This window comes from Trichosurus vulpecula, chromosome 3, assembly GCF_011100635.1.
Source record: "Trichosurus vulpecula isolate mTriVul1 chromosome 3, mTriVul1.pri, whole genome shotgun sequence".
Lineage (NCBI taxonomy): Eukaryota > Metazoa > Chordata > Mammalia > Diprotodontia > Phalangeridae > Trichosurus > Trichosurus vulpecula.
In genome coordinates this window covers 415611907-415683995 of record NC_050575.1, presented here as the reverse complement: position 1 = coordinate 415683995, position 72089 = coordinate 415611907, and the positions used below count along the sequence as shown (strand labels likewise).

Below are 72089 nucleotides of genomic sequence, written 5' to 3'. Positions count from 1 at the left end.
AGAGACAGATTCAGAGAGAAAGTATAATCAATATCATAGAAACTCAGAGTTGGAAGAAACCTCAAAGATCATGGAACCCATCCTGTATATATGAAGAATTGTGTTTTTTTTTCTTAAACCATATCTTCACAAAAATCCCTCTATAACACAAGTGGAAAGTAATCATAGGTTATGAAAACTGCTAGTGAGGGGGAACTTGGCATCTTCAGAAGAGGCAACTGAATCCATGTATGGTAGGGGGTATTTATTGTGGGCTAGAATCACTCTCTCTGATATTTTCTCCCGTTGGTTTTGTTTTCTAATAAAATTTTATGTTGTTTTTCAGTTAGCAGGTATTCATTTTCTCTTCCTTCCATATCTCCCCAATCAAGAAAGAATAGAAATGAAAAATCCTTCTGAAAACACACACAGTCAAGGAAATTGTCCACACATTGTCCACATCCAACATATACATGTCTCAAGCCCTTCCCAAGTCTTTCCCTTCCTCTGTAATCATGATTATCATGGGGTAGATCAAATTTTTAAAATCTTTCAAATTCATTTTTCTGAACAATGCTATGCTTGTATAAATTGTTTTCCTGGTCCTGCTTATTTCCCTCTGCTTCAGTTCCTATTAAATCCAGGCTGCTCTGTAACCCTCTCCTTTATCCTTTTTCACAGCCCAATAGTATCCCATCACCTACTTACACCAGAACTTGGTCAGCCAGCCATTCAGGAGTTGATGGGTATCTCCTCAATTTCCAATTCTTTGTTACCATGAAAGAGCTGCTATAAATATTTTTGTCCCCATGGGTTCTTTCCATCTTTCTTTGATCTCTTTGGGGTAGAGACCTAGTAGCCATGTTGTTGGATCAAAGGAGATGTACAGTTTAAGAGCTTTTAGGGCATAGTTCCAAATGGCTTTCCTGACTGGCTGGACCAATTATTTTTAATTCTACTCTGGAACAAAGCAGAAAAATGCTGGGGTCAAACTGTCATATTAACTTTAACCATTTTGTATCTGTTTTCTTTCTGTTTATACTATATCTACTTACATATGCCCTTGTCATTTCCCCTTGCCCCTTACATTGTAATAGGCCTGAGAGGAAGGATTGTTTTATTCTTTGTATTTGGATCCCCAGTACAATGCCTAGCACATAGTAGGTGCTTAACAAATGCTTGTTGATTGATTGCTACTACATCCAAACCGAACCTTAAATGTTATGTCAGTGTGAAGCATGGAAGTCTTTAAGATATTTGAAGAAGTTCTCGGCATTGGACCCTCCCACCCCACCTTTCTCTTCTGAGAAGCTTGTTCAGTGCCTTCAAGCAGCACCTTCAGAACTAAGAAACTTAGTCTGCAGGTGGCTAGGAGAAGGGCTGGCTGTGGGGAGCAGGTAGAGCAGAGAGGGAGCTGTTGTCAGAGTTAAGGATCAAGGTCAGGAGGAGCTCTCTAAGGATGGTGGTCGGGGGGAATAGAGAAGAGCGGATAGAACAGTAAGTACTTCCCACTCTGTTTGCAGCCCAGGTCTGAGGAAAAGCTTCTGCAACTAAGTGGGCGCCTCTAATTACTTGTTAAATTCATCTGCATTCACACTTACTCACTTTATTACAGAAATATGTAGCTAGTGAGTGAAATTAAGCACAGATCAAGCTCTAATTAGCAAGAGCGCCTCACCTTACCTCCCACGCTCTCAACTGCCTCTGCAGGGGAAATGCAAGAAATGTTTTTAGTACTAATGGACTTCTCTGTTCTTACCAAGTGAGAATGTTTGGCAGCTTAGCTCCCCACTCACTGAACCCTGGGGGTGGGGTGGGAGATCAATCTGTTCCTCTGAGCTCAGCCTTGGGGGAGGGTAGCCAGGACTTTGCCCCAGCAGTGGTCCCCAGCCTGCTCAAGGCCAAGGGCTTGAAAGAAGCTGCGGACAAACATTGACTTACTCTTGTGAGTTAGATAGGCAGGATGCTTAAGACAATTTTCCTTCCTTCCCTGTGTCCATCTTTTCTTCCCTCCCTCTCTTCCTTCCTCCCTCCCTCCCTCCCTTCCTTCCTTCCTTCTATTCTTATTAAGCTCCTTTTCTATCCATGGTGCTGAAGATAGAAGGACCCTGCACTCATGAAGATAAAATATAATAGAAGAACTAATATCCCCAGGGAAAACATAACACAGAGGAGAAAAAGGTTCACAATCAGTGCTGTGAAAAGTCCAGGGGGTAAACAATCCCTTCCATGAGAAGGCTGTGAACTCCTTCATCTTGATTTTGTATTTGTGTCTCCAGCTCCTAGCACAGGTCAAGGTGGGCACTTATGCTTGTTGATTCATTAATCATACTTAAAGAAGTCAAAGAAGGTTCTGACACCTGTGCATATTTGGAAATAGAAAAGGATGGAAGGGGGAGGGAAAGAAGAATGAAAATAGGCATTGGAGACAAGTTCAGACAAGGCTGAAGTGGAGAATAGGAGAAAAGGAAGTTATTTAAGATTGTCCAGAATATTAAGGTTGAAGCTAGACTGTGGAGAACCTTGAAAATCTGGATGAGGAGTTTATGCTTTATTTGGTAGGCAAGGGGAAACCACCAAAGATTCATTGGTTCTCAGGAAGTAAAGCTTGAATGATCCTAAAATACCATCTAATCCAATGGCCTCGTTTTACAGATAAGAAAAGTGAGGCCTAGAGAGGTTAACTTACTTGCTCAAAATCTCACAGGTAGCATGTATGAAAGAGGCAGATTTAGGATTTGAACACAGTTCCTTGGTCTCCAATCTCATCACTCTTTTCACTGTATCAGGATATTGTCTCCCTCAGTGGAAAATCATTTCTTTGAGGGGAAGGGGTAACTTCATTTTGTCTTTGTATGCCTAGCACCTGACCTGTTACACAGCTGGCTATAGTAAGTGCCTAGGATTTCTTGAGTATCTGGCTAGTGGCAGATCCTGGGGGATCTGGAGTGCCCAGGAGGTATTCCTCTCCCTCTTTACATCTTTAGGTATCAGTACAGATCTCTGGCTGCCCATTGGCTATTCCTCTCTGCTTCCACTTCACCATTTCATTTCCTTTTCTGGTCCTGAATTTCCTGGATGATGCCCCTCCCATTCCTTCTTGGAAATAGGTCATTGTTGGGAATGCAGTGACACCAGCTTCTGGCCACCCTGTATTTTCACATCACCCTTTAAGACAACATCAGTTATGATTCTTCAGAGTTGGAGTGTTGCAGGATTCGTAACCACACGGCATCACAGGAAAGGCGATTGCGGCTAGAAAGATGGTTTGTGTAGACCTTGACCTATAATGATGACTAGCAAATGTATCCTCCAGGTTTCACACTGGCTCCCTTACCAGTGCTTACAGAGCAGCTACTGTTTGCTGAGCACTCAGGCCAGGTGAATGAAAAGGAAACAGACGGCAATGTTCCTGCCAGGGGGTGCTTCTGCAAAGCTTGGTTTGCAGGATAATTAAGGCATAATGACTCATTGTGTTTAGGAATCAATAGATTCTCTTTATTCTGAAAACACTGTGCCTGATTAAAGCCCTGAACTGCCTCTCTTGCCTTTCAATGAGAATTCAGAGGAAAGGAGAGCTACAAGCAAACTTGGTTAGAGGTCATCTAGTACAAAGCTCACATTTTTCTGGGAAGAAAACTGAGCCCTAGAGCAAGAGTCTAGACAGTGGCCTAAGTGGCAGATCTGGATCTCCATCCCTGGTCTTCTCATTGACACTTTCAGTGCTCTTCTGTCTACATTTAATCAATAAATAAACCACCAAACAATAAATGTATTAAGTGTCCAATGTTCCAGGCACTGAACTAGGTATTAGGGATACAAAGATGAAGTCAAAATGCTCCCCAAAAGCTGACAGTCAAATACCCTTCAACAAGAGCAAATGACAAGATAGGAAGGCAACCTGGCATTGTAGCTAGAACCCTGGAGTCAGAGCCCACTAGGTCAGAGGTAAGAGGGAGTGCATTGGTGACACTCTCACTATAATTCTGATAGAATTAGCAAGGGAGGTTACATTTGCATAGGGAGCAGTGTTACCAAAACTAGAGGCAGAGTGGTGGGAAAACTCAGGAAACAACTTAGAAACAAAGAATAATTCAGTTTTGGAGGATGGGAGGTAGAGTGTAATGGAAGCCCTATCCTCCAGAAGCCCCTGGACTAGCAGAAGCTGAATGGCAAGACTGCAGCCAAATTCTCTCTCAGCCATAGAAAACTATTCATTTTTTCTGCATCATTGAATTTCAGGAAAGATCCACTGATCCCAGTGCATTCTCTGACTGATCCTTATCATGGTCAGACCCAGAAAAGATGTGCACCCTAATGGGATTTTCTGGAGCCCGAATGTCCAGACTTAACCAGTGATACATGATTCCAAGTCATCTTTGCATGCTAGCTTTGGCATTTTATGTTCTATGTCCTAAAGCCTCTCCACGTTCTGACATTCGATGACCAGTACTCTAAATTCCCTCTCAGCTCTGCCATTCTAAGGTCAAAGTTCATTCCCAACTTTGGCATTCAATCCTCTGTAATGGAAGAATGTTTAGCTTCTTAATTCCCTTGTTTCTCGAATTATATAATAAAATGGGGAAGGCCAACTTGAAGAATAGATGACAACTTTGTCCTCAGATAGCCCATGGAGAGATATACAGCCATCTCATCAGCAGAGGAAGCATATAATATCCACTGCCAGACACCTGTGCTGTGTGGTTTGGTTTTGTTGTTTTGCTTCAATATTTGCTTTCTTTCAAGGAAAGATTTAGTGGGAGAAAGGAGTCAAAGGGAAATTACTATGCTAAAAGGAGGCAATAGTGAAAACATTTTAAAAGGTTATTCATGATGTTAGGGACCTCTAAGGTCAGAAGGGAAGGGAGAAGGAAGCTGGCCACCAACCCCAAGCAGCCAATGAGTTTCATTAGGGCTGCTTACTAGCCACTTTTTTCCTCTCAACACACCAAAACAAAACAAACAGCTTACCTTTCCAGAAGTGTTTCAGTGATGGATGACACACACTCCTGATGAGATGGAGGAAAAATACACATTAGCAAGTCAGCAAAACCTGCCTCCCCCACCTCCAGGTAGAACCTTCTAATTTCCAACATTGCTAAGTGTGGTCGATGAAGGCTGAAATCACAACTCCAGGAGCTCAGATAGACACCAGATTCTGTCTCTCTCTAGTAACTCTTTCCATCCAAATGGGAATGGAGGCAGTATGTGTGGAAGCAGCTGCAGCCCAGAGGAGAGAGTCCCTGCAGTCTCCTGGCCCAGCTACTGGATCTGCTTTCAGCTGGATAGCATGACCCCAAAGCAGTCTTAGAAGTAATAAACACAGGGGCACCTTGGCAGGGCCACTGGCATCTTTGTGGCATCGAAAGGATTCGGAAATACTCTCAGTCTCTATGATATTTCATCCTCTCATCAAAGCCAAGAAATTCAGTGAGCATTTCTTGAGTTCCTACTATGTGCCTGTCACTGAGCTAGACCCTGGGGATATTCTCCACTCCCATGGTCTGTAGCTCACTTCAAGCTCTTGCACTAGGCCCACCTGCCTCTGGGCATCCAGACTTTCTCTTCTCCAATCCATCTCCCCAGGGCTGCCACAGTGATTGTCCTGAAGCCCAGGCCTCACCTTGTCTCTCCCTTGTCTGAGAGGTTTCAGCACCTCCTTCTTGCCTCTAGGAAAAAATACAAAGTCCCCCCTTGGGCATATCAGGGTCTCTATGACCTGGCTCCAGCCTAGGCTCCAAGCAGATTATTTACATTTTCTTTCATTCCCTCTCCACTCCACCCCAATTTGCCTTCATGCTGTTTCTCTTCCCTAATACTCTATTTCCCATGCACCAACTGCTCCATGAGCCTAGAACTTGCTCCTTCCTCATCTCTGTCTCTTCAAAGCCCAGATTTCCTACAAAGGCCAGCTCAAGTGCTCTGTCCTACAGGAGGCCAGATGCCCTCATGCCCCATCCCCATTCTCCCCACTTATGTCGCAGTTACTATCTATCTCTTCTCAGGTGTATCTATAGTATATAGGCTCCTTCAGAGTAGGAATTGCTTTGGTTTTGTCTTTGTAGATCCAGAACAGGAAGCAAAGGCTGAGAATGGTTGACCATTTGTCCCAGGTCACATGGGAAGGAAGCATCAGTGGTAGACTCTGACCAAGGTCCTGAATCCAAAGCCAGTGTTCTGTTCCCCCATGCCATCCTGTGTCCTTATTCCTGAAGGCCCTTGTCAAAACTAGAACCTATAACTTGGTGGTTTGATGGGAGGGAAACTGACTATAGAACATACTCAGGGAACCTTTAGACTTAGTGTAGCCCCAGGAAAGGGGAGTTGCCACCCAAGAGGCAATTGATTGGGCACAGTGGGGTGGGATTCAAGTGCAGGGATAGTATGCATGTGGGGATCCCAGAAGGGCGTGGCCTTTGACATACCACCGCTCAGTGATAGCCCACAGACGGTGTTCTTAGCTACATATGTGGCAGAATGTATCAGCTCACACATGATTTTCTCTAGCACTTTTGAGGTTATGTCCAACAAAGAGTTGGAGAGAAAATGAACACAGTGTTGTTTTCATTGTGACAAACAGTATTGAAGGATGTAAGATCTCTGCTCAATGTAATGACCAAGCATAATTCCAGAGGACCTTAAGTGAAGTCCCTAATCCTAACTGAGCACCTCAGACTCTAACCCTAAAAGCCCCTGACTCTAAGCCTCTGACTCTAACCCTAAATATTACTCGTCTTTTGATGCAGGTAATGGGATTCACAGTACAAAATGAGACCTTCTCTTTGGGGCATGGTCAATGGGGAATCTGTCTGGCTTGACTATGCATATTTATTATAAGGCTTTTTTTTAAGTCTTTCATAAATAGGGGAGGTGAGAAACAAATGTTTGCTAATTGAAACATATAATAATATTTAGAAAAGAAAAGAAAAGTGAAACAACAAAGCTACCCTTTAAAGTTGAGTCCTGGCTTGCTGTTGGGCCCTTTCCTCAGAGTGAGCTGCTGACATATTCCTCTGCAGAGATGATTTACAAAGAGTGATGCTGGCCATCCTGACACTGTAAGAGAATTTGAGAACCTGCCTCCCAAACTGACAGTGCTACAACAATGTTGCTGACTCCCTCCTGGGTAAAGACAGTAGGAGATTTGGAGAATCCATCTGTTGTACACAAAATAGACCTAAAAGAGGGAACACAATGTCAGAGCCACAAGGGGTCTTAAAGCAGAGAACATAGGGATTGGGCCAATCTGTAAGTCATTGACCCAAAAAAAGGTCAGTTCTAAAATGGATCTTAGAACCCAAAATATAAACAGTCATAGCTTTGAGAAACTTTAGGTCATAGGACAGAGAATGTCAGAGCTAGCAATATGAAGGTTAGATGTGGGAAGGGGCTTAAATCATAGTCAAGAGAATGTTAACTCTGAAAATGATTTTAGAACAAAACTAAAGAATGTCAAACCTGGAAGGGACCTTAGAACACAGAAGATATGGTAAAATGTTTGCACCAGAAGAGACCTTAGAACATAGACCAGCAAAGTTGGAAAGCAGTGTGGAATAGTGAAAGGAACATGGACTTGGGACTCACAGGACCTGAGTCAAAATCCTCCATCTCATTCTCTGACCTTAGTGTAGAAAATCCCAAACCTGTCATATATCTTAGAACGGAGTATAATAGAGGTGGGCGGAATCTTCAAAACCAGAACAGAGACTGTTCTAGGACAGATGTTACTAGGTTAGTAACAATTCTTTTCTCTTTGTTAAGATATACTCAACTTCATTTTTAGTCCTGTGTTTCCACAATCCAGCTAGCAGCCTTCTGTGGGGGTGTACGATCCACCCACAGCCAGCACCCAGAAAGCTGCCAACAGCACAGGTTCTTTTGATCTGCCTTAATAAGGAAAGCAAGGTGAAGGGGTTGACAAGCTTACTTTAATTCAGCACACAAATATCATTCACTTAGTTCAGGGGAAGAGACCAGCACACTGAACTTCAGAGCAAATTACAAGCAAATTACAAACATTAACAGACAGACCAAATGCAGATTCATAGTTACCAACATCTAGGTTCAAGCCCGGGAACTCAGAACAAGGGCTGGCCCAGAGTCATCCACACCACCACAGCTGTGGGGAAGAGCTCCTAGAAGAGGAGGCCAACCCCTGGTTTTATATCTTTTTCAGCATCAGGGGTGAGTCACACACGAGACTCACCCACGTGACCTAAAATCGTCAAAAAGAGGTGACTTTAAACCCATGTGGTCTAAGGGCTTCTGCTGTCCCAGACATGTAAGCTAGGCCCTCCCTGGAGTTAGGCCCACTTTGGGCCCCACCTTAGTTGCCAGTCCACACCCACTAAGGTTTTACACCTAATAGGGGTTTGGGCCTGGGGCTTAGCACCTAGTAAGGCTCAATGAAATACACTAAATTACTCAAAGGGAACAAAAGCCAAACTATTCAAGGGCACTTGGTTGAACTAAGTGTTAAGGAGCCCATTTTGCTTACCAACCCACTCTACCCCTTGTTCCGGGATACATAATCTAATCAGCCATGTATCCTGGAACATACATTGACCCATTATACATTGTGATCCAATTACACAGGAGACTAAAACATATCATTCACAACAAAGGGAAACATATCATTCAGTGACATTCCCAAATATTTGTTTACAATACAAACATGACCCACCCCTAGGTCTCAGCAAGATAATCTCTTCAATCAGGCATTCCCAAAATACTTGTTAACAATTCAAATGTCCACCCCTAGGTCAAAGGAAGTTAATCTTTTTAGCTCATAAAGTACTTCTTGAGCATATACATTGCCATTGCAGGCTTTTTCCCAGTACCCTGAGGCACAGGCATGCTTTAGTTAGTAAAGTCTTAAAGCAAACAAACAAATAAAGTTCTCTTGGACATGTCTCCCCCCCCAAACTGCTGTTGCAGGCTTCCATGTGGCACCCAAAGTCCCAATTTCAAAGAAAGAGTCCAAACAAAGTTCTTTTAGGGTCTGTTCTCCCCATTATGTTCCAGTCCCCGGTTCCAAGTCCTGAGGGGCAACTAGATGATAAAAGCCAATGGGGTGGGGTCCCTGGGGGGTCCAAGGCACTTCCCTCACCCCAACAAAAACAAATCCATGTCTCCCTCCTGGATCCCAAGCAGCCCAAACTGAAGGGACCAAAAAGGTAGACTCAGTGCCTTGCTGCAAAGTTTCCATCTTGCCCCAGGGCTGAATTCCAAGCCCCTGGGTTCCTGGTTGTCTAGTTCTGGGTGGCCCCTCCTGCCTTCTGCCAGAATCTGGATTGCAATGTAGGTGATTCTCCACATTTTTGCTCACCTCAAAGTTCTCTGCTCTAGCTGGGGAAAGCAGGGAAAAAGCACACTCGGCATCTTGCTGCAAAGTTTCCATCTTGCCCCAGGGCTGGACTCCAAGCTCCTGGGTTTCAACTCCAGCTGGCCTCACCTGACTTCTTCTGGAATGCAAGTGATTCTCCACCACTTCGATCCTCTCACCGAAGTCAGCTCCAAGGCAGCTCAGGGCTTTCAGCTTTCCAAAGTTCCCATGCAGGCAGTCTTCTGCTCTGTCTGGATCAATACTTCGGCAGCCACTGTCTGCTTCTTCTTTCTCCTCACCAGCCCTTCCTGCAAATCTGTAGGAAGGCCATTCTCCAAGTCTCCAAGGCCATTCTCCACTCCTGTTTCAAAACTCCATATACAATATAATCTCAAGACATTCACCCTTTCAGCACAGTCCTCTGGGGTCAGGCTTATCAGCTTAAGCCCTGGGAAAAAGGGATTATCCCCTGCTCTGGGCCCCTGGGAAACCACGCCCAGAACTTCCACCAGCCTGTTTTCCTTCAGGACTTTGCTGCTCCTGAGGCTGCACAGAACCATAGCCACCCCTAGTACAAAGAGCAGTCCAAACAGAGCAGGGAAACATTCAACCAACCCAGTACCCCAAAATGCCATGCTTTCCTGTTAAAGGCAGATCCTGACCATGACTATGCCATTTATTTCCACAATCTGGCTAGCAGCTTCTATGGGGGTGTGAGATCCACTGTTAAGGAGCCTAATAGGGGTTTGGGCCTGGGGCTTAGCACCTAGTAAGGCTCAATCAAATACACTAAATTACTCAAAGGGAAGAAAAGCCAAATTATTCAAGGGCACTTGGTTGAACTAAGTGCTAAGGAGCCCATTTTGCTTACCAACACATCCTGTTTGTTAGAGCTCTCCATGGCCCAAGCCTTCCAATTCTCTTCAGGAAGCTCTTATTTATATATAAACATGAAGTTTCTACATAGTCAACAATCCTTTGTTGTTGTTCAGTTGTCATGTTTGACCCTTCATGACCCCATTTGGGGTTTTCTTGGCAAAGATACTGGAGTGGTTTGCCATTTCCTTCTTAGATGGAACCATTCTGTCAGGCAATCAGAGGTTAAATGTCTTGCCCAGGTTCACACAGCTAGGAAGTGTCTGAGGCTGGATTTGAACTCAGTCTTCTTGATTCTAGGCATAGTGCTCTATCCACTGAGCCACCAGATGATTCTGATGATCCTTTAGCCTCTTCTATTTCAAAAATATTTTTCTCAAGATAGTCTCTTTGTTAAGATATGCTCAACTTATTTTGACACCTATACAAATATACTCAATTATAACTCCTTTTCAAATGGAAAACTGAGTCTCTGAGAAAGGAAGCCATTTGCTTTTTCAAGGTCATGCAAGTTATCCATTAGTTACAAAGAGAAACAGGTTTCCAAGTGGAAGCACTGGGTTATCAGATAAGAAGCTTAATCCTGGCTTCATATGGAAAAAGAATTGGCTGTCTATTTTGTGACCCAAACTTAGAGTTCACTTGTAAAAGTTGACATTTTAGGTAGATGTGGTCTCAGGGAAGTAAGCAGGAACACTCAGGAGCTTGAATTTTGCTGATTTCAATGGGATCAAGAGAGATCCAATTGCCCCTGTACACCAATTAATCATATTCTGGTCCCACAGAGTCACTGAGCAATAGAATTTGGAGTCATAAAAGTAGCAGCTTTGGGACAATAACAATGTTCTAAATCACTCCTTGAATTATGCTTTTTCATTATTCAAAAAGGATTATTTTTGTTTTAACTCCACCCTTTAGGACAAGCACTTCATTCTAAAAAAATCTTATTAGATTTTCAAGTCCGGAAAGAGATTTGATGTGTCCTGGGGGAAAAAAAAGTGAGGTAAAGCCAAGAAAATGCTGACCAGAACTTTTCCATGAAAAATTCACTGTCAGTGATGAGATTGAAGGGAAGGCATTTTCTCTGAGAATGCCAGCTACAGGATTCATTTGCCTAAGGAATGAGATGAACTGGTATCCAAGGGATCTCTCTGTCTCTCTGTCTCTGTCTCTGTCTCTGTCTCTCTCTTTCTCCTGTTCCTCCTCCTCCTCCTCCTTCTTCTCCTCCTCTCTCTGTCTCTCTGTATCTCTCTGTCTCTCTCCATAAGCCTTTTGTGGATGGCTAGACCAAATTCTTTTTGAGTGATTACAGATCTTTTCTCTGCAATATTCTGGGGCTTGATGCAAGTAGCAAAATGTCATCCACAAAGAATACCATTTGGAGGATGCACTAACCAAAAGAATTATTCATTGACCTGGGCACTGTGATGGACCTCCTCTGTCACAGTGGTGAATTCCTGTGGCAAATATACATCTCCCTATTTTATGGTTCCCCGGATGTTTGACAGCTAGGTGGTGCGGTGGTTAGTGCCAAGCCTGGAGGCAGAAAAACCTGAGTTCAAATCCAGCCTTACACATTTACTAGCTGTGTGACACTGGGCAAATCATTTAAGCCTGTTTGACTCAGTTTCCACATCTATAAAAATGAGCGTAAGAAGGAAATGGCAAACCACTTCAGTAGCTTTGCCAAGAAAACCCCCAAAGGGATCATAGAGTGAGACATGACTGACAGTGACCAAACAACAATAAGACTGTTTATAATCAGAGGGTGAGAGAACAAGGTTATTTCTGGTTTGATGTAGGAATGGTATTCTTCTTATTGGGAAGAGACTGTAAAGTGATAGAGGATGGTGGGACAGATGGCAAAGCATCCAAGGTGAAAGAATGAATAATGGTCAAGGTGTGACAAGACACAGATCAGGGGAGTTTGCATTCCCTCATTTGCTGATTGGTCAGAAGTACTTGCACCTCAAGACAGTTTAAAGCTGAATTTATTAATTCCTCTATGGTTTTTAGGGCTTGGTAGAGTTCTTATCATCACGTGTTCTAAAGCAACTAAAAGCACTGTTTCTTGGGACATATGCTCATCTCTCCAGGCATTGCTCGTGATGAGCCAAAAATCAGACTATGCTGCAATATCCATTCTAAAAGTGAAGAAGGGATGAAATTCTGTGAAATACTTGGCAAGATCCTCCAAACTACATCAATGTGTACATTAATTTTTAATGACTCCCAATTGGAGGAAAAACATATTTGCATTAAATATCTTTGAAAAGTGTCTGATGTACAAAATTCAGTACATAAAGAATAGATGATACATTTACCTATAAATAAGTGGTCCAAAAATATGAGTGAGACATCGTTAAAAGATGAAACATTATTCATAAGAAAAATGCTCCAATCGCTGATCAAAACAACTTGGAGATTTCACTTCATGCCCAAACAAATTGGTGGAGATGACAACACATAGAGCCACTAAGTGATGGAGAGGTTGTAATATACAAATGCACTCTTGGTAGTGCTGTGAACCCATCCAATCTGGAAAAAAAATTGGAATTATGCTTATAGAGTGGTTAAAAGGCCCATAACCTTTGATCCAGAGATCCCATTCCTAAGCATATACAATGAAGGTGGGCAAAGACAGAAAGAAAGGCTCCATATGCAACAACCTATTTGTAATACAAGGTTTTGTTTCTGATAGCAAAGAACTGGTAGCAAAGTGGTTGACCAATTGAGGAATGACTAATAATAATAATAATAATGATAAGCATTTACCTGGTACTTACTGTCTGCCAAGCACTACAGTAAGAGCTTTATAACTATTAGTTCATCTGACACACAACAATCCTGGGAGGTAGAGGCTATTGTTATCTCCATGTTACAGTTGAAGAACCTGAAGCAAACAGAACTTAAGTGATTTCCCCCATGAGAGAAATGATTACTGAGAACCTCATTTCAATGTTTGGTCTTTTGAAGGGCATCACTGATAATGAGATTGAAGTGAAGGACAATGGCATTTAGAATATAAGTTCTTTAGTCTAGGTCAGACCCCACCCAACCTTACAAGCAATTTAATCCCATTTTGTTCTACTCAAGTTTGGGTGGGGGAAAAAGTCTTCAATTGGATTGCCAGGGGTGAGGGGGGAGGGAGGGGAGGTGGGGTGCAAGGGAATTTAGAAGCAAATGACATAATCAAAGTTCATTAGAATAGGTCCAGGCCCTCTAATATTCATTCTCTCTCATTATGTTTTAACCAATCAGAGTTGATTGCTACCCTCTGGAGCACCGACTTTTCCAAGGCCATATAAGCCTTGAGCCTGCTGCCATGAGGGTCTTTGGCATTCGATAGTGCCACTGATCTTTTTTATTAAAATGCTAGCATTATTAACAACATGACTAATTACCCAGAAATTATGTCTCTTTAACTTTGTAAATGCCACACCAGGGTCATTTAGCTAGTAAGTGTTTGAGACTGAATTTAAACTCAAGGTTTCCTGACTCTAGGCCCAGTGCTCTATTGGGAGCATCACCTTTCACAAATGTAACAGAATATTCCCAAACTGTAAAGAATGATGGATGTGAAGAATTCAGAGAAGGATGGAGAGACTTATAGGAACTGATGCAGATACAATGTGTAGAGCCAAATACACGTAATGACTATAATATAAGTGAAAATGAATGTTATGTAATGATGATGACCAAGCTTGTCCCTGAATAAGGAAGGAAAAGCTGTATCAATATCCCTTTATAGCTGAAAGTGGGGAACTAGAGGTGTGGAAAATTGCATATACTGTAAGATTAGCTAACATGTCTGTCAATTTTTCTTATCTATCTCCCCACCTCCTTTTAGTTAATAAGGTGTGTCTCACTGGGTGGAGCAGATAAGGAAGAATATATTCAGAAATTAAGGTAATGTGAAAATAAAATATTTATTTTTTTAAATGATTCCAATGAGATGTAGGGAGGTGAGTTGGAGAGAAAAAATGTTCCAAAATTTTGTTTGATGTTATGAAAAAGAAGAGCCTAAAGGATTGTTGACTGTAGAAGCCTCATGTTTATGTATAAAAGAGAGAATTAAAAGGCCTTGGCCATGGAGAGCTTTAACAAACAGGACAAAAATGAAGTTGAGTCTATCTTTAAAAAAAATGAAAAAAAAATTGTTTGAGAGCTTGAGCTTCCTCTTTGTAATTTTGTTGTTGACTTTTTGAAGCAAAGGTCAAAATTAAAATAAAATAAAAGTCATTATGAGTCATTGAAATAGCTTTAATATGATCTATTCAAATGAGCGGATGATTCCCACATTTCTAAGAAGAAAAAGATAAGGGAAAGAAGGTCTTTGACTTAGATTTCTCCCTTTTTTAATAGAAGTTTGACAGTTACCACATTGAGTAGATGAAAAAGAATCCCCAAAGTACCTCAGTCACCTAAACCTTTATCTCCTTTCCAAGATGGGAGATGTGGTAGTGAAGGACAATGGCATTTAGAATATAAGTTCATTTTTACAATACTATGTGAGACTATGAAATGCATCAATTAAAAAACATTCAGGAAGTGATGACCATACAGAAAACTGAGCATGAAACCTTATCAAACCAGATTATCCTAAGAACATTTAGAGATCCAACTCTAGAGTGGTTAAAACTAAATCATAGGATCATAAATTTAGAGGTGGAACAGGTATTTCATTGTGTCTACGATGATCTAATTTCACCATCAAATCAGCACAACCATTACAGTTGTATTCTCACATTTCACTTCCTGATGAATGTAATATCAAGAAATTAAGATGACATCTAGGAAGACTTGGATGAGTTTGGGGATCTGACCAAACCAACTATTCGTAAAAGACATCCTTACACACTTCTTAATAGCATTGAATCCACAAGCTTAATTGAATATTATCTCAAATATACTTTTATTTCTCTGCGAAGAAAAAAATTGGCCTTTAGATAGAAAAAGGATGAAACAAACAAAAACAGACCTAAAAGAACAGATTTCAGAATGTTATCAGTTAAAGTTGAAGCTGGCATGATGAATATCATAGTTGCCATTGAGGAGTAAATGGAGTTGAGCAAAACAGATTGTAACCAAAAATTCAGAGGAGTCACCCAGGCTATTATCTAGCAGGGATGTGCCTATTGAAGTATTAGTAAAGTACAGTATAGACGATCTCAGTTTAGCAGCAGAGTCGTCTCTGTAATACGGAATCTATGTTCATCAAGGACCTTTTTTTGTTTGCTTCCTGAGACTAGAAGAGGGATCCCAACTTTATGGTTCCAAAATGATTAGTTTCATTAAGGACATGGGCTTTCCTCACTCCTGTGCTTCCTAGGGACGTTTCTTGGTATCCCCAGGTGTCCCAGGGATGCTGAGAATTTTGGTGAAAAGTGTTGTCCTGGTTTATTTATGGATTTTAATGCATTTTTATTATTCATGCATTTGTTTTAAAATATGAATATCTGTGATATTATTATTTATTTTGTTTTATTGCTATATAAGTGGTTTTGCTTAACATCTAAAAGAATCATCATGAATGATTTCTATAAATGAGAATAGATCCCTGGGGGTATAGGAGTTAAAGTAGTGAGTAGGGGGCAGGAATTAAGGAGATCAAGAAAATTTAATGGAGATAAATACAAAGTCTTACATTTTCAAAATCAATTTGAGAAGTCCAAGTTGTGAGAGTATGACTAGGTAGGAGTTAATCTGAGAAAGAAAGTGAAAAGTCTAGGGGACTGCAAGTGTCAGATGAGTCCTCAGTTTGATCCAACAGCCAATAAATGGAATGCAATCTTATGCTGCCCTGAGGGAAACAGGGTATCCAGGGTCAGGGAAGCAGTGGTTCCTCTGTGCTCTTCTTTGTTCAGATCATGTTGGGCATATGGTAAATACTTCTACAATTCACCTTTTAGGAAGAATCCAAAGAACTTGGAAACCATCTAGAGAAGGGTAATTGCCATGGTAAAAGGCATCAAGAACAAGCCACGTGAGGATCTGTTGATGGAGCAAGGACCATCTAGCCTGTGAACTTCTCAAACAGGTGGGTCATGACATTTGCCTGCATATAGATGAAGGGCTGTTTGAGTAGAAGCTAGTCTAGTTCTATTTGGTCCCAGAAGACAGAATAAGGCACATTGGGTACAAGTGGTAAAGAGGAAACTCTAGGCTTGAGATTATGAGAAACTCCTGAATAATTAGAGATGTCCCAGAATGGGATGAGCATCCTGGAGGGATGATAGCCTCCATCTCCTTGAGGACCTTCAAGCAGAGGCTGACCAGGATGCTATCGGGAAGGTTCTCATTCAGGGAGACACGGAACTTATGACCTCTGAGCCCCCTTCAAGCCATGGCATTCTTTCATTCTGTGGTGAACAGAAAACATCACTGATGAGCTTGTTAGCCACAAAGTTGATTGAGGTCAAATGAGCACTTCCTAATCCAGGTGCCTACTTTTTGTTTCTCAAATGATCTTCTTGACAACTACCTACCCAGGACTTCCTTGATGAGCATATGAGAAAAAAGCCAGAAGGTATTCACAAAGAAGTGCTGTGAGAGGCAGCATCTACATTTTCACCCAACTCTGAAAGGTTCAGAGGACACCAGACTTTGTTGCAATGTTCCTTTGTTCATCACAAAAAGCCTCAGACTCGGTATTACAACATGCCCCCTTTAAGCTGCACAGTAAGTTGTTTCCCACACATGTGTTAAAATGCCACAGGATTCCTACATTAAGATGATGGTGATAACTTTTCCATAACCCTCTATTCATATTAAGTGTAGAACAGCAAAGGCTGAGGCAGGTCACTATTGTGGAGAATATCCTACTGAGGCCAGAGGAAGAGGGGGTCCCTAGAGATGAAGAGGTCCTCCTGCTTGCAAATGGCATCATTGACGTTGTATCATCTCCTTAAACTGTGCCTCAACCTCTCCTTCTGCCATGGCACTATGCATATCCTCTTTCCTCCCCTACCTCTGCCTGTTCTTTACCTCCTGCTCAGAAAACTGTAAGCAAACCAACATTACTAAGACTATTGGAAAGAATGTGATCATTAAATGCCCCAGGGTTCCACTCACAATCCTTGTGACAGCTCAGATCCTAGGCCACCACACCCCGTATTTATTACGTTGCTCTTATAGAAAATGTATGCTTAGATCTGCATTCAGTCTGCATCAGTTCTTTTTCTGGGGGTGGATAGCATTTTTATCATAAATCCTTTGGAATTGTCAAGGATCATTGTATTACTGAGAATAGTTATCAACTTACTTTTATAATTGTATCACTCCATGCACAGTAGCTGGTGCATAAATGTCAGTAGGTAGATAAGAACATAGATAGATAGATAGATAGATAGATAGATAGATAGATAGATAGATGGATAGATAAATAGATAGACAGACTGACAGACAGACAGACAGACAGATAGATTGTTGCATAGACAGATAGATGATAGATGATTGATAAGCAGATAAATAGAAAGACAGTTAAATAATAGATGAATAAGTAGTCAGATAAAGAAACGTGATGATAATGATGATAAATACGAACGAATAGACAGAAAGACAGATGATAGACAAGGAGATAGAAAATGATGGCAATGATGATGATGATGATGAAGATAGATGGGAGGGACGCATGGATGGATCAAGCTCTAGTATACTACAAGGCCTTCTCTAATCACAAGAAGGGATTGGCCTAACAATTGACATGTCTGGGGAGGGCAAGAAGGATATATATGAAGCTTTCCTTTTGCCTACATTATGACCTACAATTAGATGGATAGTCCTCTGTCTGTTAGCACATAGAGTTTGGTCAGACAGTGCTACTGAACAATGAATAGTCCTAGAATTAAATAAGAAGAGGAAGTAGAAAGTAGTAGAGTAGAAAGTGTGGTAGAAAGCTGGGTAATTGAGCAGCTCTTTCAACTATGTGAAGCTGTTTGCAGAACCAAGAACTCATCTCTGTCACCAATGATCTCTCTGTGACACTTCTTGTTGGTAATAGATGATATAGTTAGATAGATGGATAGATAGATAGAAGGATAAATAGAAGGATGACAGATAGGAATAGATAGATGAGAGATAGATAGATAAAAGATTATTAGCATCAATGTTGCACAGATACTCATGGAATGTTTAAGCAAACAAAACAAAAGTCATGGTAAAAGGTCTCTAGTAAAACTGGCATATTATATAGGGGGGAATATATGGACCAATATGAATAAGGATCTCACAGGAGTGGGAGGTGTGCATGGGTTGTAATCTGTATCAATGAAAGAAATGTCCCTGTTGATGAAGTCATGAATTTCAAGTCTTTAAATCTATAAATAAATCTTTGACCATCTTAGGTCACCAGGCCAAAATGAGTCTGGGGTCTGGTAAATAAGTGGTAATCAGAGAACAGAAAGCATATGAAGGCTCCTCTTCCCCACCTCTTGCCCCTCATGTCAACTAGCACAAGAGGGCATGTCTTAGGAATGGTCCTGTGAGACTTGCCTAAACAACTGTGCTGACCTAGATGCTGCTTCCAGCAAAGCCCCTGAAGATAGCTGACAGTAATGAAAATGTGAGTAGGCGTATATAGCCAGCTAGGGAACATTTCCTTTGGTATTTAATTTTATTTCTAACAACCAGGCAATAAATGTTTCAGGCAAAAAAATCTATTTCTTTTCTGGTTACACTGAAATGTGCATGGTCTCACTCTCTCTGTCTCTCTCTATGTCTGTCTTCTCTTTCTTTTTCTCTTTCTTTTTCTCTTTCTCTTCCTCTTCCTCTTCTCCTTCTCCTTCTCCTTCTCCTTCTCCTTCTCCTTCTCCTTCTCCTTCTCCTTCTCCTTCTCCTTCTCCTTCTCCTTCTCCTTCTCCTTCTCCTTCTCCTTCTCTTCTCTTCTCTTCTCTTCTCTTCTCTTCTCTTCTCTTCTCTTCTCTTCTCTTCTCTTCTCTTCTCTTCTCTTCTCTTCTCTGTCTCTCTGTCTCTGTCTCTCTGTCTCTCTCACTCTCTCTCTCACTGTCTCTTTTGAAAGTAAAAACTCAACTGGAGCTATACTGGCACATTGTTTCTCTTTCCATTTAGAAAAAATAACCTTCATGACTGTCTCATTCTAGATACAACTTGCATGCTTGACAATTTCATGTAAATTAAAATAGTTTGGATATTTTTTGCATCTTGGGCTAGTTACAACATTTTTGTGCCTCAGTTTTCTAGTCTGCAAAGCAAGGATAATAGTATCACCTCCTTTTCAGGGTTGTGGTGAAGATCAGATGATATAATATATGTAAAGTACTTTACAAACAAATCTTAAAGCTCTATAGAAATGTCAACTACCAGGGGAATTCCAGTGAAGATACTCCTTCCACTGATGGAGACTAACTGCTATTATGCAACCTGCAAGCTTTGAGATTTTTCTAGGGGCACAGAGAGGGTAAGGATCTTCCCCAGGGTCACACAGCCAGCATGTGGCAAAGGCAGGGCTTGAATCTAAGTTCATTTGGTTTTCAGGCTGACTCATTAACTTTGGCACCATGTTGTTTCTCCATGAGGATTTAGTCAATGGTTTTAATAGGCTTCAAAAAGCCATTGTGCCATCCTCCTCCTCTGGTTCCAGATGGTGAAGACATTAAGTTCCTGGTGAGTGTTTAATAGATTCTTATGGAATGGAATTGATGTGTTAGAGCTGGGATTGGAACCCCATTTTTCTGCCCTCCCCATCCTAAATCACTCCCTCCCCAAACACACACATTCTTTCTGTCTCTGTGTCTCTTCTGTCTCTGTTTCTATCTCTGTCTCTGTGTGTCTGTCTCTGTCTCTGTCTCTGTCTCTCTCTCTCTCTCTCTCTCTCTCTCTCTCTCTCTCTCTCTCTCACACACACACACACACACACACACACACAGAGTAAAATAAGTAGTCAAATTTTATGTTTCCACCCCAATTAATAGGAGCCCTACCTTCATGTGAGAGACTGGGGCCACTTTGGCTGCAGGTTTGTCAAGTTAGAGCAGAGTCTGCATTGGAGTAGAATTGTCTTTCCATACTAAATGCTTGCTCAGTCAAAAGCACTTTCCTCTCTGCTTGAAATGACTTCTTTTCTTCGTGTTGATGGAGTTTCCCCTGCCAACCTTTACTATGAGCTGCATCAGGGCTGTCCAACTTTAGGCTTTTATTGAAACAATAAACAATATATTCTGATTTGCCATTTTAGTGAGAGCTCTGTGGTAGCACAGCTTCGTTTACTAAAGCATTTATGTAAATTTCTACGCTTGTAGGTGGGCCTCATAAATCGCACTGTGGGCTGCATTCTGGACAGCCCTGAGCTACATCATGAAGCTGAGGGCATCCTGAGCCAGACAGGATCTCAGTGTGCTGAGGCATCCAACTCTCCCACCCCCATAGCCATTCAGAGCAGGTGTCTGAGCCTCTAGCCTCCTTCCCCCAAAGGCATGGAAGAGGCTCCTTCGCTCTCTACTGCAGGCCTCCCATAATGGGGAATTCCATCTCTAATGAATCAGGATAGTGCATTCCATTGCTGCCCAGCTCTGATCAATGGCAAGTCCAAGGCAAAGTCTGCAGTCTCCACCTGGGGAGTGTTTAATGGTTAAAGAAGAGCAAGCTTGTCTGTCAGTACAGAGAAGCTACCAGTCAGCGAAAGAGCTTAGCATTAATGTTCCATTAAAGAAATGTGGATTATAAATAACTTGGCCTCCAACCCCAAGATTCTATGGCTGTCATATATCGCTCCACATGACAGAAAGCAGAGAATTCTAGAGAAATGAGACCCAAATCTGACATGCATTATAAATATCTATCAGTCAATCAAATGATGAACAAGCACCCATTTAGTTCTTACTGTGTGCCAGGCACTGTGCTGGAGACATGAAGAAAAAGCAAAAATAGCTCCTGCCTTCAAGAGGCTAACATTCAATGGAAGTGGTCGGGGGGGTCAGTAACATATGTGTATATAAGTATATGTATATGTACATGTATGTGTATGTATATATGTATATATGATACATACAGAGTAGATATGTCACCTTAAAGGATAAGGCACTGGTGGTAGGGAGACAAAGAAAGGCCTACTGGGGAAGAGGGGTTTGAGCTGTCTTGAAGGAAATCGGGGAAGCTAAGAAGCAGAGATGAGAAGGGAGAAAATCCCAAGCATGGGGACAGTGAACACAAAAGCTTGGAGGTGAGAGATGGATGGTCCTATTCAAGAAAGCCCAGTGCAGGTGGATCATAGAATGGGTAGATGGAGTAAGGTATAAGAAAGCTAGGAAGGTAGCAAGGGTTCAGAGTGTAAAGTGCAGTAAAAGCCAAACAGATGAATTCTTATTTGATATTCAAGGTAAGAGGGAGCCACTAGAGTTTATTGAGGAGAGTATGTCAAGACTTGTTCTTGAGGAAACTCACTTTAGCAGTTGATTGGGGAATTGATTGGTGTGGGGAGAGATTTGAGGCACAGAGACCAATGATGAAGCCTTTACAATAGTCTGAGATAGATAATGAAAATCTGAACTAGGGAGGGACTGAGTGAGTATAGAGAAGGGGACAAATACAAAAAATGCCATTGAGGCAAGAACAACAGGATTTGACAATGGGTTGGACAGTGGATGAGTGTGAATAGGGAATTGAGGAAGATCCTGTGATTGTGAGCTTGGATGACTACAAGGATGGTGGTGCCCACCTACAGTAAGAGGGATGTTCTTAAGGGGAGAGGAATTTTTTTTTCTTTTTTTGGAAGGGGTAGAGTTAAACTATAGAACCCCAGAGGAAGAAGGAACTTTTTTTTTTTTGGGTAAAGAAGGAACTTTTGAGACTGTATTCAGAAATGCAATCTCCAGAGGTGGAACTGAGGCATCTGGCAAATAGCCCCTGGAGAATGATCATTTCTTCTCCCTGTTGCATAGCCCCCATTCATCCCACCTGCAAGATATTGGGCCCTTATGGCCCAATTCTTTTACTCTTCCCTGCCCAGTAGTGACCAGCACTTGCTTCATTGCTTATAAAGCACCATTTGTTGTTCAGTCATTTCAGTCATGTGACTCTCCCATGACTCCATTTGGGATTTTCTTTGAAAAGATACTGGAGGGGTTTGTCATTTCCTTCTCCAGATAATTTTGCAGATGAGAAACTGAGGCAAATGAGGTTATGTGACTTGTCCAGGGTCACACAGCTAATAAGTGTCTGAGGCAGAATTTGAACTCAAGAAGATGAGTCTTCCTGACTCCAGACCCTGCACTCTATCCACTGCAGCACCATTTAGTTGCACACATGCACCATAATATGTTGGAGAGAAGACTGAATTTAATTAGTTAGGGCCTAATTAGTTCCTGCTAATTATTACTTGTATGACAATGACAACATAACCCAAAGTGCTGTCTTAGCTGACTGTGTGTAATTCAGAACCTCCTGGGATTTCTTCAAGCTACTGGAAAGGTCAGTCACTCTTCTCCCACAGCCTTCTAGGATTAGGAATTGGATAAGTATTGAAGCCCAGTATCTCACAGCTGGCCATGACTGCTGAGGCTCTACAGCCCCATCCACAGCAAAATGAGAATCCTCCCTACTATATATCCCTAACAAGCAGTTATTCCGTCTCTACTCAAAGACCTCCATTGAAGGAAACCCCAAAAGACCTCTCCATTTCCTTACATGCCCCATTGTGACCCTCTATTATTCTCAGGATAATAGGATCAGAGACGTATGCCCGCAAGGGATCATGGAGATGTGTCCAGTAACATTCTGTATTACAGTTACCCTGGGTTGGGATCTTACCATCCTCCTATGCTGTGAATACCACGAGGACAAAAATGGAATTCTTCATGGTGCTAAAGAAATGTTTGCTGAATGCATGTGTGCATGTATGTATGTATGCATTTATTTATGTATATGTAAGTGTATGAATGAATGAACAATGCTTCTCTTCCCCCTCCACCGAGAGTTAACAAATGACTTCACCAAAAAGGGAATCCATTGCTTTAATTTACTTTCTCTGCTGATGCTGTAAGTTGTCCTTGCCTCAACCTTGGTCGATATGTTTCTAAGTGCCCTGGGACAGAGCTGGTTCTCACTTTCAGAAAACTCATTTTAATTCTCTGCTTCTGAAAATGGCTGTCTCTGCAGGGTTTCTCTGCAGACACTGAAGTTTCATCGAAAGGCACTTCTGGTATTCATTAAGTGTGGCCCTGGTCACACCCCAGGTAGGGTAAGAAGCATTTCCTAACAACCTGCCAAATAACCCAAGAGCCCCATAGGAATGACCCCATTCCCTTGACCTGCCATTAGAGAGGGATTATCCTTTTTCTTTTCCAAAGCTTCTGTTCTAGAAGGGAGGATGCCCTGATGGACATGGCCTCTGCTGCCTAGCCTAGTGCCCATGTGCCTTGTTCTAAATTGCTTTCCAAAATGGTTGGACCAATTCCTAGCTCCATTGACCATGTGCTAAAATGCCCATCCAACATGGGCTATTCCTGCATTTTGTCTTCCTTGCCAATTTGCTAGATGTGAGGGGGAAGCCTCATAGTTGCTTTATCTGCATTCTCTGATCATTGATGATTGGAGCATTCAATTCAAATGGTTTTAATAGCTTTTTTCTTCTGTAAACCCCTTGTTCATATCCTTTGACTCCTTATGCATTGGCACATCCCTTACATTCCATAAATCTTCTCTCTCCCTGATATCTTCCTACTTATCTGTTCCTTCTTAGTTTTCCTTCCTAGTTTCTTTTCATTCCTCTATTCCCTAAACATGAGTACCTCCCACAGGGGTGTCTCAGCCCTTTTCTTTTCTGTCTATATATTCTTTCCGTTGGTGATGCCATCATTTTTATGTTTCTATGCAAATGACTCCCAGATCTCTTATAAATACCCCTAGACTCTCCATGGGGCTCCCGCTCCATGTCTTCAATGGTTTACTATGAAGATCTACCTAGATGTCCCTCTGCCATCTCAAACCCACCATTTGCCAAACTGAATTCATCCTCACCCTCCTTAATCCCTGCCTCTCCTCCAATTTCCCTATTTCTGTTTAGTGATCTATCATCTTCTAGTGAATTGGGCCGTGCATGTCTGAGCTATCCCTGACTTTTTCTGTCCTTCTCCTCCCCTCCTCCATTGATATGCAATGACTTACCAAGCCTTTTTTAAAAAATTTCCAATTACATGTAAAAACAATTTGTAGCATCAATTTTTTTAAATTTTGAGTTCCAAATTCTCTTACTCCCTCTCTCCCCTCACTGAGAAGGCAAACAATTTGATATAGGTTATATATGTACAGTCATGCAACACACATTCCTATATTAGTTGAGTTATGAAAGAAAACACAGGTAAAAAAACATGAAAAAAAGTAAAAAGAAGATCATGCTTTGATTTGCATTCAAACTTAATCAGTTCTTTTACTTGGGGTAGACAGCATTTTTTATCATAAGTCCTTAAGAATTATCTTAGATCATTGTATTGCTAAGAATAGCTAAGTCATTCATAGTTAATCATTGTACAATATTGCTGTTAACTCTGTATAATGTTCTCCTGGTTCTGCTCAGTTCACTTTGCATTGCTTCATGTAAGTCTTTCCAATTGTCTTTTTTTTCCTGAAAGCATCCTGCTTGTAATCTCCTATGGCACAATATTATTCCATCACAATCATATAACACAACTTGTTCAGCCATTGCCCAATTGATGGGCATCCCATCAATTTCCGATTCTTTGCCACCACAAAAAGAGTTGCTATAAATATTTTTGTACTTATGGGGCCTTTTGTTTTTTTAATCTATTTTTGATTTTTGGTCTATTTTTGGTTTTGTTTTATTTGAAATTATGATTGCTACCCCTGCTTTTTTTTTTTTTTTTACTTCAGCTGAAGGATAATAGATTCTGCTCTTGACCTTTGCCTTTACTCAGCATTTGTTTCTCTTCTTCAAATGTGTTTCTTGTAAAAAAAACATATAGTAGGATTCTGGCTTTTAATCCACTGTTATCCACTTCAGTTTTATGGGTGAGTGTATCCTATTCATATTCACAGTTACGATGACTAACTATTCCCTCCATTCTACTTTTCCCCCATTTATCTTTCTCACTCTCTCCTTTCACCCTGTCCCTCCTCAACACTGCTTTTCTTCTGACCTGTTGTTCTTTGTTGTTGTTGTTTTCTTCATTTCAAAGGACCAATGACATCACATATCTTGATTCATGGGTAAATTAGATCTAAGTGAGGCAGAGTTGTACAAAACCTTCAGCTTTGCTTTTTTTCCCAAAGTCATCAAAGTCCAGTGGCGAGACAAAAGTCATGACAACTGGTGAAGGCCTACGGTGCAGTGGAAGAACTTGGTGTCTTTGATGTCTGACCAAGCTCTAAGCACTCCACCATGCCTGCTTCAGCCACTTCATGGCTGTTGGAACAGATTGTTCTCATTCACTCATTCTGCCAGAAGAAATCTTTATATGCTTGGGGTAGACACCTCTGTAACTCACTGATGGGTTTGTGGCCCATTGGCTACCTTCAACCTCATTTAACTTGTCTGCTAGGATAGTTTACTGGAGGTGTAGCCACTACACATGCTACAGTTTCCTTAAGCCAAAGGTGAGAGTTGAGAGCCAGGTGGACACTAAAGGTCCATGAGCAACCCTGAAACAGCCTTTTCTCTTATCCCACTTCTCTCCTACTTCCCTGTAGGGTAAGATGGATTTCTATACTCAACTGTGTGTGTACATTATTCCCTCTTTGAGCCAATACTGATGAGAGTAAGGTTTAAGCATTGCCTGCCACTACCACCCCCATGTTCTCCTCCAATGTAAAAACTCCTCTTTTGCACCTTTTTATGTGAGATAATTTATCCCATTGTACCTCTCTCTTCCCCTTCTCCCAGTTCATCCCTCTTTATCACCACTTAATTTCATTTTTTATATCATCTCAACATATTCAACTCACACCCATGCCCATTGTCTACATATACTATGTCTAACTGCCTTAATAATGATAAAATTCTTAGGCATCACAAGTATGATCTTCCCATGTAGGAATGCAAACACTTTAACCTTTTTGAATCCCTTATATTATTTATCTTTCATAATTATTCTTGAATCTTGTATGAAAAAGTCAAATTTTTCTATTCGGGTCTAGTCTTTTCATAAGGAATGCTTGAAAGTCCTCTACTTCATTAAATATTCATTTTTTCTCCCAGAGGAATATACTTAATTTTACTGCATAGGTAATTCTTGGTTGTTAACCAAGCCCTTTTGCCCTCTCGAATTTCGTATTCTAAGTCTTCCAATCCTTTGATGTAGAGGCTGCTAAATCTTGTGTTATACTGACTGTGGTTTTACAATATATGCGTTGTTTCTTTTTAGATGCTTGTAACATTTTCCTCTTAAGGTGGGAACTCTAGAATTTGCCTGTAATATTGCTGGAAGTTTTCATTTTAGGATCTCTTTCAGGAGATGTATTCTTTTCAAAAGAAATGCAAGATGTACAAACTTAGAGAATCTACCCCACATGTTCACATGGGCTATTTGTGGTAGAACATTCCAAGCTCATGTTAGTGTGATCAGCCTCAGTCAGAAACTTGACTTTAGCCTAGTGATGCCATTGTGGTCCTCTTTGAGAACAAAGGACAATAACCAATTTTTCAATTTCTATTTCACACTCCGGTTCTAGGATAATAGGGCAGTTTCCTTGATAATTTCTTGAAATGTGATGTCTAGGCTTTTTCTTATCATAGCTTTCAGGTAGCTCAATACTTAAATTGTCTCTCTTTGATTTTCCAAGTCAGTTGTTTTTCCAAGCAAATAGTTCACATTTTCTTCTTACTTTTTTCAATCATTTGACTTTGTTTTATTACTTCTTGATGTCTCATGAAATCATTAGTTTCCATTTGTCCAGCTATAATTTTTAAGAAATTATTTTCTTCAGTCAGCTCCAGTACTTCCTTTTCCTTTTGGCTAGTTCTGTTTTTTTTTAGTTCTTCTCTTCAATGAATTTTTGCATATCTTTTTCCATGTGGCAAATCCTGCTTTTAAAAGGAGTTTTTCTCTTCAGTGGATTTTTGTGCCTCTTATGATTTGACTGATTCTGTTTTTTAAGGTGTTATTTTCTTCAATATTTTTTGCATGTACCTCCTTTACCAAGCTATTGGCTCTTTTTTCATGATTTTCTTTCATCACTCGCATTTCTTTTCCCAGTTTTTCCTCTACCTCTATTATTTGGTTTTAAAAATCCTTTTTGACCTTTTTTGGGAATTCTTTTTGTGCCTGACACCAATTCACATTTTTTTTTTCCTTTTAAGACTTTGCATATAGCTCTTTTGACATTATGGTCTTCTTCTGAGTTTGTGCTTTGGACTTCCTTTTCACCACAGTAACTTTCTATGGTTAGGTTACTTTTTGTTGTTGTTTGCTTACATTTCCTGCCTATTTCTTGACTTTTAACATTAAGCTACAGTTGGGCTCTGATCCTGGGGTGGAGGAGATATTATTCCAAGCTTCGTGCTTTTCATGTCTCTCTTTTCAGAGCTAGCTCTGGGAGGCTGTAAGTTTTCAGTTCTTCCAGGATGGTATGATCTAAGGAAAGAGGTGGTCACAGCTCTTTTGGCCTTTGCTCTGGTCTATGAGTGATCACAAACACTTTCTATTATCCTGGAACTGTGACCAGTGTGTCCCCTCCAGCTAATGCTGCTCTTTGCCCTGGGACTTTGACCCAGAACCATTCATGTGCAATTCAACAAAGTCCTGATCCCAGTGCCAGCAAAGTGTCCCCTGTAATCTTTTGACCACTTGTCTGACCCCTTTACCATCTGTGTACTAAGAGTTCCTGAAGCTGCCAGTGATTCAGTCACCCCCAAAACCTGCTGTTGACTTGCTAAAGTATGGCTCCTGCACTCCTTCACTCCTCTATTGCTTCAGTGTGACCAACCTTTCATGACAACTTTCAAGTTGTCTTGGACTAGAAAATTGTTTCATCCCATCCTTGTGTTGGCTCTACCACTTTAGAATTCATTTGAGGTATTATTTCAATGTTGTTTAGTGAAAAATTTGGGAGAGCTCAGGCAAGCCCCTGCCTTCACTCAGCCATCTTGGCTCTGCCCCACCTCAGATATGTGTCAACAGGTCTTCTTAATCCTCCACATACCAACTCTCTCAGCCATTCCTTCCTCTCCAGTTACATGGACACCAGCCTACTTATCCCCATTTCTTAGTTTGACTATTTTAAAATCTTCCTGATTTCTCTGGCTCTATTCTTTGCTCTTAGCTATTCTCTACATACCTGATGATATAATATTCCAAATGCATTGGAAACCATCATACCATGTCACTCCCCTACTCTAAAATCTCCAGTGACTTCCTGCTGCCTCTATGATAAAATGCAAACTTCTGAAGGTGATATTGAAGAGCTATGGTAATCTGGCTTCAACTTTTCTCCCTACCTTTTTTCCACTGGGGTCTCTTTATGCTCCAATTACACTTGACTACCAATTTTTCCTTGAACTCATCCACCTTTCTCAATTCCACATGTTCACCTAATAGATGGACAATATTCTCTTCCCATTTCCTCTGTTGAGAAAAATCCTTTAAAAAGAGAAGTCTCATGGAAAAGAATGGGTTAAAATTTAATTGATCTTAGAACTTTTATGTTTCTAAGTCTGAAAGGGGGCTACCGTGTGACTTCTTTGAATGGGTAGAGTGATGAGGGTGGAAGCTAGTTTCCCTCAAAGTTTTGTTTTTTAATTCAGCTAAGTATAGAGGGAAAAATGTCATCAATAAACATACCAGAATAAAATAACTTAAAACCTAAAGTTCAGAGTTGGGAGGGGCCTTAGAAAAGACAATATCAGAGCTAGGAGGGGCTTTAGAACAAGGAATGTCAGAGCTAGAGGGGCCTTAGGAAGAGATTTCACAGTGTCGGAACTGATATAGACTTTAGGTCATGGAACATAGAATATCACAGCTACAAGCAATCTTTTGATATGGAATACAGAATGCCAAAACTAGAAATGGGCTTAGCATGTAGAAGGTCAACTACGTGAGGAGCCTTAGGACATAGAACAGAATGTCCAAGATATAAGAGCCCTTAGATCACGGAACATAGAACCTTAAAACTGAAATTAAAACAAACTCAGTACCTAAAAGCAGAGATATTGATGGGCCCTTCTGCCAGGAATGATCTGAGCTCCAAGGGGGCCTTAAGAAGGGAGATTAGTGAATACATAGAAAATGAGAGCAACAAGGAACCTTTAACTCGTCTAATCTACTCATCCTGTAGTGCAAGAAAGGAGGACGAACAAGTTTAGCAACCATATGGTGAATGAGTAACAAAACCCCCCAGTTAATGGAAGCTAATAGCCAAGCTAATAAAAGAGCCAGAACTAAGATTTACACCTAATTTCCAGTGGAGTATTTCTCCAATTCCATCAGTGCCCTTGTTTCATCTCCAGTTCCAAGGGAACCTCATGCTCACCCCCTCTCCTCCTTATTCCTTCCTCACTCTTCACCATGTTTCCCCCTACCTCAAACACAGGGGGGTTTCTCATGAGTCAGGAAAATGGGATTCATTGAGATTCTAAGGCCTGACCTGTAGTCTGCCATTTTTAAACATAGTTTCAACCCCATTAATTCTGCAGATAAACACCAGAAATAATGAACGTAAAACTTTTTAATTAGCGAGACTTTTGACTTTGAAGGGAGGAAAAAAAATGATCCTTTCTTGCACAGAAAAACCAGGGCACTAAGGTAACATTCTTTGAAAGAAGTGTTTTAAAATAAGTTTATTTCATTTTAAATAAATCCTCTAGCATGAAATAGAAAGAGTTCATGGTCTTTGCTTGGAAGAAGTCTGTGTAAACAATATACCTGTCATATGCATCTGTGCAGCTTAGCAACAGTTTGTTATTGGAAGGAATATTTCAGTATTGGTGGCTGAAAGGACTTTTTTGTCTCAAAATTGACTTTCTCCTTTGGCTTGTTTCTCTTTTGACTCTACCTAGACTTTATTAATAGTTTCCTTCTTTTCACCATCTCCATCTTCATAATTTTCCTCAAAACATTCATCAGCCCCTCACTAGGATCTGTGTCATTATCAAAGGAGATTTTCCCTTCTCCTTGCATTCCTTCTCCACCTGGGTCAACTAATTCCATTTCTGTCCCTGCATAATATAAGAAATGTATCAGTCTTTTTTTTCCTTTTTTTATTTTTTTTATTTTTATTTTTAGTTTACATCAGACGGTTCTACATAACTTTGAGTTCCAGATTTTCTCCCCTCCCTTCCCTCTCCCTCCCCAAGACGGCATGGAATCTCATATAACTACCAAGTATAACTTCGCATTGAATTAATTTATACACTAGTCAGGTTGCAGAGAAGAATTATGACCAATGGAATGAATCATGAGAAAGAATAAACAGAACCAAAAAAAACCCCAAAAACAAAAACAAAAGAGAAGAGAAAAAGGCAAGCATGAAGTGTGCCTCAATCTGCACTCAAATTTCACAGTTCTTTCTCTGGATATAGATAGCATTCTCCATTGTGAGTCCTTTGGAGTTGTCCTTGCACCTTGCACTGCTGAGAAAAGCGAAGTCTATCAGGGTTGGTCCTCATGGAATCCATACATCTGTGGTTGTGTACAATGTTCTCCTGGCTCTGCTCCACTCACTCAGCATTATGTCGTGTAGGTTTTTCCAGGTTGTTATGAAGTCCGTATCATCCCCATTTCTTATGGCACAATAGTATTCCATTACCTTCATATAGCACAGCTTGTTCAGCCATTCCCCAATTGATGGGCATCCCTTTGATTTCCAATTCTTGGCTACCACAAAAAGAGCTGCTATAAATATCTTTGTACATATGGATCCTTTTCCCACTTGTGTAATTTCTTTGGGATACAACCCTAGAAGTGGTATTGCTAGGTCAAAGGGTATGAACATTTCTGTGGCCCTTTGGGCGTAGTTCCAAATTACTCTCCAAAATGTCTGGATCATCTCACAACTCCACCAGCAATGTAACAATGTTCCAATTTTCCCACATCCTCTCCAGCATTTATCATCCTCCTGCTTTGTTATTTTAGCCAATCTGACAGGAGAGATGTGGTATCTAAGAGTTGTTTTGATTTGCATTTCTCTAATCAGTAGTGATTTAGAGCATTTTTTCATATGACTATAGATAGCTTTAATTTCTTCCTCTGAAAACTGCCTGTTCATATCCTTTGACCATTTCTCAATTGGGGAATGGCTTGTATTCCTATATATTTGGCTCAGTTTCCTGTATATTTTAGAAATGAGGCCTTTATCAGAGATACTAGTTGTAAAGATTTTCTCCCAATTTTCTGCTTCCCTCCTAATTTTTGTTGCATTGGCTTTTTTTGTACAAAACCCTTCAGTTTAACATAATCAAAATTATCCATTTTGCATTTTGTAATGCTCTCTATCTCTTGTTGGGTCATGAATTCTTTTCTTTTCCATAAATCTGATAAGTAAACCATTCCTTTTTCTCCCAAATTACTTATAGTATCAGCCTTTACTCCTAAATCATGAACCCATTTTGACTTTATTTTGGTATTTGGTGTAAGATATTGGTCTATGCCCAGTTTCTGCCCTACCATTTTCCAATTTTCCCAGCAGTTTTTGTGAAATAGTGAATTCTTAGCCCAGAAGCTGGCCTCTTTGGGTTTATCAAAGAATAGATTGCTATAGTTGTTGACTTCTCCATCTTGTATTTTTATCCTATTCCACTGATCCACACCTGTTTTTTATCCAGTACCAGGTAGTTTTGATGACTGCTGCTTTGTAGTACAGTTTAATATCTGGTATGGCTAGGCCACCTTCTCTAGCATTTCTTTTCATTAATACCCTAGATATTCTAGACCTCTTGTTTTTCCAGATGAATTTTGTTATAATTTTGTCCAGCTTAGTAAAATAATTTTTTGGTAGTTTGATTGGTATGGCAATGAATAGATAGATTAATTTAGGTAAAATTGTCATTTTTATTATATTAGCTCGGCCTAACCATGATCAAATGATATTTTTCCATTTATTTAGATCTGACTTTATTCACCTGAAAAGTATCTTAGTTATGTTCATATAGGCCCTGGGTTTGTCTTGGCAAATAGGATCCCAAATATTTTATAGTGTCTACAGTAACTTTGAATGGAATTTCTCTTTCTATCTCTTGCTGTTGGGCTTTGTCAGTAATGTGTAGGAATGCTGAGGATTTATGTGGGTTTATTTTATATCCTGCAACTTTGCTAAAGTTATTTATTATTTCAAGTAGTTTTTTACTTGATTCTCTAGGATTCTCTACATAAATCATCATATCCTCTGCAAAAAGTGATAATTTAATTTCTTCTTTTTCTATTCTAATTCCTTCAATTTAGTTTTCTTCTCTTATTGCTAAAGCTAACATTTCTAGTACAAAATTGAATAGTAGGGGTGATAATGGACATCCTTGTTTCACCCCTGATCTTATTGGGAATGTATCTAGCTTATCCCCATTACAAATAATGGTTGTTGATGGTTTTAGGTAGCTGCTTTTTATAATTTTAAGGAAGGTTCCATTTATTCCTATGCTTTGTAGTGCTTTTAATAGGAATGGGTGTTGTCTTTTGTCAAAGGCTTTTTCTGCGTCTATTGAGATGATCATATGGTTTTTGCTAGTTTTGTTGTTGATATGGTCAATTATGCTAACAGCTTTCCTAATATTGAACCAGCCTTGCATTCCTGGAATAAATCCTACCTGGTCATAGTGTATTATTCTCGTGATGAGAAAGAAATGTATCAGTCTTGATCTTAAGCAACCTTCTACAGAGATGGGCTGCAAGAGGTTGTTGACAGTCAAAGGTAGTTTTAGCATTAATATTCTTTACAAGAACTTCAAATGACTCCCATGAACTGCCCCCGTACATTCTCAGCGGGGATTTGCTAAACACTATTTAAGGTGATGAGGATTTTCACATATTTAGATGACTAATTGCAGCCATTATTGTTGACTTTCACAGTGTACCCAAATGAAATGGGGGGAACCACAGCTGTTGGTTTCTCATTATCAACAATTTCTCTTTTCTCCTGTCCCTTCCACTTAGTCTTATGCTTGATTTCTGTCTCTAGCTTGGACTTTTCTGCTGTTAGGACATCACAGACTCCTTTCCTAGTGGCTTTTCCCAGCAACTCTTTCACTTCTTCCAGGCCTTTCCATAGATCACCCAGGGCTGCCGCAATGGTTTGCCACCACTGCCAGGAGTAACATGAGCTGTGATCATGCAGAAGGGATGCCCTAGGGATCCCCCACTGCAAGGACTAACTCAAGACACTGCTCCTGCCACAGCCAGAGTGTGGATCTGACTGACAGAGCTGCCTGCACACAGATGGGATGGTCTCAGATGGCCCTCTAAGCCACTGGCTTGAGGACAAACAGGGCTTGCCTTTTCCCTGTTTTCTTTAAAAATGGTCTGGAGTCCTAAAAAAGGCAAGTGCAACTCCTAAGAGTCTTTGGAAGCCTTAGCACCATGGAGAGGAAGCAGACCAGGAATGCCTATAGGTCCAGCTCTAATCTCAGCCTTAGATCATACATTCCCTGGTTCTCGATTTTTTTCATCTGTAAAATTACTCTAAAAATACTTTCCTGGATTCCTTCAGCACAGACCTGAGAACATTATCTGAAATGTAAGTAGATATAATTGAATTTCTCAAGTGGGTGTGTAACCCTTATAGACTCTGTTCTTATCCCACCTTCCTTTCCCCTGCTGGTTGAGTGGCCAGAGCTAAGCAAATGATTCCCTCTCAAGGTTCTAGGGGTGCCCCTGTGGGCCTGTGGGGTCTCTTTCCAAGGTTATCAACTCAAGTCCCAATTCCAATGTGTTCTTTCAATATCATTTACAATTTAGTATCTCCCCTGTGACTCCAATATCATTTAACATTCAGTAGCTTTTACAAAGGGATATTTACTGAGACAATATCATAAGAACAGAAATACAAAAGTATTTCTCCCAACAGCAGGCTTCTTCATTTATCACCTTGGTCCTTGGCCAAGGCAGCTAGGGCACAGTGAATAGAGCACTAGCCCTGGAGTCAGGAGGACCTGAGTTCAGATCTGGCCTCATACACTTGACATGCTTACTAGCTGTGTGACCTTGGGCAAGTCACTTAACCCCAATTGCTTTCCCTTCTCCCCTCTGAAAAACAAAACAAAAGAACAAATAAAAAAAAGGGGGCCCCGGCACATGCATCTAGTTTCCCTTCTTTGATAGAATAAAGAAACCTTTAAAAAAAAGTAACATAGCCACTGGGCAAGTTGGTCCACTTCTGTACCAGGTCCTAAGTGTTGCTGTATAAGAGTCATGTGGGTGCCTCACCAGGTTGGCCTGTCAAGAAGTCTGGTATGGACTCCTGTCACTGTACTTCTGCTGCTCTGACCTTCTAAATCAAACAATAAATAAAACCAGGACAATTTACCAAGTCACCATTTGGCTTTGAAATCATGGACTGACCAGATAGGAGTGAGGATGATAGCATTTCATCCTCCTTTGTCACACACAGCCAGAAGAGAGAGACCAGTTTGGGGAGTTAATGCTTTTCGTATTCATACTCAGTTCTGGCTCAGCAGCCAAGTGAACATCCTTCTCTTCACTAAGGGGCCAGGAGCCAATCAAAAAATTCTTGTGCCTTTTCTGAAGAGGAGATCTGGGCTTCTGCATTGCTCTCTATCATAACCGTCCAAATGGCCACGCCCAGGATTGAGATCTCATTGCCCAGGACTCCATTACATAAGAGCAGTGAAACAGGCCTTTGAAAGATTGGGATGGAATATAGAGCTTTTCAGCCTTGAAGTCAGAAATCTATCACCTGCCTTTATAGATGGCTGCTTTTGCTTTTGGCTTATTTTCTCCAAGTCTCAGTTTCCTACCCTGTTAAAAGGGATAATAATCCTTGAACTCCCTATCACAGGGAAGTTGTAAGGATCCAAATAGCACCTTGGCACAGTGGTAATAGAATTGTATTTGGGGTCACAGTGTTTAGGCTTAAGTCCTCACTCTCTTACTGCTATGTGACACTGGGCAAATCCCTACGTTGTTCTGCTCCTCAGTTTCCTCCTTAAAAAATAAAGGGGAAATTAGACTAAGTGACTTCTGAGGTTCCTTGTGCCCCTAGGTCTATGTTATAGGATTCTGTGGTCTTAAGGGAGACAAAGGATATGAAAGCATTCTGAAAAGAAGGTGAATTCTGGGTCCATTCCTCTTTCCCAGAGCTGCTGCTCCATAGCCCAGCCACCCTCCTCTCAATGAACAAGGGGCCCAAAGACCAATCTCATCTGAGACATGACAAGCACATCAATAACAGGACGCTTGATTACTGAGCCATTCAAGCAGGGAACAGTATTTTGCTTCTACATTTGAGGGTGTAATTTAATTAGCTGAGTTGGAAAGAATTAATAAATGACAGAAAATCACCTCCTACTCCTATCCCCCCTTCCCTTTTCCAATTTAGGAAGAAATAAACAGCTTGTGACAGAGATCGTCAAAGCCCCCAAGGCAGCCAACATTGCTATTGGCCAGATGCTGTGTCCTTGTCTGTAGGAAAGCAAAGATTAGAGCTGGCCTGACCATGGTCTTTTCTTGCTTATCATCAGCAGCAACATCTGGGAAAGACAATAGATATATAGAGAGCACTTTAAGATTTTTTAAGCACTTTACTGACAGGATCTATTATAATTCCACTTGTACAGATAAGGAAACTGAGGCACAGAAAGGTTAAATGGCTTGTCTGAGATCACCAAGGAATAGCCACCCAGGAAATGCCAGGCCTTTGCTCTGCCACAAGAAAGTCTTTCCTTGTCCTCCTGCTCTCCCTCCCTCCTTCCATCACAAGCTACCCTGTAACTGTTGTACATGTGGTGGACTAGCTTAAACACCAATCCAGTATTTCTGGGTCTCCAAAGTCCTTAGAGGAAGTCTCTTGTAAAAGTGTGGGCAGGGCTGTTGGCCTTCTGCCCCTGCGGTACCATTTCCCTGTCTCTGCACGTAAGAACACCATGCCACCATCTTCCTTGTTCTGTATAAGTCATGAGCTGTTCCCTGAAGGGAAATAGAACTAAGGTGGCTTTTTCGCAAATAAATAAAACTGCTTTGAAATAGCTACTCAGGAAGGTGGTGGGCAGTTGACAGGCCAATAGCAGGCATTTTATTACAGTTATTAGGTTTCTATTTCCCAAGAGCAGATCAGCTTTGGAGAAAAAGCTTGTGGTTTTGTGACTCTTCTCAGAAATAAGACACTCAGACATTCAGTGTAGAGATGAGCTTGTCCGGGACCAGGTGGATTTGCCCCAGAGGGTTCAGTTTACTGTCCGGAGACACTCTTCTACAGTATCTAGATGGGGAGGCAGGGAGAGAGTGGAGATGAGGGAAAATCCAGTACCCCTCCCGGACATGAGCAAAGTCAGGTTCAGGGTGGGGGGAGGTGCAGCTGAAGAGACTGGGGAAGGGTTTGGTACCTCGGGGCTTTTCATAGAAGCAACACTGAAATGGGCGCTAAGGAGAGTTGGGTTCTGCCACTTTTGATTCTAAATCACTGTGAGGCCTGAAGACAGGCACTGCCTTCTGATCTTTAGCTTTCCCATCCAGAAAATGAAAATGTTAATCTGGCTATTGAATTGAGTTCTAAGATATTATATTATAATTCTATTTAATTATATTCCATTCCATTCCATTCATCCACACAATTACAGTATCTCAGATTTGGAAGGCACGTCAGTAATCCTCTAGAGATGCCATGAGATCAAGTAAATAAAGTGCTGCACTTGGAGTAAGCAAGACTCGAATTCAAATCCTGCCTTTAACACTTACTGGCTGTGTGACTCTAGATAAGAATTTAACCTCTCTGAGTCTCAATTTCTTCATGGGCAAAATGGGAGGTAATAAGCCCCTCACGACTTATCTTTTATGTCTGGGATGTGTAAATGTATTCAAAGTCTTTGGCAAAAATCCGTGTAGTGCTGTTACCACTAGTCCAATCCTTGCCTAAACAAAAATCCCTCTAAAGAGTCCCTGGAAGTGGTGACCTGCTTGAACACCTCCAAAGTGGGTAGGCATCACTTCCTAAGGCAACCCACTCTGTAATAACAAGAGCTAACACTTACAGAGAACTTTAAGGTTTACAAAACAGTTTACAAATATTTTATTGGATCCTCACTTTGGGAGGTAAGTGCTATTATTATCTTCATTTTACAGATGGGGAAACTAAGGTACACAGAGGTTCAGTGACTAGCGTGGGGTCACTTAGCTAGTTAGTGTCTGAGACTGGATTTGAATTTGGATCTTTCTGACTTCAGGTCCAGAGCTCTCTCTTCTTTCCTCTCCTCTCTTCCTTCTTTCCTTTCTTTTTTTCTCTCCCTTCCTCCCTCCCTCCCTTCCTTCCTTCCTTCCTTCCTTCCTTCCTTCCTTCCTTCCTTCCTTTCCTATAGTACTATGCAGCTATATTATTTACATAGTTCTCATTGTTAGGAAGGTTTTCTGAAACCAAACCTCAATCAGCATCTTTACAAGTTCCATCATCGCTCATAGTCTTTCCCTTTGGGGCCAAGCAGGAAAAACAAAAATCTCAATTCAGTTTAATTCAGACTGATAGCATACCTGCTAAATTGAGGCACTGTCCAAGGTGCTGAGACTGCAAGTGTCCCCATGAAGCAGATTCTCTTTTAAGGAGCTTGCAGTTTCATAGGGGGGAATGTCAAGATAAGCATGATTCTAAGGGAGATGAGGTGGGGAGTGGTGGCAGGGAGAGACTTCTTACAGAAATGGGGAATCCTGAAAGTCAAAGAGATGGGAAAAGGAAGGATGAGATCAGGAATGCTGAGTGGTTCAGTTTGAAACATATTATATGAAGAACAAAATGAGACCAGACTGGACACTTCTGTTTGACTTCTTGAGCAACCTGACCCCATCTTGGGGAAAAAAATCAACAATGGAGGAAATCTTGGGAAAATTTGACCTGCTCTAATGTGAGTACCTCAAACAGAACTCACTTCTCAACAGCCAGACTGGCTCCAAGACTCTACCAACCTCTGTCTTGATCATCAGTCAGGATCAGGGACTAGACTTTGCCCTCTATCCATATGCATACTCTCTCTACCCTTTAGGCAGGGATTGAAGATCAAGTCAACATTATCTTTGCTATAATAAAGGGCGTGTCAATCTACTGACCTATGGCTCCACCTAGAATTTCAGTAGTTTTTAGGCTGCCTGGTCTGACCTCTTTTTCTGACTAATATTTTAGCTCCTTCAACATATATGAATCAGCCTCATCTCTCCAGCAAGGTAAGACCCAATCTTACCCTTGCATTGTGCTCTCTGGATTTTTTGTTTTATTATTAATGGACTGCCTTTCTATTAGATGTGTACCAGCACTACCAAAACTTATTGTGCATTGATTTCACATTTACTTATATGAGGACATGTTTTCCCAATTGAATATAATCTTCTCAAGGACAGGGGTAATTTCATTCAGTCATTTTTTTCCTTTTTATCCCCCAACGCAGTACCTGACACATAGCAGGAACTCAATAAATTCATATTGAGTTTAGTTGAATTGACCAGCAGGTTGAATGAATATTCCTAAGGGCCTTGAATACCTGAGTCAAGAGTTCCTGCTTTATTTGAAAGACAATGGGGAGTCATAAAAGGGTTTTGAGAGGAGAGGAGTGATATCATAGCAGAGCATTTGGAAGGTTATTGGGGCAGTTGCCTGGAGGATGAGATGAAGAAGAATATTGGAGACCGAAATCAGTTGAAGGCAATAAATAGAGCTCTAAGTGAAAAGAGATGAGGGCATGTACTAGCATGGATGGTTACAGTTTAAGTAGAAAGAAGGGTCCAGATTTAGATAATGACATAGCTAAGAAAAAGAAATGATAAAACTTGTTGAATTATTACATTCAGCAGTAATGAAGCGCAGAGAGTCTATAGTGATTCCATAGTGTTCTATGGTATAGAATTCCATAGATTCTATAGTGACTGGGAGGGTGGTGGCACCATCAATATAAAACAGAAAAGTTCCCAAGAAGATGAGGCTTAAAAAGCTAGGTTAATGAGTTTGTCATACTAGCAGGGCATCCAGATAGAGAGGGCTAGCAGGCAATTGGAAATAGTGGGTTAGAGTCTAGGGAGTAGTTTGGGAGTCATCTGTACAGGAGTCACATAGAAAGCATCAGGTTGTGTGTTTGTCCTTTGTTTTTGAAGAGGACCATGACATCAGGGAGATGATGATATCATTTGAAGTTGACTTTGATTTGAGTGAGGGAGGGATGTGCAAGGTCACCAGCCTCACTTTCTCTTCCAGAGTCATCTGGATCCAGTGACCAGATATTCATCAGGATGACTGGAGCTGACCCAGGATGCAATGGGAGACCCTGGACCTTTTAGGCTCAGGCCTTTTCTTGTACTCACTTAGAGTGAGGTGCCGCCTATTCAGTGAATAGGCCTATTTAATAAATGAGTCAAGGGATGGTCCCTTTAATTAGAAAAAAAGGAAAAAAAATTGAGCTGGGAGGGGAAGATCCTCAGGGTTGCTGTTCCAAAGAGAAATAGTTACCAATGACATTCTCTCCAAGCCAGAAGGGCCCAATGTGCAGCCATTAAGTGGAGCTTGGGCAGGGACCTATTTATGAACTTCTGAGTGAACTGGTTTTAAAGTTTTATGGAAGGAAGGAAGGATGGAAGGAAGGAAAGAAGGAAGGAGAGAGAAATAAAGGAAGAAAGGAAGGAAGAAAGGAAGAAGGGAAGAAGGAAAGAAAGAAAGGAAGGAAGGAAGGAAGGAAGGAAGGAAGGAAAGGAGGAAGGAAGGAAGGAAGGAAGGAAGGAAGGAAGGAAGGAAGAAGGAAAGAAAGAAAGGAAGGAAGAAAGGAAGAAGGAAAGAAGGAAAGAAAGGAAGGAAGGAAGAAAGAAAGAAAAAGAAGGAAAGAAAGAAAGAAAGAGAAAAGAAGAAGTCTAGCCAGTAAACCCCAAGTTAAGTGGGCAACTTCTGGCCATCAAAATTTACCTTCCTTTGGAGATAAGAAGAAGAGGAAAGGGAGAGAGAGAGATGAAGAGGATAAGCTGAGTTATCCAATTAGTGAGAGAGAGAGAGAGAGAGAGAGAGAGAGAGAGAGAGAGAGAGAGACAGAGAGAGGGAGAGGGAGAGGGAGAGGGAGAGGGAGAGGGAGAGGGAGAGGGAGAGGGAGAGGGAGAGGGAGAGGGAGAAGAAGAAGAAGAAGAAGAAGAAGAAGAAGAAGAAGAAGAAGAAGAAGAAGAAGAAGAAGAAGAAGAAGGAGAAGAAGAAGGAGAAGAAGAAGGAGAAGAAGAAGAAGAAGAAGAAGAAGAAGAAGAAGAAGAAGAAGAAGAAGAAGAAGAAGAAGAAGAAGAAGAAGAAGAAGAAGAAGAAGAAGAAGAAGAAGAAGAAGAAGAAGTTGTTGTTTAGAGAGAATGGCATCAGGGCAATGCAGGATGGCTTAGATTTAGATTTAGTAACATGAAGGACTACCTATTCCTTTTCAATTAAAATGGATGAGGAGGGCATCAGGGAGTACACCTAGAGGCTATTCAGAGTAAAGAAAAATAAGGGGAGTCCTTGTTGGCACTGAAATTTTATGATGGATATGATAGTCTGCATATCTCTCCATCTTCTATATTATTCCTTTCTTTATCTTTCCACAAAACAGTGTTAAATAAAACAGTGTTAATTTCCTATGTTTTCCTTTGCCACCATTGAAAGGATTGGAACTTACCTGGCAAAACAATGAAAGGGAGGACCATTTGTGATTTTGAATTCTTTATTACACAGCAGGAATGACTAACAGGCATGTTTGGGTCTTATTTTATTGTGTAATAAACCAAAGCATCTCTCAGGCCTTCTATAAAGTGGTGTTAAATGAAGGAGGGACTCCATTCCGACTCCTTTGTACTCTGATCCAGAAACCCGGATACACATGGCCTAGCCATTCAGGAGGCCTGGTCTCTGGATTCTAGTCCCCATTCTGTTGCAAACTTGTCATGTGAAATAGACACAATCTATCTCCTTTCTGACACATAGTGTCATCCTCTGGAAATTGGGGAGGGTGGAGGATTGGATTCCATTCAATTCCAGTGTAAGAAGTACGTGCTTTGTCCATGGTCCTTGATGGGTGCTCTCAAAGACTCCTTCCTGTGTTAACATTCTGTGTAAATGTGAGGAGCAGTGTGTGCGGAGTGCAAAACTAAGACCCAGGCAATCTGGTTTCAGACACTTGGCAATCTACTTCATGTCTCCAAGTCTTGGTTTCATGATCTGTACAGTAGTGATCATTAAATCCATCAGAACTGCCTGACAAGGCATGGAGGCTAATGTCCATAGAAGGCCCTTGACCAACCTTAAAGCATGTGTCCAGATCAGGTGCTACTATTTCCCATTTTGTATAAAGAGTTGGGATTCATTATTGTCATTCTCTTGAATGAAGTTATTAATTGTTTCTCTGATTTGTTGTTTGGCCCACTCATTCTTTAGAATTAGATTATTTAGTTTCCAATTAGTTTTTAGCTTATTTTTCCATGGTTCTTTATTAAAAATGATTCTTATTGCATCATGATCTGAAAACGATGCTTCGACTACTTCTGCCTTTCTGCACTGGATTGTGAGGTTTTTATGCCCTAGTACATGGTCAATTTTTGAGTATGTGCCATGTACCGCTGAGAAGAAAGTATATTCCTTTTTATCCCCATTCAGTTTTCTCCAGAGGTCTATCATATCTGCCTTTTCTAAAATTCTGTTTACCTCCTTAACTTTTTTCTTATTTATTTTGCAGTTAGATTTATCAAGTTCAGAAAGGGGGAGGTTGAGGTCTCCCAATATTATAGTTTTGTTGTCTATTTCTTCCTGTAGCTCCCTTAACCTCTCCTCTAAGAATTTGTATGCCTTACCACTTGGTACATATATGTTAAGCAATGATACTGCTTCATTGTTTATGGTGCCTTTTAGCAGGATATAATGTCCTTCCTTATCTCTTTTAATTAAATCTATCTTTACTTTTGCTTTGTCTGAGATTAGGATTGCTACACCTGCTTTTTTACTTTAGCTGAGGCACAATATATTTTACACCAGCCTTCTACCTTTACCCTATGTGTATCCCCCTGTTTCAAATGCGTTTCTTGTAAACAGCATATTGTAGGATTATGGTTTGTAATCCATTCTGCTATCCGCTTCTGTTTTATGAGAGTGTTCATCCCCTTCACGTTCAGAGTTATGATTTCTATCTGTGTCTTTTTCTCCATCCTAGTTACCCCTGTTTATGCTTTTATTTCTCCCTTTCCTCTTCTCCTCCTCAACAAAATTTTGCTTTTGACCACCGCTTTCCTCAATTTACCCTCCCTCTTTATTTCCCTCCCTTATCTTACCATTTCCCACTTGCTACTTCTCCCCTCCCTTCTGACCACCCCCTCCCTTTTTCCCCCCTTCCCCTCCTACTTCCCGTAGGACAAGTTAGATTTCTAAATTTATCCGGGTATATTATTCCCTTATTGAACTAGATCAGATGACAGTAAAGCTCAAATACTGCTCTTCTCCCTCCCTTCTTTCCCTCTACTATAATATGTTTCTGTGCCACTTCATTTGGTGTAATTTACCCTTTTCTACTACCTCCTTACCGCTTCTCTCATAGCCTTCCCTTTATATCTCTTACTTATATTTTTTATCTTTACATCAGTTAATTTACTCAAGAGAATGACAATAATGAAACAACATACCAAAACTTATGGGATGCAACAAAAGCAGTTCTTAGGGGAAGTTTTATATCTCTAAATGCTTACATGAATAAAATAAGGAAAAAGGAGATCAATGATCTGGGCATACAGCTGAAAAAGCTAGAAAAAGAGCAAATTGAAAACCCCCAATTAAATACCAAATTAGAAATACTGAAAATCAAAGGAGAGATTAATAAAATTGAAACCAAGAAAACTATTGAATTAATAAATAAAACAAAGAGCTGGTTTTATGAAAAAACCAATAAAATTGATAAATCTTTGGCCAATTTGATTAAAAAAAAGAAAGAAGAAAATCAAATTCCCAGTATCAAAAATGAAAAGGGTGAGGTCACCTCTAATGAAGAGGAAATCAAAACAATAATTAGGAATTATTTTGCCCAACGGTATGACCATAAATTTGACAACCTTAGAGATATGGATGAATATCTACAAAAACATAAACTGCCCAGGTTAACAGAAAAGGAAGTAAAATTTCTAAATAACCCCATCTCAGAAAAAGAAATTGAGCATGACGTCAATGAACTCCCTAGGAAAAAATCTCCAGGGCCAGATGGTTTTACATGTGAATTCTATCAAACATTTAAAGAACAATTAATTCCAATACTTTGTAGACTATTTGGGAAAATAGGTGAAGAAGGAGTCCTGCCAAATTCTTTTTATGACACAAATATGGTACTAATACCCAAACCAGGCAGAGTCAAAACAGAGAAAGAAAATTATAGACCAATTTCTCTAATGAATACTGATGCAAAAATTTCAAATAAAATATTAGCAAAAAGATTGCAGCAACTCATCACAAGAATAATACACTATGAACAGGTAGGATTTATTCCAGGAATGCAAGGCTGGTTCAATATTAGGAAAACTATTAGCATAATTGACCATATCAACAACAAAACTAGCAAAAACCATATGATCATCTCAATAGACGCAGAAAAAGCCTTTGACAAAGTACAACACCCATTCCTATTAAAAACACTAGAAAGCATAGGAATAAATGGAAACTTCCTTAAAATTATAAAAAGCATTTACCTAAAACCATCAACAAGCATTATTTGTAATGGGGATAAGCTAGATGCATTCACAATAAGATCCAGGGTGAAATAAGGATGTCCATTATCACCCCTATTATTCAATTTAGTACTAGAAACGTTAGCTGTAGCAATAAGAGAAGAAAAAGAAATTGAAGGAATTAGAATAGGAGAAGAAGAAACTAAATTATCACTTTTTGCAGATGATATGATGATTTATTTAGAGAATCCTAGAGAATCAAGTAAAAAAACTACTTGAAATAATAAACAATTTTAGCAAAGTTGCAGGATATGAAATAAACCCACATAAATCCTCAGCATTCCTATACATTACTGACAAAGCCCAACAGCAAGAGATAGAAAGAGAAATTCCATTCAAAGTTACTGTAGACACTATAAAATATGTGGGAGTCTATTTGCCAAGACAAACCCAGGGCCTATATGAACATAACTATGACACACTTTTCACGCAAATAAAGGCAGATCTAAATAAATGGAAAAATATCAGTTGCTCATGGTTAGGCTGAGCTAATATAATAAAAATGACAATTTTACCTAAATTAATCTATCTATTCATTGCCATACCAATTGAACTACCAAAAAATTATTTTACTGAGCTGGACAAAATAATAACAAAATTTATCTGGAAAAACAAGAGGTCTAGAATATCTAGGGTATTAATGAAAAGAAATGCTACAGAAGGTGGCCTAGCCATACTACATATTAAACTGTACTACAGAGCAGCAGTCATCAAAACTACCTGGTACTGGCTAAGAAACAGGGGTGTGGATCTGTGGAATAGGATATGTACACAAGATGGAGAAGTCAACAACTATAGCAATCTGCTCTTTGATAAACCCAAAGAGGCCAGCTTCCGGGCTAAGAATTCACTATTTCACAAAAACTGCTGGGAAAATTGGAAAATGGTAGGACAGAAACTGGGCATAGACCAATATCTTACACCATATACCAGAATAAAGTCAAAATGGGTTCATGATCTAGGAGTAAAAGCTGATACTATAAGTAATTTGGGAGAACAAGGAATGGTTTACTTATCAGATTTATGGAAAAGAAAAGAATTCATGACCCAACAAGAGATAGAGAGCATTACAAAATGCAAAATGGATAATTCTGATTATGTTAAATTGAAAGGTTTTTGTACAAGAAAAGCCAATGCAACAAAAATTAGGAGGGAAGCAGAAAATTGGGAGGAAATCTTTACATCTAGTATCTCTGATGAAGGCCTCATTTCTAAAATATACGGGGAACTGAGCCAAATATATAGGAATACAAGCCATTCCCCAATTGAGAAATGGTCAAAGGATATGAACAGGCAGTTTTCAGAGGAAGAAATTAAAGCTATCTATAGTCATATGAAAAAATGCTCTAAATCACTACTGATTAGAGAAATGCAAATCAAAACAACTCTTAGATACCACATCTCTCCTGTCAGATTGGCTAAAATAACAAAGCAGGAGGATGATAAATGCTGGAGAGGATGTGGGAAAATTGGAACATTGTTACATTGCTGGTGGAGTTGTGAGATGATCCAGACATTTTGGAGAGTAATTTGGAACTATGCCCAAAAAGCCATAGGAATGTTCATACCCTTTGACCCAGCAATACCACTTCTAGGGTTGTATCCCAAAGAAATCACACAAGAGGGAAAGGGACCCATATGTACAAAGATATTTATAGCAGCTCTCTTTGTGGTAGCCAAGAATTGGAAATCAAAGGGATGCCCATCAATTGGGGAATGGCTGAACAAGCTGTGCTATATGAAGGTAATGGAATACTATTGTGCCATAAGAAATGGGGATGATACGGACTTCGTAACAACCTGGAAAAACCTACACGACATAATGCTGAGTGAGCGGAGCAGAGCCAGGAGAACATTGTACACAACCACAGATGTATGGATTCCGTGAGGTTCAACCCTGACAGACATCGCTTTTCTCAGCAACGCAAGGTGCAAGGACAATTCCAGGGGACTCATGATGGAGAATGCTATCTTCATCCAGAGAAAGAACTGTGAAGTTTGAATGCAGATTGAGGCACACTACATGCTCGCCTTTTTTCTTCTCTTTTGTTTTTGTTTTTGGGGTTTTTTTTTTGGTTCTGTCTCTCCTTTCTCATGATTCATTCCATTGGTCATAATTCTTCTCCACAACTTGACTAGTGTATAAATTAATTCAATGTGAAGTTATACATGGTAGTTATATGAGATTCCATGCCCTCTTGGGGAGGGAAGGGGGAGGAAGGGAAGAAAATCTGGATCTCAAAATTATGTAGAACTGTTTGTGGTAAACTAAAAATAAAAATAAATATTAAAAAAAAAAGAGTTGGGATTACATTGGTTTAGGGAACTCTCCATGAAGAAATCCCCTTGACTAACACAGTTCAGCCCCTGTTCTAAAATGCAGTGTCTGAGAGCTACCTGGGGCACTCTGAGGATCACACAGCCAATATTCCACATGGGGAAAGGGGAATCTAAGTCTTCCAGACTCCAAGATTGGTTTTGTACCCACCATACCTCACTGCCTCTCATATCCCATTTGGAGTTAGTCATCTGAGGCAGTGTTTCTCAGTAGATAGAGCTAGGAAGGCCTGAGTTTGAATCCCACCTATGATGCTTGCTGGTAGTGTCACCCTCGGCAAGTCACTGAGCCTCTCATGGCCCTGGGCAGCCCTAAGTCTATGAAGCTGCAGAGAAGAAGCCAACCTGCACTAGTCTGAATTTCCTCATACACTAGTTCCCACTATTAATGAAATGGCAGACCCAGTCCCTAGGCCCAAGCCCAATTATTCCTAAATTGGATGTCCTTTGGTGCAGTCTGAGCATTATACAGTTTAGTATCTGTCTGGTAAAGCTGTCTCTTCTCACACAATTCAGTGGAAACCCCCATGCTTTTCTTTGTCATGGAGACAGCTGCTAGGACATCCCTCTGTTCAAGAGTCCCCCATTGATATTCACCAAGCACCAGCCCTTACCCAGCCCTCACCATTGTCAGCAGTCATGTTTATTGAGTCTCCTTGTAAACTCTGAGTGGACAGGACTGTCAGGCTGGATGTTCCCTGTGAAAAACAATCTGTAATTTCCATCACCCTGTTGCCAGACACTCCATCTTGGCAGAGACCCATCTAGTATAGCCACATTGCCATTCAGTCCTTGTTTCCTTTCCATTCCTTCCATCTGTCCTCCTGGGCTGCATTGTTTCTTCCTGATTCTGCACATATAATTACATAGATTCCCACTGTTGCGTGTATTTTCTCTGTATTTGATGAGCCATGATTACAACAATGTACACCAGGAAGCATGGCATCTCCCACTCATGGATCATAGTTTGCTCTTCATCCAGATCTCAGTTATACTTTGGTAGTGCTGTACTGGAAAACTAGTGTCCTCTTCCCAGAACCTCACCAGGAACCTTGATAACTCTAGAACAACAGAAAGACTCACCATTTTAAAGCTCTTCACACCTTGATTCAGAACAATATTTTGGAAGCACTGTCTGAAAATCACCACTTCATTAAAAATAAAGCAAATGCATGTACTACATTGAAGCTTTGAAGCACTATAAATACTCATTGTCAGGGAGTATCTCATCTTCTTCACCTACTCTCATTTAGAGCTTTGAAGTGAATTTGAACATGCCCATAAATGGTGATCACAATAAAGGAAGGTCTTGAAAAAAATGGTTAAACCAAGTGGGGATGTTTAGCCTGGAGAGTAGAAGACAGTATGAAAATGATAGCTATTTTCAAGCATTTGGAGGACTGTCATGTGAAAGAAGGATCAGACATGTTCTGCTTGGCCCCAAAAGGTAGAGCTCATAGAAATGGCTAGATGATGAAAAGAAGGAAGGAAGGACGCTTCATTGCAATGTGAAATATCTTAAAGTATATAATACATTACCTTGAGATATACTGGGTCATCCGTTGTTCAAGAAATTCAGGAGAAGCCTAGAGATCTACCACTTATCTCCAGGTATTTTATTTTCACTGGCTGTTTCCCATAGCTGATCTTTTTTCCCTCCTGATCTCTGCCTTCTGACTTCTCTGACTTCCTTCAAGACTCAGCTAAAATCCCACATTCTGCAAGAAGCTTTTCTAGTTCTCCCCAATTCAAATGACTTCCATCACTTAACTACCTCCAAATTATGTTGTATATATCATGTTCATATGTAATTGTTTGCACGATTTCCCTCCCATTAGACCATGAGTACCTTGGAAGCAGGAAATGTTTTATTTTCAGGGTTTTTTTTGCCTGTCTCTGTATCCCAAGACTATGCACATTGCCTGGTATATATTAAGCACTAAATGAATGCATATTGACTGACAGCACAGTGATTAGCATCTAAGTGCTTAATAGATACTTTTTTAATCCATTGGTTCATTTCTCACAGCACATTATAATCCTATTATATGCATGAACTCAAATTTATTTAGACATTTTGCAGTTGATGGACATGTACTCTGTTTCTAGTTCTTTGTTACCATAAGAATTACTGATACATACATGCATATATATATATACACATATATATAATTTTTAATATTTTTAGTTTTCAGCATTGATTTCCACAAGATTTTGAATTACAAATTTTCTCCCCATTTCTACCCTCCCCCCCCACTCCAAGATGGCATATATTCTGATTGCCCCATTCCCCAGTCAGTCCTCCCTTCTGCCACCCCACTCCCCCTCATCCCCTTTTCCCTTACTTTCTTATAGGGCAAGACAGATTTCTATGCACTGGGGGCAGAGCCAAGATGGTGGCTGGAAATCAGAGAATGATTTCAGTAAATGAGTAAATCAGTAAATGATGTGAGAAAAACCATGAAAAATGAGTCAATGGCTTGCTAAAGGAGACCCCAAAAATACTGAAGAAAATAACACTTTAAAAAATAGACTAACTTAAATGGCAAAAGAGCTCCAAAAAGCCAATGAGGAGAAGAATGCCTTGAAAGGCAGAATTAGCCAAATGGAAAAGGAGGTCCAAAAGACCACTACAGAAAATACTACCTTAAAAATGAGATCAGAGCAAGTGGAAGCTAGTGACTTGATGAGAAATCAAGATATTATAAAACAGAACCAAAGGAGTGAAAAAGTGGAAGACAATGTGAAATATCTCATTGGAAAAACCACTGACCTGGAAAATAGATCCAGGAGAGATAATTTAAAAATTATTGGACTACTCGAAAGCCATGATCAAAAAAAAGATCCTAGATAGCATCTTTCAAGAAATTATCAAGGAGAACTGCCCTGATATTCTAGAGCCAGAGGGTAAAATAGAAATTGAAAGAATCCACAGTTTACCTCCTCAAAAAGATACCCAAAAGAAAACTCCTAGGAATATTACAACCAAATTCCAGGGCTCCCAGATCAAGGAGAAAATACTGCAAGCAGCCACAAAAAAAATTGAGTATTGTGGAAACACAAACAGGATAATACAAGATCTAGCAGCTTCTACATTAAGGGATAGAAGGGCTTGGAATATGATATTCTGGAGGTCAATGGAGCTAGGATTAAAACCAAGAATCACCTACCCAGCAAAACTGAGTATCATGCTCCAAATCAAAATATGGATTTTCAATAAAATAGAGGACTTTCAAGCTTTCTCAGTGAAAAGACCAGAGCTGAATAGCAAATTTGACTTTCAAACACAAGAATCAAGAGAAGCATGAAAAGGTAATCAAGAAAAAGAACAAGAAAAAGAAATTGCAAGGGACTTACTATAATTAAACTGTTTTGCTTACATTCCTACATGGAAAGATGATGTGTATGATTCATGAGACCTCAGTATTAGGGTAGCTGAAGGGAATATATATATATATATATATATATATATATATAGACAGAGGGCACAGGGTGATTTGAATATGAAGGGATGATATCTAAAAAAATAAAATCAAATTAACGGATGAGAGAGTAATATGTTGAGAGAGGGAGAAAGGGAGAGATAGAATGGGGTAAATTATCTCACATAAAAGTGGCTAGAAAAAGCAGTTCATTGGAAGGGAAGAGGGGGAAGGTGAGAGGGAATGAGTGAATTCTGCTCTTATCAGATTCGACCTGAGGAGGGAATAACATACACACTCAGTTGGGTATATTACCCCACAGGAAAGAAGGAGAAAAGAGATAAAAAGGGGGGATGATAGAAGGGAGGGCAGATAGGGGGAGGAGGTAATCAAAAGCAAACACTTTTGAAAAAGGACAGGGTCAAGTGAGAAAATTGAATAAAGGTGGATAGGATAGGAAGGAGCAAAATATAGTCTTTCACAACATGGGTATTGTGGAAAGGTTTTGCATAATGATACACATATGGCCTATGTTGAATTGCTTGCCTTCTTAGGGAGGGTGGGTGGAGAGGGAAGAGGGGAGAGAATTTGGGACTCAAAGTTTTAAAAGCAGTTGTTCAAAAAAAGTTTTTCCATGTAACTGGGAAATAAAATATACAGGCAATGGGGCATAGAAATCTATCTTGCCCTACAAGAAGGTAAGGGAAAAGGGGATTGGGGGGAGTGGGGTAACACAAGAGAGGGCTGACTGGGGAACAGGGCAATCAGAAAATTTGACATCTTGGATTGGGGGGGAAGCTAGAAATGGGGAGAAAATTTGTAATTCAAACTCTTGTGACAACCAATGCTGAAAACTAAAAATATTAAATAAAATAAAAAAACCCATTGCCTGCATATCTTATTTCCTAGTTGCATGCAAAAAAACTTTTTTTGAACATCTGTTTTTAAAACTTGGATTTCCAAATTCTTTTCCCTCTTCCCTCCCCATCCACCCTCCCTAACAAGTCAAGCAATTCAGCATAGGCCACATGTGTATCATTATGCAAAACCCTTCCACAAGGCCCAAGTTGTGAAAGACTATATTTTGCTCTCTCCTATCCTGTCTCCCTTTATTCAATTTTCTCCCTTGACCCTGTCCCTTTTCAAAAGTGTTTGCTTTTGATTAATTTCTTCCACATCTGCCCTCCCTTTTATAATCCCTTCTTTTTATCTCTTTCCTCCTTCTTTCCTATGGGGTAAGATACCCATTTGAGTGTGTATGTTATTCCCTCCTCAAGTCAAATGCTATAAGAGCAATATTCACTCATTCCCTGTCACCTGCTCCCTCTTCCCTCCCAAGGAACTGCATTTTCTTGCCACTTTCATGTGAAATAATTTACCCCATTCTATATTTCCCTTTCTCTTTCTCTCAATATATTCCTCTCTCATCCCTTTATTTGATTTTATTTTTTTAGATATCATCCCTTCATATTCAAATCACCCTGTGCATATATATATATATATGTAAACAAAATAGGAATGTAAACAAAATAGTTCAACTTTAGTAAGTCCCTTATTATATATCTTTCTTGTTTACCTTTTCATGCTTCTCTTGATTCTTGTGTTTGAAAGTCAAATTTTCTATTCAGCTCTTTCGACGCATTCTTCTCCTTATTGGCTTTTTGGAGCTCTTTTGCCATTTGAGTTTTCATTTTCATTTCTCTTCCCAATTTTTCCTCTACTTCTCTAACTTGCTTTTCCAAATCCATTTTGAGTTCCTCCATGGCCTGAGACCAGTTCAGGTTTTTCTTGGAAGCTTTTGATGTAAGCTATTTGACTTTGTTGACTTCTTCTGGCTATATGTTTTGGTCTTCTTTGCCACCAAAGAAAGATTCCAAAGTCTGAGACTGAATCTGAGTCTGTTTTTCCTGCCTGGCCATGTTCCCAGCCAACTTACTTGACCCTTGAGTTTTTTGTCGGGGTATGACTGCTTGTAGCGTAGAGAGCACTTTGTCCCAAGCTTGAGCAGTTATGGTGCTGTTTTCAGAGCTATTTCTACACTCTAAGCTCTACCACTCCTGAGCTCCTTTTCCCCCAAGAACCACCAACATGGAATGTGACTCCGATCTGATCAGGCTCTGTACTCCTGCTCTGATCTGCCACTTAATTCCTCCAACCACGTGGGCCTGGGACTGGAAGCAACTGCAGCTGTAGCTCTGGAAGCAGCCTCAGAGCTGCACCACCTCTGCTGCTCCTGGGGCATTGGCTGACCATGAAACTCTTTCATTCTGCCCCAGCAATTTCTTCCCACTAATCTGCTTTGTTGTCTTTGGCGTTTGTGGGTTGAGAAGTCTGGTAACTGCTACAATTCATAGATTCAGGGCACTAGGACCTGTTCCACCCGGCTCCCCATCTGGTTGGTCTGGGCATAGCCCATGCTGGGCTGTACTCTGCTCCCAGCTCCATGCGATAGACCTTGCCCTACGACCATCCAGGCTGTCCTGGGCTGGAATGCTGCTTCCCTCTGCTATTTCGTGGGTTCTGCAGTCCTAGAATTTGTTCAGAGCCATTTTTATAGGTGTTTGGAGGGACCTGGGGGACAGCTTTAGGCAAGTCCCTGCTTTCCAGCAGCAATCTTGGCTCTGTCCGCTGCCCTTACTACTATATATATTTTGGTGTCTATGGACTATTTCTTTCTGTTCTTTGTTTTATTGTTTTTATATCCTTAAGGCAACACTTGGCAATGAGATCTCTAGGACAAAGAATATTAGCATCCAAGTAATGTTCTTAGACTCTTCCAAATTGATTTCCAGAATTATGATACTGATTCACAGTCTCACCAAGTGTGCATTCATGCATCTGTCTTTCCTAAATCCCTCCCCCAAGGACTATTCCCATTGTTATCATAGTAGCTTGGTATGAGACAGAACCCTGGGGTTTCTTTTATTTTCATTTCTCTTTTTATTAGTATTTAGGAACAATTTTCCAAATGGGGATGAATAGTTTGCAATTCACCTTTGGAGACCTCATTCATATCCTTTGACCCCTTATTGATTCAAGAATCTATTTCTTTTAAAGAAACAAAAGCCAGATTCTGAAATTTAGAAGGAATCTCAAAAGTGAGCAAGCACAGTCCATATTCAAACAAGAATAACTCCTATGGAATGGCTGTACAATTTGTAGTATATGAATATAATGAAATACTATTGTTCTGTAAGAAGTAATGAGCAGGCAGACTTCAGAAAACCCTGGGAAGCCTTATATGAACGGATGCTGAGCTAAGTGAGCAGGACCAGGAGAACACTGTACACAGTAATAGCAATACTGTGTGATGACTGACTTTGATAGACTTAGCCCTTCTTAGCAATGCAAGAAAAACTAAAACAACTCTAAAAGACTCATGATGGAAAATGCCATCCACATCAAGAGAAAGAAATACGGAGTCTGAATGCAGATTGCCGTAGACTATTTGCTCTCTCTCTCTTTTTGTGTTATGTTTTTCTTTCTCATGGCTCCTCTCATTTGTTCTAATTCTTCTATACAACATGACTAATGTGAAAATATACTTAATAAGAATGTATATGTAGAGCTTCTATCAAATTGCAGAGTGTCTTGGGTAGAGGGGAGAGGGAGGTGGAGAAAATTTAAAACTTATGGAAGTGAATGTTGAAAACTAAAAACAAATTAATTAATAAATAAAAAACACTATCTCTTGTAATTTCAAGTCATTATTAACAAATCAACAAGCATTTATTAAACATCTATTGTGTTCCAGGCACTGTGGTAAAGACTGGGGACACAAGGAAAAGTAAAAGAAGAAACCTGCCCCAGGAAAGCAATGGTCTAGTGGGAAACACCAAATGTGACAGCTGTGTGCAAGTAAGCTAGATGAGGGATAAATGAGAAATAATCAACAGAGGGAAGCCACTAGAATTAAAGGGGCTGGGTCATGAAAGACTTCTTATAGACGGTGGGATTTAAATCACCACAGCCAGCTACTAGGAGTCTGAAGTCAGTAAGAGGTCCCCAGATAAGGTGAAATTTGGTATTTGAACACTCTGTGCCTGAGGCTGAATGACAGTCTTTTATCATTGCCAGCTAGGTGACTTAGGGTTTCTAAAACCCTCTCTGGTTTGACATGCAAGAACAAAAGCTATGTGAAGGAGACAAGGCCATTGTGCTTTACCCAGAGGGCACATCTCTGCCTTTATTATGTATCAGTGGCCAGCAACAAGCCTCTCAGCTGCCCTACATCTTAATATATTATTTATTATAGTCTATTATATACTTCCTTTTGTTCTATCTATCTGTCTATCTATCTTTATCTAATTCTCTATCTCTCTAGCTATCTACTTGTCTTCCTTCAATTTCTTGCTTCCTTCTATTTCTTTCTTTCTTCCTTTCTCTCTCTCTCTCTCTCTCTCTCCCTCCCTCCCTCTCTTTCTTTCTTTCCTTCTTCCTTCCTTCCTTCCTTCCTTCCTTCCTTCCTTCCTTCCTTCCTTCTTTCTTTCTTTCTTTCTTTCTTTTTCTTTCTTTCTTTCTTTTTCTTTCTTTCTTTCTTTCTTTCTTTCTTTCTTTCTTTCTTTCTTTCTTTCTTTCTTTCTTCCTTCCTTCCTTCATTTCCTTCCTTCTTTTCTCTTTCTTTCTTTCTTTCTTTCTTTCTTTCTTTCTTTCTTTCTTTCTTTCTTTCTTTCTTTTTTTCCTTCCTTCCTTCCTTTCTCCCTAAAGATCATACAACATAATTATAAACACGTGTCAAATAAATTTAAGGAAAAACCAGGCTACAGTTTGTTTTTGAAATCAAGTGTGGTGGCTGGAGCACAGCTTTTATTTATTTTTTTCCTGGTTGGTTTAACAAAAGGGCCAGACTCTATTTGATGCTGAAAAAGGAAAGCTGAGCTTGACAGCAGCAATAGTAGTGCTATCAGCCTGTTAATGTGTGAGAATGAGAAAGTGGCAGCTGCTGGGAATCAAGGGGAAGGATCTTCTCTCTTAAAGTAAAAATCAGCCAGTTTAGTTGTTATTTTTTCAAACAATAGCCTCTGCCTTTATGTGCTTCTTGTTTCTAGTCTAAACCTTCTTAAAGGAGCTTCATAAAGGACACTAGTCTTTCCCTAAACCTCATTCTCAGGCCTCATCCTTTCCAAGCACTTTCTGGAGACTGGGCTGATTTTCAAAATCTAGATCTCAGGTCATGAGATTTCAGATACATCTCCCATTTTAAAGGTTCAAGAAAGAAGCAAATCTCTTGGAGGTCATGGAAAGAGAATGTCTGATGACTAATGTGGGAACTTGTTTTATTGATATGTTTATGACAATTTGTGTTTTTTTTCTCAATGGGGGCAGTTTAGAATTTGGATCAGAGAATAAAATCAAATTGAATTAATAAAAAGAAAGTGAATGGCCTAGAAGGGAGCTTCAGAATCAGGCTGCCCAAGTTCATCATTTGGCAGAGAAAGCCACTGGGCCCCAGGAAGATGGAGTAGCATACAATAATAGTAGCTGATATATCTATGGAGCTTGCCTGCCAGTCACTGCTGCTCTGTAAAGTACCTCCTGCAGGGATTTGTACCCTTATTTTATAAAGGAGGAAACAGGCTTGGAGAGGTTGTAACACCCACATTCATCCATCTGTCAAATGTCAGAAGCTAAATTTGAACCCTCATCTTTCTTGACTCAATTCTTAGAATTCTTTCCATTATAAGATGCGAGGCTAGTTAGTAAGTGGCTGAGCTGAGCCTTGCCAGCACCTGTAACCTCAGCCTCCATCACAATGGGATACCACACTATATCATCTTCCACCATTTTTTCTAGGCCAGTTTTTGAAATCACTGTTAAATATCACAGACTCGTAGAAACCTGGAGCTGGATAGCACTTCCACCCCTATCCAGACATATATCTTCCTGGAGCTGGATGGGACCTCAGACCCTCTCTGGACATGTATCTTCTTTACTATGCAAGAGGTCACCCAAAAGACATCCCAATTGTGGGAGTCTCCTGTCTCTTGAGGCCATCCATTCTACTCTTGCATAGCTCAAATGGTTAGGGAATTCTTCTTTATAACAAGTCACATATCTAAATGTAACACCTTGAAATTTTCATCAATAAAATAGATCCTATTTAATGATGGAGTCTGGACCATCTGTAGAAGAAAAGGCTAAAGAATTTTCTGCCAGAAATGAGGATTCTCTACTCTAAGAGTCAGTTCTTCGCCTTCTGTGTTCTATGTTTCCAAGGTACCTGCTAGTTCTAACATTCTAGTTGAAAAGAGAAAGATAGAGCTGGAGGAGACAGGAGAAATCACCTAACATGGAGTTCTGATTTTTTAGCTAGGGAAACTGAGACCCAGAGAAGTGATTTACCTAAGAGAAGAACTAGGAGTCAGCACCAGTGCTTAGTCAACAAACCTGAAGGCACCTCCACCAAGCACATTGGAGCATACATAGAAAATACCCTCCCCTCTAGGGATCTCCAAGTCCAGCTGGGAAATAAACCATGGTGACAAATTTAGTACAGGACCAGACAGAATGACAGAAGAGAATCAAGAGAAGGATTGTTTCAACAATCCAGCTAGCAGCTCCTGTGGGGGTCCAAGATCCACCCACAGCCAGCACCCAGAAAGCTGCCAACAGCACAGATTCTTTTGATCTGCTTAACTAAGGAAAGCAAGGTGAAGGGATTGACAAGCTTACCTTAATTCAGCATACAAATATCATTCACTTAGTTCAGAGGAAAAAGCCAGCGCCCTGAACTTCAGAATAAAATACAAACAAATTACAGACATCAACAGACAGACCCTGTCTGATTCAAATCCCAATACATAGTTACCAGAGTTCAACAAAGTCTCAGCATCCAGGTTTACAACAAGCTGGAGGGCTCCTTAGCTACAGCTCCTCAGAGTCTCCTCATCAACACCATCTCAAAAGCCCTGCACAAATGGCTCTGTCCTCCCTTTTTACAGGGCTTCAGACATCATTAAAAGTCATCTGAATGACCAGAGCTTAGGCTCTGGTGATTGGTTCTTGAGTTGGCCCCTCCTCTTAGGACCCTGGGAGGTTCACATCCACATTGATTAGGTTAACACCTAATAGGGCATGGCTCTGGAGTTAGTACCTCCCCTTAGCCAGCCCCACCTTGGGCCCCACCCCAGTCACCAATCCACACCCACATAGGTTCCACACCTAATAGGGGTTTGGGCCTGGGGCTTAGTACCTAGTAAGGCTCAATGAAATACACTAAATTACTCAAAAGGGAACAAAAGCCAAACTATCCAAGAGCACTTGTTGAGCTAAGTGCTAAGGAGCCCATTTTGCTTACCAACACAAGGATTCAAAGCTATCATCTTTCAGAGTTGTGAACAATGACTCCTGGGCAGGGGAAGGCTTTGTGGACAGAGGGACACTCAAACAGAATATAGTAATGACAGGAGCCAACATTCATGGGGGATTTTAATGCTTGTGATGAATATTATTTTCTTACTTCTCCCCCAAGAGCCCTCCTCTGTGGCAGCTGCTTTTGGTGTCATTACTCCTAATTTACAGAAGAAGAAACTGAAGGTCATGGAGGTTTATATGACTCATCCATGGAAATAGCATAGCCTTCATTCCTCTCCAGCTCAAGCTCATGAATTCTCCAGGATTTCTCTAGGATGCTCCCTCCTGTGGCACCTTCATCTTTTCCCCTTCATCCCCCTCTTCAGCTCCCCTTTATCTGGGGTCTTCCGCCATTAGAATGTAAGTCCCTTGGTGACAGGGACTGTCAATCAGTTTGTATTTTATTTCTAGCACTGAGCACATTGCTTAGCACAGAGCAAGCACTTAATAAATGTGTGTTGACTTGCCTTGACATGAAGATAGTTAGTTTGTCAGTCAATAAGCATTTATTAAGTTCTTTTTGTGAGTCAGACATACCAAGAAAGACAAAATAATGGTCTTGCCCTCAAAGAGCTCCCTTTCTAATGGTGGAAGGAGAGAACAGGTACCCACTGTGTGCCAGGCACCGTGCCAAGCAGTTTTTAAAGTGAATGTTATCTCAATACACCTACAAGGTAACTTTTATCATTATCCTTATTTCATAGTTGAGGAAATTGAGGCAAAGAGAGGTTAAGAGGTAAGAGGGGAGATAACACATAAATAACTTGGTACATTTAAGTTACAAGTAAATTGGGACCAGGAATTAACAGTATAGTTGCTACAGTAAGCTAGTTATAAGTATTTCCAATGAGAACAACTAGGTGCATATAAGATGTATATAGATCAAATAGAAAGCAATCTCAGAGAGCAGCTAGGTGGCACCACAGTGGATAGAGCACTGGTCTTGGCATCAAAAAGACCTGAGTTCAAATATGGCCTCAGACACTTACTAGCTGTGTGACCCTGAACAAGTCATTTAACCCTGTTTGCCTCAGTTTCTTCATCTGAAAAATAAGCTGAAGAAAGAAATTGCCAACTACTCCAGTATCTTTGCCAAGAAAACCCCAAATGGGGTCATGAAGACTCAGACACGACTGGAACTATTGAAGAACAATTGCAGAGGGAGAGGCACTAGCAGCTGGGGAGAAGCAGATGGTAGATTTGAAATGAGCTCCCTCTTTCTCCCAAAAGATGACATCTGGAGGCTGGAAATGAATGAAGTTCTTCTAAAAGTGGAAGTTGAGGCAGGTCATGATTCAGCTGCACACAGATGTCCCCTCTGTCTCTTCATGATTTCCCTCAATCTCTATTTTCTATAACATTTCCATCATCATCTTGAACCCCAAAGATAGTAAGGATAGAAAACATAATGGGCCAACAAGGTAGGAGAAAGTGTCAACTTTAGGGAAGTAAGAAAATAAAAACAGGAACACACAGAAGAGAACATTCGAAAAAGAGAACTATGTGACTGAATGCTATTTTTTTTCTTTCTCACAGGCTCCAAAGTTGCCAGATCTCCTAATGGGTCCCATCGAGAGTTCCAGGATGGAGCTCTGAGCATCCTACATGTACAAGGTTAGTGGCCCGAGCACACACCATTTGGAGATGGCAGCCTGGGAGGGATGAAGAGGGACTAGCACTTCCAGACCTCAAACTATATTATAAAGCAGCAATCATTGCCACCATCTGATATTGCTTAAAAATAGAAAACATGATCAGTGGAATACACTGGAGAGGAATGACTCAGAAATAACTGAACACAATAACCAATAATTTAAAAAACTCTCAAAAAGATAAATTACCAAGGAAAACAGTTCCAATTTGACAACTGCTGGAAAAACTGGTAACTGGCATTGTAGAAAATATACTTCAACAGTATCTAACATAAAATTCCAGTCAATTCTAAATGTATATAGGAACTGTATCTCCACTGTTTAGCATGGTGCCTGGCACATAGTAGGTGCTTAATAAATGTTGATTGTTAATTGATTTAAAATTCTGGAACGCATCACGACAAATAAGGAGAAAATGGAGCATATACTTTTTCCAGATGGCTGTCCTCCATGTCTGGAATGTTCTCCTTCACCTTTGCCTACTAATTTCTCTGGCTTTCTTTAAAATTCAGCTGAAATCCTACCTTCTGCAGGAGGCCATTCTCAGTTTGCCCCCTCAGCTTCAAGTTCCTTCCTTCCAACTGAGATTATCTGCAATCTACTGTATCTATCACAAATGTACTTGTTTATTTATATGTACCTCCTCCCTTGGAACATGAGCTCCATGTTTTTGATGTTGTGGCCCCAGCCCTAAGCAAAGACTGCCTGATAGATATCAGGTGCTTAATAAATGCTATCTGACTGACTGTCTTTGGGTGGAGGGTGAATTATCAACTAAATGATAGAAGCAATCAGCAAAGGTAAGTGAAGTTAAAAATCACTTGTTAAGTGCTTGCCCTGTGTCAGGCACTGTGCTAAAGGCTGGAGATACAAAGAAAGGTAAAAATGTTCAGCTCTTTCCACCTAACGGGAGAAACAATTTCATTGGCACAGTTTTGTACAGGCTGTAGACATGAGGAATTAAAATTTATCACAGGGAATGCAGTCACTTTAAGGGCTTTCAGAAAAGATTTCTTTCTGAAGGTGGGGTTTTAGTTGGGACTTGAAAGAATCCAGCAGAGCCAGGAGGGAGAGATGAGGTGGGAAAGCATTTCAGGCATGGGGAAAATGCCCAGATTTAGGAGATGGAGTGTCCACAAGAAAGCTAGTGTTACTGAATCACAGTATGTGGGAGTAAGGTAAAAGCAGGTGACAGGTATAAAGGCCTCAGCTTAGGGAGGAAGAAAGAAGGGAGGAAGAAAGAAGGAAGGAAGGGAGGAAGGGAGGGAGGGAGGGAGGAAACAAGAATTTATTAAGCATCTAATATGTGCCAGGCACTGTGCTAACCTCTATACAGATAACTCACTTGATCTTCACAAAAACCTTGGGAGGCAGCTGCTGTCATTATCTGTGCTTTACAGTTGATTAAACAAAGTTAGACAGGTTAAGTGACTTGGCCAAAGTCAAACAATTAGTAAGTGTCTAGGTCTAAATTTGAACCTAGGTCTTTCTGATTCCAGGCCCATCACTCTATCCACTATACCTCTGAGCTGCCTAGGGATTTAAAAGCCTAGGGATTTCATAGGATCCTGGAAGGAATAGAAAACCACTGGAATTTAATTGGATTGGGGTGTTATATGGTGAGACTGGTATTTTGGGAAGATCAGTCTGACAGCTGAGTGGAGGTCATTGCAGTGATCAAGGAATGGGCTGATGGGTGCCTGGACCTGTGTGAAGGCAATGTTAGAAAACAAAAGGGGCTGCATGCAAGAGATGTGGATCAACGGGCCTTTGTAACAGGTAGAACATGGGAGCAGCAGGGGAAGGGAGAGAGAGTGAAGACTTGAGGATGACCCTTAATTCCTGAGCCTGGCTGTCTTGGAGGATGATGGCCCCCTTAACAGTTGTAGAGAAGTTTGGAGTGGGGGAGGGTTTACAGAGGCTGATAATGAGTTCATTTCCTAATATGTGGAGTTTAAGTTCTCTATGGGATACCCAATTTGAGAATTCCAATAGGCAGTTGGGGATGCAAGAATGGGAGATTGGAAGAGAGGGTAGGTCTAGATAAACAGATCTGAGAATCATCCAATCAAATTAAACTCCCATGACACTCATAAGAGGCCATAGCCATTCTTCTCTGGGAGAGAGAGGAAGTGCCAATCTTAAAATAAGCACATTCATATATTGGCCAGGATCAGCCCCAAAGAAAAGGTCTAAGCAGACCCCAGTGGCCACCCCATTTACAGAAGTGGGGGGACAATGGATACAGGGTGCTGTGTATAACATCAGACTTTTGGGACATGGTTGGTTTTACAAAACATTATTTCTTTCTTTCTTCATCCTTTGCTCTAAGGGATGGTTGTGTGGCAATGGATGAGGAAAGGACATGGGAAATTTGGGCAATATACGTATATGATATATCAACAAGCAGCCTTTTAAGGAAAAGAAATATCAGTTTCTACTCCTCATAAACTGAGTCAAGGCTGCTCAAACCAGTGACTTAGAAAACCGATTCCAGGAGAAAGATGGCGCTGATCACCGGAGGCACTCTAGTTGGAACCCAATTTGGCTTATGGAGCTTTGCTTGGCCTTCAGAAATGGCTTCAACTTCTTTGCCACCTTTGAGGAGGCAGTAGGGTGGGAGGTAGCAGGCGAGAAGCCTGCTAGGATCTGTCCTTATGCCAGACTTCCCCACACTAGATTATCACTTAGAGGAGTCAATGTGATATGGAGAAGGACACAGAGCTTACAAGCATGTAAGCGTGAGTTCAAATCCCAGCTCTTCCATTTATTAGCTGTGTGACTTTAAGCATTTGCACTCCTGAATCTCAGCCACAATCAGTGATAATAGCCCCGGCCCTGCCTATCTCTGAGGGAGTGGGGAGGGTCAAAGGAGAAATAGACATTACCCTAGATCACAGCCCTGAAGTGCCTTGCTAGCTGAAGGAAGAGAAAAAGGTGAGCTACTGGGCACTGTGGCCCAGCTCACATCTCTGGGGCATTGAGATTCACACTCACAATTCAACTACAGGAAAAAAAGGTATGATCATGTCCAAAAGTTTCCTTTTCCTTATTCTCCTGTGTCCAGTTTGCTGTGAAAGGTGGCTGCTCCATTGCTGGTGATTTGCAGAATCACAGATCATCCATCAGGGGTTGGGTCACCTCTGCAAGGTGGGAGAGCATTTCTAGAAATGGAGCCTTCTAGCACCAGGCCTCTGACATGGCTTCCCTGGGTATTCCCATCTTCTTCTCTCTTCCCCAGCCCACAGTCAAACACAGGCCTTTGTTTCATGAACCAGGGTTATAGCAATGGCTTCCAAATGACCCTCCTTGTCTCAGCTTTCTGCCTCTATCTGATCTCCTTCACCTGGCTTCCCAGCACAGCTTGGGGAATGACCCTCCTTTCATCAAAAGTTCTCAGGGGATCCTTATTGTTTCCTAAGGAAAGTCCAAACTCCTTTCCCTGGCATTCAAGACCACTGTCTCCAGTCTGCTAACTTCCCCCACATATGCACACAAACCTGTCCAATCTTAGGTCACATTACCCATCCACACACTCTCTGCTCCAGCCAAACTGGACAACTGCCTCCCTCTCCAGCATAGTCTTTACATGTTTGTTTACATTGTCCTTTGCCACGGGGTTGGATTCCCTGCTCCCTATTTTTGGTTGGATTTCTTAGTTCAGTCAGTTTTCATTTGTCTCCAACTCTTTTGACCCCATTTAGGATTTCCGGGGCAACAATACTAGAGTGGTTTGCCTTTTTCTTTTTTTGTTTCCTGCTTCTCAACTAAAAGGGGATTTTATTAATATCACAGCCCCATTAAACCCAGGAACAAGGCCTTGTTACAACAGACTACTTAAGAGTATTTCATCAGCCAGGGGAGCCAAACCAAAACTGGGTCCCGAAGCTGGTCTTTATTTGACCTTCTTCTTGGGGCGCAGATTGTTGGTGTGGCCGCTCTTCTTCTTATGGCAGTTTACAATGCGGGGGTGTAGGCGAACATAACACTTGTGGCAGATCATCTTGTCACAGTTGTACTTCTGGGCCAGCTGGCGAAGGGAAGGCTCAGTGATGCCCCCTTGAACATGCAGCACCAAGTGCAGAGTGGACTCTTTCTGGATGTTGTAGTCAGAGTCGGCCATCTTCTAGCTGTTTTCCAGAAAAAATCAGACTTTGATCTGCTGGGATACCTTCCTTGTCCTGGATTTTGGCTTTGACATTCTTGATAGTATCACTGGGTTCTACCTCAAGCGTGATGGTCTTGCCGTCAGGGTCTTCACGAAGATCTGCATCTCTGCAATGCTGTGCCCGCCGCTTGGCCACCTCACTGAAGAGAAAAAGGCCACTGGAAGCGGAAACCGCTCCTCTGGTTTGCCTTTTTCTTCTCCAGCTCATTTTACAGATGAGGAACTGAGGCAAACAGGAGTAAGTGACTTGCCCAGGGTCACACAGCTAGAAAGCTTCTGTGGCCAGATTTAAACTTGAGAAGATGGTCTTCCTGATTTCAGGCCTAGTGCTCTATCTACTGTGCCACTTCACTGCCAATATGTATGGGTGAGGAAAAAATGTCTCGAATCCCAGCTTAAGGAGTCTAGGAATTTACCTTATAGATAATGGGGACCTTTGAGCTAGGGGATGCCATGAATGTGCATGAGGAAGGTCTCTAGGATGGCAGATGTAGAATGTCTTAGAGTTGGGAGTGCCTGGAGTCACAGAGACCAGTAAGGAGGCTCAATTACAGTCATCATAGGATTCTAGAATCACAGAGCCTACAGGGATCTCAGAAACACCTAGTCTAACCTATACCTGAACTGAAATCCATACTACAATCAACTAAAAATCATTTATGAAGTACTTACTATTAGCTAGGCACTGACAAATGGTCATTCATCTTCTTCAAGACTTCTAGTGATGGGGAACTCAGTACCTCCCAAGATAGCCCATTTCATATGGGGATAGTTCCAATGGTTAGGAACAGTTTGTAAGAGGTAAGAGGGGCTTAGTTAGTGTTAAGATATAGTCTAATGTCCAGGGTTGTATATGAGAGAAAAATTATTGTATGTCAAACACCACTGAGGAAAGGACCAAAAGGAGATCATCAATGCCAAGGACTCTGGCTGTAGTGTCCAGGTCAGAAGGAACTTGTAAGACAAAGCTAAGAAGCCTGCAGATCCCTCCAGGGAATCTGTTTGGAGGAAATTTCTGCTGTCCATTTCTCACTCTTTGATGCACTGGCCTCACCCAGAAGTCTCTATGCCCTCTGATCATACTATTTCCCAACTGTCTCGAATAAAAAATAAATGAGACATTTTCCTGGGTTTCTTAGATATTAAATTGAACTTATCACTTTGCCAGCATTTCCTGAAATGTCAGCCCTGGCCTGTACTAAGTGGTTGTTTGTCCTTCATTTTTGAAGAGGACCAATGACATCATAGGTGATGTCTTGTCTCCTGTGTGAATTAGATTTAAGTGAGGAAGACTTGGGAAAAATCATTAGCCTTACTCTCCTTACTCTCTCTTCCCGAGTCCTTGGAGTTCAGGGACATGACAAAAGTCAGGACAACTGATGATGGCCTAGGAGGCAATGGATGACCTTGGCATTTTTGATGTTGGACCAAGCTCTAAACATGCCATAGGACCTGCTTCAGCCACCTTCATGGCCACAGAAATAAGTTGTTTTCATCTGCCCATTCCACTGGGGAAAGTCTCAAGCTTGGGATAGATATCACCTTAACTTACTGATAGTTTTGAGACCTGTCAGTTACCCTCAACCTAGTTTAGCTTGTCTGCCAAGATAGTTTTACTGAGGTGTGGCCAGTATATGTGCTACAGCTTCTATGAGTCACAGGTGAGAGTTGGGTAAAAGGTGGAAACCAAAGGTGGTTGAGTGGCCCTGAAAAGAACTTGGTGAGCCCTCACACCAGTAGTGCTGTTCCTCCTGGAACACCCATACACCCATATACTAAGTAGTATAAGGGAGACAAAGGGCCAGGCCCATGACCTTATAATTAGGTTGTGCACCTGTGTGCACACACACATATACATACACACATACATACATATACATATACATATATATATATATATATATATGTATATATATATATATATAGCTCATAGTCAGGGAGGGAAGACAGGGATGCACTCAAAGGTGGTACAATTAGAGGCAGAGAGGGCAGAACCCAGTTCTGAGAACCAAGAGCCCTGGGTACTAGAGTCCTCATTCCACTAAACCCACAATACAATGTGGAGCAAGTAACTTCTTTTATATGGGTCTCAGTTCCCCATTATGTAAAATGAAAGGCTCAGCTAGATGAACTCCAAGTTTCTTCTTGACTATAATATTCTATATTCTAACATCCCTGCCAGCTCTCACATTCTGTATTCTAGCTCATTTGTTGTCATTCTGTGTACTTGCAAAGGACCAAAATGACAGCCTGTCATCTGCCCAGTTAAGATATTTTAGATATCTCTACTCACTCCCAGTTCTGATATTCTCTGTTCATGCTTAAAAGGTCCTCCCAGCCTTGATATTATATATTCTTCATTCCAAAATGTATCTTCCCTTTGACTATCTTTGAATCTTCAGGACAAGACTAAACGGTATATAGTATTAATTTCCATGCAAACAAATCTTGATAGAGAGGAAAGTGAAGGGAACAAGAATTTATTGAGCCCCTACTATGTGCCAGGCACTGCGCTAAGTGTTCTACAAAAAGGATCCCATTTGCTTAGCAGCTAGTCATTGTCATAATAGGTTTCATTCCACATTCCTTGTAACCTCCTTGTCATGTCTCCCATGGTCAGTGAAGGATTGTCTGCCTCAGGATCCCTGGGCTTTTTCACTCAGCAGTGGTGATTTGTAATATAATGAGATGAAGCAATGGTGCCTATGGGGAGGCAGGCACAATTTGTTGGCTACATCTGAGGCTGTTACTACACTCTCTCTAATGGAGATGAATGACAGACTAATCCTTCATACTCCTCTCGCTTTGCTGACATTACAGAAAATGTCTTTCATTATGGGGACTAAGGTTATTTGTTTGGGGCTCCTCTGCTCAGGGCCTTCAAGCAGCTCTTTCTCTGGCCTGGAGTGGATTGTTGCTTCTGCAATTGAATGGTCTCTTACTAAATGCCTCTTGTAGGGCATCACCCTGGGTACTGGGGAGATTCAGACTTTGGATGAGACCTGGACCCTGCCCTCTAGGAGTTTCTGGTCAAGTAAAGGCCCATGATGTAGAAAGTTGTCTTGCTCCACTGATGTGATGTGACTATTAGGGTGAGGGGCAAACCCAGCTATCTGCTGGGACTCTTGGGCCCAGCTCAAGATCAGTTTATAAAAGGTGAAGGCATGGAGGTGGAATTGACTTCCAAAGGCACAAGGACATGAGACCCTTGTCTCTATATGTCCTTTCTTAGTTTTAGCTTTGAAGCAATCTAAGTCACTCCAAAGAGCCACCAGCATCATCTATGTGACCAGGGGATTTGGGGGCAAGGGCCTAACAACTTGAAGACTAAGAAATGGCTTCTTGGAGGAAGTCAAGTCAACATTCCTTAAACACCTGCATGTGCCACGGGCTGTGCATAGCACTTGGATGCAAAGAAAGGAAAACAGTAACCACAACCAACACCACTATAACAACAACCACCACCACTACTATTACCACAACAACCACCACCAGCACCACAATGACAACCACCACCATCACCAGCACCACCACAACAACAAAAACTATCACCACCACAACAACAACTACCACCACCACAACAGCACAGCCTCTGCCATCCAGGAGCTCATTCACAGCCTAAAGAGGAAGACAAGATGCAAACAACTATGTAAAAATGAGATATATAGAGGATAATCGAGAGATAATTAACAGAAGGAGGCAATAGCTTTAAGAAGGACTGGGAAAGGTTTCTTGTAGATGTTGAGACTTTATATGAGACTTCAGGGAAACTAGAAGCCAGAGATTTGGAGAAAGAGAATTCCAGGCCTGGGGGAAGGCAGTAAAAATACACCAAGATGGAGAAGAAGTATCATTTGTGAGGGGCAGCAAGGGGGCTAGTGTCACTGTTTCATGGAGTAGTTGATGGATAAGAGGGGGAATTAGGTGTAAGAAAATTGGAAATGGAAGAGGGGCCAGATTAGGAAGGCCTTTAAAAGCCAAAGAAAGTATTTTATATTTGATCTGGGAGACAATAGAAGCCACTGAATTTTATTTAATAGGAGAGTGACATGGTCAGACTTGCCCTTGAGGAAAATCACATAGCTGAGGGACAAATGAACTGGAACAGGGAGAGACTTGTGGCCCTCTAGCTGAACATTGATGGAAACCATGGATTCAAACTATAACAGACATCCTTGTACCTGATGCAGCCACCTGCTGCTCAATACCTGAGATACCCCATTTCTTGTCTCATGTCATATAGATTCAAGGCTTTACAAAGGCCCCATCATGATAATATACAAACAAATGAACTAACAAATGAGCCAACAAAAACTAGATAATACCTAAGTGGAACATCTTAAGGGCTCCAGCAAAAGGACTTCCAGTAGCTGTGAGCTACAATAGAATATTTTTTAAAATTAAGCATTTACTATATGCCAGGCATTGTTCTAAGCACTGGGAATGCAAATAAAGAAAAGGAAAGGAAGGCCCTCTCCTCAAAGGCCTTATAATCTAGTGGAGGAAGAAAATACATGAAAAGGAAGTTGAAAAACAGGAGGTGGGGCAGGGAGAAAATGGTGAGGGATGATGATGGAGGAGTAAGAGCCAATCACAGCATATGAGGGGAAATGAAAAGGGGGAGAGGGACCATGCACTTGGGAGGTCAAGGTTTGGTGGGGAAGGAGACACAAATACATACGTGATACATGAGAGCTTTAAGCCAGAGACATAGAACCCAACCCACTTTATTCTCAGTATTGGAAAGGTCCTAAAAAACCAGCTCATCCCAATCTAAAAATTGTGACAGGAGGCAGTGTGAAATAGTGGGAAGAATTCTCAATTTTTCCACTGAACCAGGAGGAACCTGAGTTTAAATCTCATCTATATGACCTTGGGAGTCATTAACCTCTCTGGGCCTCTGTTTCCTCTGCTATAAAATAAGGGATAGGTATGTGGCTTCTACTGTGGTTTCTAATGTATGTTGTAGCCCTAATTCTATGCTCCTGTGATACCTACAACACACCTAACAAGAGGTCATCTAATTTTTATTTGAAGATTTACCCCTGAAGCAACTCATTCCACCATGGGACAGCTGTAATTCTTTAGATGTTTTTCCTGGAATCAATCTTATGGAACAACCTCTCTCCAGCTCCCCTGATCACTTCTGGTTCTGATCTCTTTCATCAAGCAGAACAAATCTAATTCTTCTCCCAGTGCCCTTCAAATACTTGAGGACAACCATCTTGTTGTGCCCCTCCCCCAAGTTTTCTCTTCCCCAGAGTATACATTGCTGGTTCCTTCCCCCTAGTCCTTCTTTGTTTCTCCTTTGCTCAATATAGCTTCAAAGAAAACCTCATTTTGTTCTCAATAGCTGCTGTCACCAATGTTTAACTCTCCTGACTTAGATCAGACCAAACTCCTTGTTTTATGATTGCAATACACAAGACCATTAAGGCGGAAGGACTTGTCCAAGGTCATAAATTGAGTTGCGATTTACCCAGGATTAGATAAAAGGTCACTTGGCCCAGAATCCAACCTACTCTCCATCATTCCACACTGTCGCCCAGTCTTTTGATGGTAATACTGGCTAACACCTTTGGAAATGAAAAGTCCCCAGTTTCAAAATGGAAGATGCTGTCTAGGTTTTCTGACAGGTGAAATAAATCACAGCTTAGTCTATTGTCTTAATTCACATTAATGGTCCACGCTTCCTCATTTTTCAATGCTGAGGTTGCCCCCTCAGCAAGAATTCAGTTTCAGAGAATTGATTCCTGAGGAATACAAGACATCCTTCAGGGCCTGGAATCACATGTATTGTTGCTAGGATAAGTGAAGGCCAATAGAACCTCCATTTTGTTCTAAGGTGGCAGCCTTCAGAAGTTGTGTCTGGGTTTGACTAATGAGAGTCATTAATTAATCAATCAATTAGTCAGTCATCAAACATGTTTTAGTTACATGTGCTTTCTGGGCCATGTACAACACAGGGTGGGGAGGATGGCAGAAGAAGTGAAGCATCAAACTGAAGGGCAGTGGAAATGATAGTTGTCTACACAAAGCTTAGCAAAGAATCCAACCAGGTCCTGCCATAGAGGAGACTGGGCCCAACCTACCTTTCCAACTTTATTTCATAACATGGCCCCTGTTTCCTATATATTTCCTTATTATTTCTCATAATAGTACAGGAAATTTGACCTTCTAGCTGTTATTCACACATGGCACCCAATGTCCTGTCTCTGGCTTTGCACCAGCTGTTTATCACAGGTATAATGCACCCCCTTATTACCTCCCCCTCTTGGAAACCTTGATTTCCTTCAGGACTGAGGTCAGCCACCCCCCTCCTGATTTTCCCAACTTTGAGCTCCCTCTCCCATTTTCTTGCATCTTTTTGTGTCTATTTGGTATGTATAGGTCTAGAATTTAATCTCCTTGGGGTTGGGAATTTTAATGTTCTCTTTGTATGGCTAGCGTAGTTCCTGGAATGAAATACTTAGTGAGTGAATGAATAGAAACCACCAAATGTGGGTTCCAACCTCCCAGCTTCATCTTCTTAAAAATCATTTCTCTTCAAGAATCCAATAGAAACTGTCTGACATTTGAAGTTCTTCATTGTCTGACCAAACACTATCTTTCTAGATTGGTTTAACATCAGTTACATTATGTTCTAACCAAACTAACCCACAGAGTCTCCTAGGTGGCCCAGTGGAGAAAATGCTGGACTCTGAGTTGGGAAGACCTGAAGTCAAATCTTGCCTTGGCCACCTACTAACTGTATGACTCTAGGTCACTACATTTCTGCCTGCCTCGGTTTTTTCTTGTAAAATGGGAAAAGAGCACTTACTTCCCAGGACTACTGTGAGGATCAAATGAGATGGTATTTATAAAGAGCTCTGCAAACCTCAAGGTTATATTTCAATATTCAATAGCTATTATCACATGTTTCTGTTGTTGTGTTTAGTTGTTTCAGTCATGGTGCCCTTCATGACCCCTAGTTGAAGTTTTCTTGACACTGGAGTGGTTTTCCATTTCCTTCTCCAGCTTATTTTACAGATGAGGAAATTAAAGCAAACAGGGTTAAGTGACTTGCCCAGGGTCACACAGGTAGTAAGTATCTGAGGCCAGATTTGAACTCAGCAAGATGAGTCTTCCTGACTCCACGGCAGACACTCTATCCACTGAGCCACCTAGTTGCCTAATTATTTGCATGCTTTACCTTACATATGGTATTTGATTTCTCAAGTCAGTGTTTTTTGTTTCCAATCTCAGTCCCACTTGTGGTGGACCTCAAAGAAGAAGAAATGCCACCAGAAGAATGACTAGCCTAGACATCAGGAAGAAATCCCTGCTGGCCAGTCCACAGTTCAGAAGCCATTGTGAGATTATGTCAAATATCTCAAAGATGGAATGATATGAACAAAATGAAAAATCATTGGCTCCATTAATACTCAAAATTTATGATCTTGATAATAGCCTCAAATCAGCAAGCATTTATTTAGCAGTGATCTGTGCCAAACTCTGTGTAAGGCACTGAGGGTAAAAAGATAGAAAAGAAATGATCCCTGACTCTGAGAAGCTTATGTTCTACTGAACAAAAACAGCAGGCATACAGAGAAGAATGTACAAAAAAATTCTGGGCTAATAGAAAGAAACTTGGGGAGGTAGAAAAGCACCAACAATTGGGGGCATCAGGAAAAGCCTTCATTTCAAGGTGGCACTTGAGCTGTGATGTGATATAAGCTGGGCATCCAATGGCATGGACATGAGATAAATGAGCATTTCAGGCATGGGACCAGAACCTATTCAGGAGCAGCCAGGTAGGAGATAAAATAGAATGTAATCCAGCATGCAGGTTAGAATATCTGCAGTGGAGAGTAGGTACATGGCTTTGGGGGTACTGTCGGATAATTGGAGTTTGTATTTGATCCTAGGGGCAACAGTGAACCATTGAAATTTCTTGGGGAGAGGAAGTGACATAGCCCAATCTGGGCATTAAAAACATATATTTACATCTATGTGGAGGATGGCTTATGGAGAAGAGACATGTGAGGCAAAGAGACCAATTGGGAGGCCATTAAAATAGTCCAGGAGAGTGAGCAAAGGACATGAACTAGGATGGGACAATGAGAGTGGAGATAAAGGAATGGATGGATGTGAGAGGTGTGGAGACAGAAGCAGCAAGACTGGGCAACTGATGAGATATGGAAGGCAATGAAGAGCATTGAGTTGAGGATGACTCCAGTTCCCAGCTGGAACATCAAAAGAGTAGTTTTCAGTAAAGTTGGGAAACATTATCCATATTCTTGGAACCCCAGCCACTCAGTGACACAAAACTTAGGTTGTCTTTTGTTTTCTTTTCGATACCTATGATCTCCTAGTGGCTCTGAATGTTGGCAAATTATAGACTAGCTCAGTCTTAGGAAATTCCAAACTTCTCTTGACCAAAATGGCAACAAAGAGATGTTCAATGTGTGTGGAAAAGCTACAACATATTATTGAGGATGACTCGCTGTTAAGAAATGGCACAAGAGCCATCAGGGCTGGTTGGAAAAGAACATGGGAAGGCCTTGTATTAAGAACGAGAAATAGCAGCTGAAAATCCTGAAAGCTAACCTAGCCTTGGCAGAGTTATAGAAACCCTAGAAGAAAGCCTGCGGAATGTGGTGTAAGTCCCCTATGTGGCACTGATGTCAGGATAGAGGCACATGGGTGGAGAGGGTGAGTATGGGCTGAGATCTGTTCCACTCCAGGGGCTGCAGATGTCCACAAGGCCTGACATCCAGGGAAACTCTGAAGAACTTCAGCCAGATAAGTCATCCTTTTGCAACAAAACCCCAACACTAATGAGCTTTGCTGCAGAGAGTTCTTGCCATTAATAAAGCCATAAAAGCTGAACCATCGGTTTCACTACTGCAGGCCTTTTTGCTCTTACCGCTTTTGCCTGCAAGCACACATTTCTTCCAAATGACCAATGGGACAGGTTAATAAGGCAGGAAGCAACTGATGTCTCTCCTTATCCAATATGCTTAAATAATAGCATTCTTTTGGCAAGTTAAACTGACCTGGGAGGGATTGATCAGAATAGAGCCTTCTACAGCAATAGTGAAATACTCTCAATCTGGGAACTTGGCACGATGAATCCTTGATGAAGCACTCATTTCGGGTCACCTCTGAAGAAATATGATAGTCAAACCACGAGAAGAA

General features: G+C 40.9%; 2 pseudogenes; both read right to left on the bottom strand.

Annotated features, from left to right (window-relative positions):
• Positions 1-30094: 30094 nt before the first annotated feature.
• Positions 30095-47078, bottom strand: LOC118842790 (annotated as a pseudogene).
• Positions 47079-62634: 15556 nt separating this feature from the next.
• Positions 62635-63014, bottom strand: LOC118844287 (annotated as a pseudogene).
• Positions 63015-72089: the final 9075 nt, after the last annotated feature.